Consider the following 72,089-nt stretch of genomic DNA (forward strand, 5'->3'; position numbering starts at 1 on the left):
ACTCAGAGGGCCCGCCAGGGGACTGCAATGGAGCTACTGTAATCATAATGTACTAACGTGTTATTAAAATAGGAAAGAGATTGTGATTCACTGGGGGCAATGTTGTTGATTTGGAGTATGTGTTGACAAATGTCTGGAGAAACCCCAGAGAAACATTAGAGGAGCCAATTAAGGCCTCCAGACAAAGCAAGGGCTGTATGGAATCCAGCCACCAGCATAGCAGGTTTTCAGTAGGTACCATTCCAGGAATATTGGGCAGGATACCAAGGCTTTCGACGCAAGGTGAGGGTGGAGTTCATCTTTTGTCTGACTTGGCGAAGATAGATTGCTTAATGTGGTCAAAGGAAGTCCAGATTGGATTGCGAGTGTTGTTGTTGTGGCCCTATTGGTAACCTCATAGCCATTCAGAAATGTTGTCAGGGACAATTCTGCAAGGTAACACATTCCAGGCGGCCTCCGGCAACTCAACATACAGCCATCATTGATTGTGGTTGACTTCAGTTGCAGCGGTGGCTACCAAGGTGATGAATTTATTCTTGGCCTCAGACACAAAGACACAGGTGCTGACCATTAGTAGATAGGTTATTCCTTGTAAAAACAAAAACGGAGGGGAACATGACATTATTTTTCATCTTTAGGAAATGGTACTATGCCTTCATTTTCTGCTTTCATAGCTACGAGATCACCAGCCTTAGGGTTGGGATCTGATGGGCTCTGTACCCATAGTTTGGCTTCAGGATTTAACCTACCTGTACCAGGGGAGCTGAATCCCCCAGTTCTGCATGTAGACTCTGTTGGGCAGAGATTTCCTCAGGGGTTGATTGTGGACAAGGTACCACTAACAATTGAGCAACCCGCATCTGTGGTTTTATAGCAAAAGAATCTGGAGTGGTATCGTATAAAATGACCTTTAACTCTCCGTAGTAATCACTATCAACTATACCACCATACACTAGAATGCCTCTCATTGCAAAGCTTGAACACGTTGTAATCCATTCATCTGCATTCAAGTTTACCTTTATGGTGGAAATTTTGGCCTATTTTTCTTCCTTCTCATTAAATAGTCTGTCAAGAGAAAGCAGAGACTCATTTGCATCAATATGGAAAACAGGGCAGGGTGCAGTAGCTCATGCCTGTAATCCCAGCACTTTGGGAGGCCCACATGGGCAGATCACGAGGTCAGGAGATCGAGACCATCCTGGCCAACATGGTGAAACTCTGTCTCTACTAAAAATATAAAAATTAGGTGGGCGTGGTGGCGCATGCCTGTAATCCCAGCTACTCAGGTGACTGAGGCAGGAGAACCGCTTGAACCCCGGAGGTGGAGGTTGCAGTGAGCGAGACTGTGCCACTGCACTCCAGTATGCTGACAGAGCTAGACTCCATCTCACAAAAATAAAATAAAATAAAATAGAGAAAAGAAAAGAAAAAGAAAAGAAAACAGTGATAATGATAGTGTGGGCCAGGATTGAGATATCTCCCCAGTATTGGTTTCCCTAAACCTCTTTATTCCCAATTAAACATTTGTTTTCTTGCCACTGGGGCATCCAGGAAGTAAGACCATTTGGTACTGACCAAGAGTTGGTATAGAAGTGACAAATCCCTCTGGTCTCCTCCTGAATAGCTCAGAGGAACGGCTACTAGTTCAGCTAACTGGCTGCTCCCACGCCTTCCTTCATCAGAAATGCTGATGTTTTTAATAGGATTATAAGCCAGGGCCTTCCAGCATCGGTTTCCACCAATATATTTGGTGGATGCATCAGTAAACCAACATGTTTCTGATCCTCTGGGCTTAGTTCTTTAAAGGATTTGCCCCATTGGGTGGGGGAGGTTTCCTTCCCTATCTGCAGGACTTGCTCGGTGGTTTTCTGAGCTGGCAGGTTTTGTACATCCTCATGTAAAAGTGATACCCACTTTGGTTTTGGCTTAGCCTGGTCTTGTATGTACCATGTCCATTTTATGATGCTACTTTCTTGGGTATGTCCTATCTGGTGGGTTTTGGGGGAACTCATGTCCCAAGTCATAATAGGAATTTCAGGCCTCATAAAGACATCATGGTTGAAGCAGAGGTGTTCCATTTCCAGCAAAGCCCAATAGCAAGCTAACAATTGCTTCTCGAAGAGGGTGTAAGCTTTTCTGACCTCTGGCAGTTTCTGGGTCCAAAACATGAAAAGTACCCTCTTCCCATCTTGTTTCTGCCTAAGGCTCCAATTAGCATGTTGATTTAGGACAGTCACTTGCAGTTCTCCTGGCCCATCCTGTATGGACCATAGATCCAGGGCCAGTTGCGCTGCTTGTTTAGCTTGTTCAAAAGCCATGCTGTCTTTCTCTCCCCAGTGAGAGTCATAGCGTTTTCTAGTGGCTGCATGCAGAGGTTGTAAAATGTTACTCAAGTGGGGAATATGATGTCTCCAGAATCCAAAGATGCCAGTAAATGTCTGGGCCTCCTTTTTAGTCATAAGGGTTGCAAATTCCAGTATTTTAGCCTTACCTTTGGTAAAATGGATTATATCTCTGCATTCCATAGGATGCCAAGGAATTTTACAGTTTGTGCAGGTCTTTGAATTTTGCTAAGGTTAGTTTCCCATCCTTGAGATAGGAGCTGGGTTTTTACCTGCTCCAAGCCCCAGCAAACTAGTTCTTCAGTTTTAACCTGACCGAGCCATTCGGACAGCTGCCTTCTTCAGCAACGGGCTGATAGCTTTGAACCTGATCAGTCCAGATATAGGCCTGGCATTGGGCCAGGGTCAGTCTGGAAATCACACTAGCATTTTCCTTTTCCAACTTACATTTCTCTTGTAGCAACCAGCCCCTATCTTGACACATTAACTTATAAGCGGTAAACGAACACCATCCTTCCGGGAGATCCCTCAGCATCTCCTTTGGGGACTGGAATCCCCTGCAGCACTTCACGCACAGTCAAGTTTAAATCGCACTAATTTAGATTCTCAATTCTCATAAAGTCCAGTTTCCCTTGACCATTCAATTGCCAAGGGGGAGAACTGGGGGAGTCCCCATCCCAAGATATCGGAAGTCTCTGAGCCTCCAGCCCAGACCTTCTGGCCAAAAAGCGGCACACTTTTGTTTTCAAATCCTGTTTGTGACGCCAAAAATGTTCTGTGCGGGAAATGCGCGAGGGGAGAAGAAAAGACACACACACAATACTTTTTTTTTTGTTTGTTTGTTTTTTTGTTTTTTTTTTTTGAGACGGAGTCTCGCTCTGTCGCCCAAGCTGGAGTGCAGTGGCGCGATCCTGGCTCACTGCAAGCTCTGCCTCCTGGGTTCACGCCATTCTCCTGCCTCAGCCTCCCGAGTAGCTGGAACTACAGGCGCCCGCCACCGCGCCCGGCTCATTTTTTGTATTTTTAGTAGAGACGGGGTTTCACCATGGTCTCGATCTCCTGACCTTGTGATCCGCCCGCCTCGGCCTCCCAAAGTGCTGGGATTACAGGCGTGAGCCACCGCGCCCGGCCTCACACACAATACTTTTAAGGGTAACAAGCTTTATACCACATAAATGGCAATGCAGATATAATAAACAAATAACATAATAAGCAAGTGCTATAATAAGCAAATCAATATAAGCAGATTGCAGATATAATAAGCAAATTGCAATGGGAAGAGGAGAATGGAAAAGGTTTACACTCACCAGACTGTATATATTTACACCACCAGACTGGGAAGAAACAACCTGGGCTCCAGAGTCGGCCACTCGTCCACGCAGATGAGGAGAGGTCTCATGAAGCTTTGGTGCAATCTGGGATCCTAGCTCTTTTGTCATGAGTTTTTAGGCGTGGGGCTTAGTCACAAGGGCCTTTCACTACTGGGCTCAAGGAACACAAAAAGGTCAACTTGTTTTTGTGCTTGTCTATTGTTTTACAATAATGAATGTATAGGAAAAGATTGAAATAGAGATTTCTCTGAAACAGCTCTGGATGAATGCCTCAAGGGGCTCATACAAGCTGTTTCAGGACTTGGTGACCATTGTTTGTGTCCAGGTTCAATTAAGTTCAAATTTAATATTTAACTTTTCCTCCACACCAGACTATGGAGGATTCACCACCAGACTGGGAAGCAACAGGCTGGGCTCCAGAGTCAGCCGCCCATCTGTGCACAGATGAGGAGAAAAAAGAAAAAAAAAGTGAAAGACATTATCCCACAGTTTGCAAAAAATATATATTTAAATAGCTGTAAATACATGAACATATCATCTCAGTCATAATCAAAATTAAATACCTGACAACACACTTGAAAGTTTGGGAGAAACAGAAAAGTGTTTTTGTCTTCCCCAGGCCCACAGGTCCAGTGCCTTGTGCCCCCTCACTGTCATGCGGGTTGCCATGGGCCCCACAGGATATAGGAGGCACACAGCAGATGGTGGCTGAAGGTGGGGTGTCTGGCGGGACCAGCTTCAAGATCAGAGACCTTGGTTCATTGTATTGAAATCAGCCAGCTCAGGAAAAGAGACCTGGCTGCCTCAAGCTCTATGTCCATCTGCATTAGCCATGTAAGGAGGCTTGAGCACCCATGGGCACACAAACCCATCCCACCCCAATATTTCATCAACTATTGAGGAGTCTGAAGCCATGTTCTCAATGACCATATACTTCTGCAGTTACAACCACTATGGAAAACAGTACGGAGATTCCTTAAAGAACTAAAGGTTATCTACCATTTGATCCAGCAATCTCAGTACTGGCTATCTACCCAGAGGAAAAGAAGTCACTATATGAAAAAGACACTTGCACATGCATGTTTATAGCAGCACTATTTGCAATTGCAAAAATATGGAACTAGACAAAATGCCCATCAATACTGAGTGGATAAAGAAAATGTGGTACATGTATACCATGGAATACTACTCAGTCATAAAATGGAACAAAATAATGGCATTCTCAGCAGCCTGGGCGGAGCTGGAGACCTTATTCTAAGTGAAGTAATTCAGAAATGATAAAACAAACATCATATGTTCTCATTTATAAGTGGGAATTAAGCTATGAGGATGCAAAGGCATAAGAATGATACATGAATTTTGGGGACTCAGGGAGGAAAAATGGGAGTGGGTAAGGGATAAAAGGCTACACTTTGGGTACAGTGTTTACTGCTCAGATGATGGGTGTGCCAAAATCTCAGAAACCACCACTAAAGAATTTAGCCATGTAACAAAACAACACCTGTTCCCCTAAAACCTATTGAAATTTTAAAAAAGAAAAACCATCCCAATTTCTCATTTTAAAGTTGGGAAACTGAGGCCCCAAAAGAGGCAGACCCCAGGAGGAAAGCAGGGTCTGGAGTATTAGGGAGAGCTCCAGCTTCCTCGGCCTTGGCTCTACTGCACCCATCAGGTTTGCTCTGGAAATTAGAGCCCCTAAATAATAGAAAGCCCTGTGCTCTCCTTCTCCACATGGGCTATTTTTGTCTCCATATTCTCAGGTAAGTACACACAGACACACACACACAAACACTTCTCAGGGAAAGATCACAGAGGTGAGGACAGAGAAGAGGTAGACAGAAACCAGGCATAAGACAAAAAAACAAACAAACAAACAAACATACACACACACACACAAACAAAAACAAAAAAACAGAATAGGGGCAGCTCTGCTATAAGCCAGGGGCATGCCCTCCTCTAGCTACATGTCCAGGGGCACAGAGAATGAGCAGGAGGATCCTCCGGGTTCCAGGGTTCTCCATCAGCTGGGGTTCTCTCCAGGTCAGTTTCAAGAGGACAGGACTGGGGTCCTACTATCCACCTCTGTAAGTACCTGAAATGGAAATGAGCTATGTCCCCATCTCAGCCTAGCATAGACAATGGATACAGCAAAGCCTTTTCATACCTCATAAATAAGAGTACTTGAAGTGGGTGACCTCAATGGTTTCACATACCTGTAAGTGTCTGGTGGTCTTGGTTCTTCATTGGTGAACCAAGACTCTTTGCTCTGAGACTGCAAAAATGCTTCCAGTCCCTCAGAGTGAGGCATGGTCACTCCAGAGGCATCTTGGGTACATAAAAGTGGGATAGAGTGAAATGTGCCATATAACTGGACTCTGAGTCTGAAGTCTAGGGAAAATACTAGTTCCTGATGTGTTCTTGAGATGATTGTTTGGAAGTAGCAGAAAATAATTTCCCTGGATGAGGGGTTGCTCCTCATGAGTAAAGAGCACAACTCAAAAGGTTGCAAAGAGAGGACAATGGAGGCTTCCAAGGTTTCTCTTATTGTACTTGGAGTCTTCGGATGCTGCTCCTTTGTCACCTGGGATCCTGGAGAGTCAGTGTCTTGAGTACCCAAACATAAAAGTAGCTTTGTTCTGTGATGCTCCTGCATGGGGCTGCAGTGCCAGTGATGGCCTCTAGGTGATGACAGCCTTCTGGGTTTCTGGTGCCTACTGAGCTTTGCTGGAGAAGCTGGAGCAAGGAAGAGTCACACTGAGGTCACGCACCTTGTGTTATTATTAAGGATCCCCACATTATCAAGTGGTCAAAAGCAGGAAGGAGAATTTGAGATTCCTCCACACATTCACTTAGCCAGTCTTTTCCTTGCACTAACCTTTTGCTAGTTTCCCTGATGGACCCAACATGTGGTACAGAAAATGACTGAATCCTGCCTGCACCCTACCCTGAGGACCAGTCTGAGGACAGGTGACCAAAAACACTAAAGCAAGTATATAAAAGAAAGGAGCAACTGCTATAATATCAAGTAGAATGTTGACAGAAGAGCTGGGAAATCATTACATGGAGTGACCCAAATGCCTCCCTGAGATGACATTTATGCCATGATGACAATAACAATAGGGAGCCATACCTGCACAAGAATGTGCCGAGACCAGCTTGATCAGGGAGACCTTAACCTAGTGGTGCTAGAGGAATTAAAGACACACACAGAAATATAGAGGTGTGACGTGGGAAATCAGGGGTCTCACAGCCTTCAGAGCTGAGAGCCTCAAATGGAGATTTACCTACATATTTATTAACAGCAAACTAGTTATTAGCATTGTTTCTATAGATATTAAATTAACTAAAAGTATCCCTTATGGGAAATGAAGGGATAGACCAAATTAAAGGGATAGGTTGGGCTAGTTAACTGCAGCAGGAACACGCCCTTAACACACAGATCGCTCATGCTATTATTTGTGGCTTAAGAATGCCTTTAAGCGGTTTTCTGCCCTGGGCGGGCCAGGTGTTCCTTGCCCTCATTCCTGTAAACCCACAACCTTCCAGCTTGGGCTTTAGGGACATTATGAACACGTTACAGTGCTGCAGAGATTTTATTTATGGCCAGTTTTGGGACCAGTTTGTGGCCAGATTTTGGGGGTCTTGCTCCCAGCATGTCTCCTTTCTTCGATTTGCAAAGAGATAAAAGCAAGGGCAGCTTTGTCACAGTGAGCGACTTCTCGCAGGAGTTGGGATCCACATCTGCAGACTATACAAAGACAAATAACATAGATTAAAAGCACAATCATCATTGAAATCACAGAGCTTCTAAGTGTTTTTATCTATTTTAATGGGTTACTGGCTAATTTGTCTGCAGCTCCTTTAAGCACTCCAGTTCCTGGCATTAAGGTCAGTTGTGCCTAGGATGCTTAAATTTTTGTCCTTTTAATTTTGCTATATCTAAAAACAAGTTTGTAGAGTGTCCTTCTAGATGCATTTCTATTGTTTCCTAAATTTTGATATTATTAAGAGCATTTAATAGTTTCCACAAATCTATGTTTAGCTCCTAGAGCGGGCCATATCATTTGAGGTTGAGGTGCAACTATACCGCCATGGTTCCAGATAATAGGAACTTTTTTCTGTACTTCTTATCATTGCTACTATCTGACCATTTTGTCCAGATCATCTGAACATAGTGTGGCCATGGCACACAGACTGAGAGGTGCAATTCGAGCTAAACATCCCTTTAGGGGACCAATTAATAACGATTCCATAGGAATCGTTGTGCAGCACCTTTGCCTGTTCTGCAAAACAATCTTCTTGAACAAGTACGTTCATTTTTTCTAACTGGGTCCAGTCCTGTTTACAAATAGGTTTTTGAGGGTGGTATGCCTCAATTATAGGAGCAGATTTATTATGATAAATACTGAGATCAGAAAGCATGTGTAACTGTCAGAGTTATTGCATCTAGGCATTATTACCAGCTTTTATTGAAGGAATACTCACAGCGGTGGTGATAACTGCTATCATAGCTACCATTAAATCATTCAGTGTGACTGGTTGTCCCACTTTCCTCAGGTTTTCTTCCGCCATCTGTGACAGCTTCTTGATCTGTCCCCAGGTGGGTGGCTGTGGATCCTCCTGGAGTCTCTTCCTTGGCATCTGGCTCATGATAAGGTTTCAGATGTCTTGATGTTATCGAAATTGGCTGTTAATTTTGGACTGGAGAAATACAAGCATAACCTCTACCCTAAGTTATTATTTTACTTATTTCCTTTTTGTTATTGGATCTTTCCACTAAATCAGTTGTTTTGCTTCTGTCTTTGCCACTGGTTTCTGCAGATGCTCTTCAGCTGCTGATAACATCTGACCTTTGGGCAGGCTCAAAAAGTTTAAAGTTAATAATGCTAGGTTCAGTTGCATTTGTGGGGTTCCATATTCTCTGTCTCTTCTTTTCTCCTTTTGCAACTGCTGTTTTAGGGAGAGATTCTTTCTTTCTATTATGGCTTGTCCTTGAGAATTGTATGGGATACCAGTAATGTGTTTAATATTCCACATAGAGAAAAATGTAGCTAGAGTTTGGCTAGTATAGCCTGGGGCATTATCTGTTTTAATAGAAGCTGGAATGCCCATCACCACAAAACACTGCAAAAGACGACGTTTAACACAGGCAGCAGACTCTCCTGTTTGGTATGTAGCCTAGACAAAGTGAGAAAAGGTGTCCACACATACATGCACATAAGCTAGTCTCCTAAACGAGGGAACATGTGTGACATCCATTTGCCAGAGTTAGGTTCCAGTCCTTGAGGATTAACTCCTCCTGTAAAAGATGAGGGATACACCATTTGGCAAGTTGGGCATTGCTGGATAATAGCTTTAGCTTCTTTCCAGGTAACGTTGTATCTGTGCTTGAGACCAGAGGCATTAACATGGGTTAAATTGTGAAAGTGTCTAGCATTAGATATTGCAGTAGCAACTAGGTGATCAGCCATTTGATTCCTTTTAGTTAAAGGTCCTAGAAGAGGTGTATGAGCTCTAATGTGAGTGATGAAAAAGGGTGCATTCTACTCCTAACTGCTGTTTGCAATTGGGTAAATAAAGTCATCAATTGTTTATCTGTATGAAATCATAACTGAGCATTTTCAATTAACTGTGTGGAGTGAACCACGTATGAAGAATCAGAAATCACATTAATAGGTATATCAAAAACAGTCAATACCTCAATTACAGCTACAAGCTCTGCTTTTTGAGCTAAAGTATAGGGCATCTGAAAAATTTTACTTTTTGAGCCAGAATAAGAAGCTTTACTATTATTAGACCTATCTGTAAAAACATTCTTGGCGTCTTCAATTGGTTTCAATTTAGTTATTTTAGGGAGAATCCAATTAGTTAATTTCAAAAACTGAAACAGCTTCATTTTAGGAAAATGATGATCAAGAATACTTACAAAGTCAGCTAAATGAGCTTGCCAAGTAAGACTATTTATAAAAGCTTGCTGTATTTGTGCCTTCGTGAGAGGGACAATAATTTTTCCAGGATCATATCTATGTAATTTAACAGTCCTAGTTCTCCTAATCCTTATCATAGTAGCGATTTGATCTAAATAAGGAGTTAGAGTCCGTGAATTAGTATGTGGAAGAAAAGCCACTCTACTAAGTCCTGTTCTTGGACAATAACACCAGTTGGTGAATGCTGAGTTGACAAAATTAACAAATCTTGTCTTCTCTGGATCTATTCTATTTATCTGAGCTTTATGGACCTGCTTCTCAATCAGTTGTAACTCTGCCTCAGCCTCTTTCGTTAATTGCTGACGGCTAGCGAGACTAGGATTTCCTCTAAGGATAGAAAACAGATTACTCATGGCATAGGCAGGAATGCCTAGAGCAGGTCGTATCCAATTAATATCCCCTAGTAATTTTTGAAAGTCATTTAATGTTTTTAGTTGATCCTTACGTAAGGCTACTTTCTGTGGCACAAAGGTAGTGTCATTTACTCAGGTACTCAAGTAGGAGTAAGGAGTAGTAGTCTGAATTTTGTCAGGAGCTATAATTAAACCAGTGTGAGAAACAGAATTTTGCAAGTGATCATAACATTGGAGTAATATTTCTCAAGGGGGGGCAGCACAAAGTATATCAGCCATATAGTGAATAATGTAACACTGTGAAAATTTTGTACTAGTAGGTTCAATTGCTTGCCCCACATATATCTGTCAAATTGTTGGGCTCTTTCACATGCCTTGTGGCAACACTTTCCAATGAAAACGCTTAGCAGGCTGCAGGTTGTTTACTGCAGTAATTGTAAATGCAAACCGTTCATAGTCTTGCTCAGCTAAAGGGATAGTAAACAGTCTTTTAAATCTATGACTATTAGAGGCCAATTTTTTGGAATTGTAGCAGGAGAAGGCAATCCTGGCTGTGATGCTCCCATAGGTTGTATAACTTAATTGATGGCTCTTGAGTCAGTTAATATTCTCCATTTACCTGATTTTTTCTTAATTACAAAAGCTGGAGAATTCCAAGGAGAAAATGTTGGATCTATGTGCCCATTTTCTAATTGTTCAGCAACTAATTTCTCTAAAGCCTCCAGTTTCTCTTTACTTAGTGGCCATTGTTCTATCCAAATTGGTTTATCTGTTAACCATTTTAAAGGTATAGGTTCTGGAGGCTTAACAACAGCCACCATCAAAAATTATTTCCTAATCTTTGGCAGGAACTTTGTTTTTCTGCTTGAAGTGGTTCTTTCAAATCTTGCAAATTTTTTTCTAGTCCCATACCAGGTACTTACCCTATTTCATGAATTGTATGTTGACTTTGAGGGCTACATAATTCTTCTGGAATTAGAACTTGTGCTCCCCATTGTTGTACTAAATCTCTTCCCCATAAATTTATAGGTACAGAAGTTATAATTGGTTGAATAGTCCCAGGTTGTCCATCGGGTCTCTCACAATGCAAAACATAACTACTTTGATATACTTCAGCGGCTTTACCAACTCTAACTATGTTAAATTGAGTGGGTTGAATTGGCCACATGGACAGCCAGTGCTGTAGAGAAATGATTGAAATGTCTGTTCTTCTATCTACCAAACCTTTAACTTTCTTTCCTTGAATAGTTATTTCACAGGCAGGATGTATATCAGTAATTTGATTTACCCAATAAGTTGCTTTGCCTTGTTTATTTGTGCTTCCAAATCCTCCTGTTCATTTAATTTTACTTTTTCCTATTCCTACATATGGCACAATCAGGAGCTGTGCTATGTGCTCTCCTGGCTCTGCTTTCCAGTGAACAGAAGTAGATATGACAATTTGAATTTCCTCATTACAATCTGAATCAATGACTCCTGTATGTATTTAAACTTTTAAACTTACACTAGACCTTCCTAAAATAATCCTATTGCACCTGCTGGCAAGGGTCCACAGACTCCTGTTGGGACCTTTTGTGGGGATGCCCCAGGAAGAAGGCTCACAGCTTTTGTGCAGCATAAATCTACTGTGGCACTACTGGCTGTGGTGGGGGACAGACATTGTACAGGGGTGAGGGAATGGCCTGAGCTGGAAATGCCCCAGTTTAGAACAGGGCCTGGGATGGGCCCCTCATGGCGTTTCCTGAAATCGGGTTCCTTTCTTTATCAAATTTAAGAGTGACACTGACTAGTCCAGTGTTTTCCTTTTTTACATTTCGGACATATTTCAGGCTTAACAGATTTCTTTCTTCCTCTATCTGGCGGTCTGACTCGCTGATTTTTTTTTACATTCTTTTTTAGTATGAATAGCTTGTTTAAATTCTTTGAGTAATTTGAAAGGAAAAGGCTCAAATGTAGCTGTAATATTTCCCTGTTGATCTGGGGGTTGTATTCTAACAGTGAACTGCCAAGCCTCTAAATCACCTTCTCATCTAGCTTGCTGAAGTCCTACCTGAATAGAACTAAGAACCATTGCTTGAGGTGCTGCTCGAACAGTCACTGGGGCAACTACTTTTTGCCTAGTGTCCTCCAGAAAAGAAAGATCTGGGGGGTCATTTTCTTCAAAATAATAATGAGGGGGTGCAGAAGGGTAGGGATGAACCTCTCCTTCCTTTGCCGCTTTGGCTTTAGCTGGCAAATAAACATCATCTGTAACCTCTTCTGTTACTTCACTATACTCTTGTTTCTCCTTATTATCAGTGTGAAAAAGTTCCAAGGTGAAACGAACCAGATCCTATACTTGTCCCATTGCTACCTTGACACTTCCGAGCTCCTCTCCTTACTCACCACGGGGATTACTTTAAGAGTACTTGGGTGTCCTCCAGCTAGTTTTCCATTCCAACCATCACTCCAGCGACCCTTGGACCGGGATTCGAGCCCCACATTTGGTGCCACTTGCCGAGACCAGCTCAGTTGGGGAGACCTTAACTTAGTGGTGCTAGAGGAATTAAAGGCATACACATAGAAATATAGAGGTGTGAAGTGGGAAATCAGGGGTCTGACAGCCTTCAGAGCTGACAGTCCCGAACAGAGATTTACCTACATATTTATTAACAGCAAACTAGTCATTATTATTGTTTCTATAGATATTAAACTATAAAGTTTCCCTTATGGGAAATGAAGGGATGGGCTGAATTAAAGGGATAGGTTGGGCTAGTAACTGCAGCAGGAACATGCCCTTAAGACACAGATCACTCATGCTATTGTTTGTGGCTTAAGAAATGTCTTTAGGCCGGGCGCGGTGGCTCAAGCCTGTAATCCCAGCACTTTGGGAGGCCAAGACGGGCGGATCACAAGGTCAGGAGATCGAGACCATCCTGGCTAACACGGTGAAACCCCGTCTCTACTAAAAAATACAAAAAACTAGCCGGGCGAGGTGGTGGGCGCCTGTAATCCCAGCTACTTGGGAGGCTGAGGCAGGAGAATGGCGTAAACCCGGGAGGCGGAGCTTGCAGTGAGCTGAGATCCGGCCACTGCACTCTAGCCTGGGCGACAGAGCGAGACTCCGTCTCAAAAAAAAAAAAAAAAAAAAAAAAAAAAGAAATGTCTTTAAGTGGTTTTCCACCCTGGGTGGGCCAGGTGTTCCTTGCCTTCATGCCTGTAAACCTACAACCTTCCAGCTTGGGCGTTAGGGCTATTATGAACATGTTACAGTGCTGCAGAGATTTTATTTGTGGCCAGTTTTGGGGCAAGTTTATGGCCAGATTTTAGGCGATCTGCTCCCAACAAGAATGTGTCAAGAGAAGCCACCGTTAGTAAAGAGACTCACAGGTGTGAGTTGGGCAGAAGTTAGAAAGGGACCACTGTGGCTGCAGAGAGCCTGAGAGAGAGAAGAAGGATGGAGAATCTTGGGGCCTGGGAGATGAGACTAGTTATCTGCTTCTTTCTTACAACATTGCCCTGAAACTTAGCACCTTTCAACAACAAATACTATCTCACAATTTGTGGGACCAGAAACTGGACACAGTTTAGTTAGGAGCCTCTTCCTCAAGGTCGTTAGGAGGCTTAGGCCTCCTAAGAAACTGGACTTCTCAACAGAAGCTGAAGTAGGGAAGGATCAGCTTTAAACTCACTCATGTGGAAACTGGTAAGATTTCATGTGGCCAGAAAGCCCAAGTTTCTTCCATCTATTGGCATGAGCACTCCCTCAGTTCTTTTTATGTGGGTCTGTCATAGAGCATCTTCTACATTGGAATTTGCTGTCAGTTTGAGGAACACAATACAGAAACAGAGAATTAAACAGAAACACAAAAAAAGAGAGACTGAGGGAGCAAACAGGACAGAACAAGTAGGAAGAAAATGACAGCTTTTAGAAATCTATATATATACTTGAGAGTTACGATTTCTCCCCTTATATTTGTGTGAAAGTTCTAACCCTCAGAATAATGGTACTATGAGGCAGGGCATAATTAAGTCCTGAAGGTGGGGTCCTTGTGATTGGGATTACTGGCTTTAAAAAAGATACCCCAGAGGGCTCTCTCCCTCCTTCTGCCAAATGATAAAATCCTAAGTACACAGTCTGCAGTTCAGGAGAGTCATCACCAGAGTTCAACCATGCTGACACTTTGATCCCACATTTCCAACCCCTACAAGTGTGAGAAATTAAGTTCTGTTCCTTATAAGCTTCCTACCCCATGGCTCTTTGGTATGGCAGCCTGAACTGCAACAAAAAATCATACCCTATCATTCTGTACTCCATTGGGCAGAAGCAGAATTTTTGTCCCCAAAGTGTTGAAACAAAACAAAACAAAACAAAACCTACAACTAAAATAAGTTGGGTTATCTGAATGACAAATAAGAAACAACTTGTTGAAACACTGAAATTTCCTTTGCTTAAGAGATTTTTAAAAATAAGCTGAAGTTGATTGGAACCAATATGGTCAACTGAAGCCTGTGAAGAATAAGCTTGGTGATGTCAGGGCCCAAATTGTCATTGCATGTTTCTTTTTCTTTTCTTTTTTTTTTTAATTTTTGAGATGCAGTCTCACTCTGTTGCCCAGGCTGGAGTGCAATGGCATGATCTTGGCTCACTGCAACCTCTGTCTCCTGGGCTCCAGTGATTCTCCTTCCTCAGCTTCCTGAGTAGCTGAAATTACAAGTACACAACACCACGCCCGGTTATTGTATTTTTAGTAGAGATGGGGTTTCACCATGTTGGACAGGCTGGTCTCGAACTCCTGGCTTCAAGTGACCTACCCACCTAGGCCTCCCAATTGCTGGGATTACAGGCTTGAGCCACTGCACCCAGCCTACACCATGATTTTTATAAGTTTTGTCTCATATACACTTGAAAAATTCCCTAGGAGGTAGATGCTAGCATAATCCCCACTGTGCATGGCAGGAGGCTGGGGAAGCCCCAGAACAGACAACGGCTTTTACTGGGTCACAGATATGGTAAGATAAACAAGGTTCTGACCCAGCTGTCTCTTCTATTCTAAAGCCCAGGCTGCATTTAGGTCTTCCCAGGAAATTAAGGGGAAGGTGTGATTTCACAATTACATACAAATAGAGGCCTGACATGGGAGAGGAGGCTGATCAATCAGTAGCCTGGTGGGGCCTTTGGGTAGGTCTTATAGAAAGAAGGGGCCAGTGGATGGAACCTTGAAGGGACTAACATACTTCCTTGGTGATGGAACCCAACAGAACTTAGAAAACCAGGACCCCACCTCCTAGAGGCAACTCTGTATCCAGCTCCTCTGGTGAGAGATGCTCAAGAGAGTAACATGCTCTTCCATGGTATCCTTACATTTCTGAGTTTTAGCCTTACAAAGGCTCAAACTAAAAGCCTTCTCTGAAGATGCAGATGTCCCCTCAGCCCTCATTTCTAATGAGGCACACCCGCAGATAACAGGGCAACCCAGAACACATCCAGGCCAGTCCTCTCTTGTCATTTCATCTAGACAGCCCCACATTGTCCCCCATTGCCATGTCTTGCAGGGGGATGAAGAGGTGAGGGCATTCTTCCTGGACAGAACCAGGTTGTCAAAAGTTGAAACTCTTGTGGGTCTGTCATGTTCATACCCAGGTCATGGCTGGCAAAATGGGGACCAAGTTTGTCTACTCTGATGTGAATCCCAAGACTTTAAGCTGTCCTCTGGTTTCCTTCCTGGCTGAAGATCTATGCAGATGTTCCTATGTGCCTGATCTGAAGAGCAAAATTTCAATAGAGGTGTCATCTATGCTAAAAACAAGGCGGCCAATTCATCTCTTTCAGCTTGGCTGCTGGGCACTCTTTACAGAGTCACATTCAGATTAATGAGGAGCTGTTTGATGAGTCTAACTCCTCCATCTCTTTGGAAAAAGACCGGGTGCCCTACACCACCAACCTTAGTCAGCACTGGGCTGTGGCGAGAGCAGGCATCTAGAGGTCTCTAGAGATAGGAACCTGAGAAGACCAGGACAGGCCCAGGTCCCAGATTGAAATATGGAAACTCTCTCACCTCTGTCCTAGGGCCTTCCCAGGAGTGACCCACAGTCCTGTTTCAATACAGTCTGGCCTTCATTCATCCCAGTGGCAACTTGGTTAGGTGGGAAGTCTCTGTTCACATACTTGTAGAAATATTAGAGAAAAGGCTTTCATCTTGTTTTCATTTTACATTAGGCCATGAGCATTTTTGCATGTTGCTATCGTTTGTATTGTTTTAACTCCCCCCTCCAGGCATCTCCTGTGGCATGCAGCTTCAGTCCTACAGACCTTCTCCAAAACTTAAAAGCCAACACTATTACTAGGGAAGTTTTTACGCAAAAGTGGGGGAATGTGTTGTACAAAAAAAGGAGGTGAGACTACCTTATGCATGTTCCTGCAATGTATCATCTCAAGAACTCATCCCCGTATCCCATCAGGGAAGGAGGTGTGCACGCACATGTCTTCATAATATGCCACAAGGGAGGCTCTTCCCCACAGTGGTTTAGTCTTTCAATGCTGATGCAGCATGGTATACCATCCTCTTTCCATGTCAGTCATACTGCAGGGAATATTGTGTGTGTGTACTAATAGGCTGTCATAGTTTGCTAGGACTGCCATAACACAGCATCCCAGAATGAAGGGCCTTAAAAACAGCAATTTAGTTTCTTGCAGTTCTGGAAATTAGAAATCTAACAGATGTTGGTGGAATGACTTCTCCAAGGCTCTCTCCTTGGCTTGTAGATGGCTGTCTTCTAACTCTGTGTTAACAGCATCTTCTCTTGTGCTTCTGTCTTTACTACCTCTTCTTATAAGAACCCGCTATATTTAATTAGGTCCCGTGCCAGTGAACTCACAATCTTAATTACCTCTTTAATGACCCTATGTCCAAAAACAGTCACAATCTGAAGCAATGCTTTTTGCCGTTGTAAAGGAAGTTTGTTTGTGGCAAATGAATAAATAGCAGAATTTTACATCGTGGGGTCAGTACAAAAAAGGGAGTTGTGCAGGGGATTTAGGGCCACTTTCCTTATGTTGGGAACTCTAATGTCACCATCTGAAGGGCCACTCATGAACAGAAGAGTTGTTATTATTATAGTTAGTATTTCTTTTTTATTTTTTGAGGTGGAGTCTCTGTTGCCCAGGCTGCAGTGCAGTGGTGTGATCCTGGCTCACTGCAACTTCTGACTCCCAGGTTCAAGCGATTCCCCTGCCTCAGCCTCCCGCGTAGCTGGGACTACAGGCATGTGCCAACACCCTGGGTAATTTTTGTTTGTATTTTAGTATAGACGAGGTTTTACCATGTTGACCAGGATGGTCTTGATCTCCTGACCTCATGATCCGCCTGCCTCGGTCTCCCAAGGCAATTCTTTTAGCTGGTCTTTGTCCTTCACACAGACATAACAGAGGTCCCTGGGTGCTGACAGATGGGCCTCAGGCCCACTTAGACATTTTGGAAGGCTGTGGTTAGGCTCCATTCACTAATTACATGCATATTAAGCACTTAATTTGTGCAGTCCCTTTTGTGGCTGCTTGGCATAATTCAATGAAGAAAGCAGATAATCACAGGGCCTCAATTCTATCTGCAGAGTTAAACGCAGTAAATATCATCAGGATGTCCACTCAATATTAAATGGTGATGTCCTCATGGCCTGCTCTCCTGGTTCTTAGGCTTTTAAAAAAATCCAGAGTAATCATTCTATTATTGTTCAACACTTAGCACACACACTCATAAACAGAAGATTCTGTATGGAAATGTAAGTTGTGCTGTAAGTATTTCATAAAAAGTTAAATTAAACATTCATCAACTACTATTGACACTTCTTAAGAATTTATTTCTAAGATATATTTTCTCTTAAGAGATTTCCAATTCTGATATGTTTCTTTATATGGTGCTTACAATATATGGCACAATGCTATTAATGATTTACCTGTTCTACCTAATTGTATATTGTACACACTCTGTGATAGAAGAGAGTAACATTTTTCTTTTACAAAGGTGAACAATGCTGACTGACTGATTAAATCCTGTGACCTGTACAGAGTGAATCCAACTTACTTCAGTTAAGTAATCCAAAGACTGCATTTAGGCCTGGTGTGACCTGAGGTCAAGAGTTGGAGACCAGCCTTGCCAACATGGTGAAACTCCGTCTCTACTAAAACTACAAAAAAAATTAGTCAGGTGTGGTGTTGGGCACCTGTAATCCCAGCAACTTGGGAAGCTGAGGCAGTATAATCGTTTGAACCTGGGAGATGGAGGTTGCAGTGAGCCGAGGTTGTGCCATTGCACTCCAGCCCGGGCAACAAAAGCAAAACTCTGTCTCAAAAAATATCAAAAAATTCAAAACCAAAGACTGCATTTACAACCTGTAAATGACTACAAATTTTAAGTTTAAAAGGTTTTTTGTTTTGTTTTGTTTTTTTACCACAATAAGCACTCCAAACTTCTCATGAGAGCTTACAAAGTAGTGTGTAAAATAACATGGGGTGGGGAGAACAGTGAGAAGCTGCAACCGTGACTCAGGTAAAAAGGTGAAGGGAGGGTGGGCGCAGTGGCTCACGCCTGTAATCCCAGCACTTTGGGAGGCCAATGCGGGTGGATCACGAGGTCAGGAGATCGAGACCACACTGGCTAACACAGTGAAACCCCGTGTCTACTAAAAATACAAAAAATTAGCCAGGCGTGGTAGTGGTGGGCACCTGTAGTCCCAGCTACTTGGGAGGCTGAGGCAGAAGAATGGCGTGAACCTGCGAGGCAGAGCTTGCAGTGAGCTGAGATCGCGCCACTGCACTCCAGCCTGGGCGACAGAGTTAGACTCCATCTCACGAAACAAAACAAAACAAAACAAAAAACAGTGAAGGGCTCTGATGCATACATAACTGGGGATGAACATAAATGAAACCTGAAGATATTAGAAAATGAAAGCAGCACAATTCCTCTAAATTTAGAGTCAGTTGTATAGCCTGGGTACAGACGCCCTCTCCAGACATGAAGAATCAATGCTGTATTTTCATCTGAATAATTTTAATCTCCTGGAGCCACTAACTCACTCCAACTGGAACACTAATTATGCAGTGTGTATAACACATGGTAGTGCTTTCACACATGTAGTGACTTTCTGTGTTTCTTCACTTCATTTATGTCTAAACAACACCACGTCTGATGTAGAGACACAGGAGTTGGAAAAAAAAGAAATAAACACTACCATGACTGATGACATCTCCCTAGTGTTCACCTAAAGAAATTAACCCAATAAGATCAATAAACTCAATGATGTTAATTATAAAAATTAAAAGAACAAAGGAAAAATTGGCTTAGAGTTCTCCAACTGAAAAAAAATGTACTAAATAAAATGTTACAATACACTTACTATGGAATTACATGTTTAAATTGTTTTGCAAGCACCATTAAATTTTGTAAAAATTATTCCAATAATTCTGGAGCAGATTATATAAAGAATACTTTATAAATTTGGATGCATTAGGTCTACTATCAGTATCAGGTAAGTAAAACCTGGACTTACATAAGGAGATTCTGAACTAGGAACCATAAGGTTTTGGAAAAATGAATTCAATACAAATGGGAAAAACATTTGCTTTGAAATTCTTTGAGGTTTTTAGTTTGGTAGTAACTTATCAACACTTTAAAAATTACCAATTTGTTCTAACACATTTTCTTTCTTCTCAAAATAGGTACACATCCACATTCAAGTACAATTACTTGCTTCATAATTCTCTTACATTTTATCTTTAGAGTAACACATTTGTATATTAAACTTTCTTTTTTTTTTTTTTTTGAGACGGAGTCTCGCTCTGTAGCCCAGGCTGGAGTGCAGTGGCCGGATCTCGGCTCACTGCAAGCTCCGCCTCCCGGGTTCACGCCATTCTCCTGCCTCAGCCTCCCGAGTAGCTGGGACTACAGGCGCCCGCCACCTCGCCTGGCTAGTTTTTGTTTTTTTGTATTTTTCAGTAGAGACGGGGTTTCACCGTGTTAGCCAGGATGGTCTCGATCTCCTGACCTCGTGATCCACCCGTCTCAGCCTCCCAAAGTGCTGGGATTACAGGCTTGAGCCACCGCGCCCGGCCCCCTAAACTTTCATGTAAGTGAAAACTTAGAGTCTATGTGTGTTGGGAAGGCCATAGAGGTTGCATGTTCAAAGAAAAATGTAAGATAACATCTTCTACATACTTCAGAAATATATGGCTTTTGATTATATGCCTGTGTAATTTTCATAATAACCATCTTAATGACTCTATAGTTCGAAGAAAAATAATAAAAATGTAACCTATGGAAACAGTATTCTCCAACGTATTTGAAGTTTAAAGTCACTAAGGATAAGAATCACTAGAGATGCCATGCCACCATATTACTGAACAGTATGTTGTTACTGTCTGTTACCTAAAAACTTGAGTAAGGTAAAATAGGCTAATGTTGGTGGCAGGATAACACCTAATTCAATGCACAACTGTCTTAACACATTAAAACAATTTTGTTTTATTAAAACAAATGAAGTTCACACAGTCTAAGAAAAGCATTACAAAATCCACTATATTAATGTACAATCGGTAAAACAATTTACTAAGATTTGAATAATGCACAAGAGTATTACTCTGAACATCTATCTCATGCAGCACTTACAACAGTTTTATAAGTCAACCACAAAAGCTTCTCCGTGTAGACTTTCTTCACACACCTCACATTTCAGTGTCCTCAATCTTCTGTTGAAAAGCATATAAATGATATCCTAATATAGAACCTCTCAAAGCTCCGAGCAGCAGAAATTGACCACATGCTTTTACACAGACACTAGGAATAAAGACACAGCATCAAGTAATTTGAGAGTTGAATTACATCAAAATTTGCCTTTGTAAAAATCTAAAACTCTTTCAATGCAAAAAACAGTGTACTTTGAATACAATTGTAAGTTCTAAAATATTAGTCTCTTATTCCTGTTTAGCCTAACTAAATTATGTTAACTTTGAATTATTCTTTGTAATCAATACCCTGATTTCAAATAACATTGAAAGTGTTAGCATCTTAGTGGTTTCTACTGTGAATCTTCTGATGTTCATTCAGACTTGATTTTTGATTAATTTTTTATATTTATTGCATCTGTTAAATGCTTTCATATAAACTCTCTAGCGTTTTCTAAGGTGTACTTTTAAAATATTTTTTTCATATTCATTACAGTTGTAGGGTTTCTTTCCAATATAAATTCTCTAAAATTGAATAAAATTTGAGCAACTGTTAGAGGGTTACCCTTCAGCATAAATTCTCCCATGTACAACAAAATCTGTAACATAAGTAAAAGTATTGCACCAATCTTTATATTTGTAATGTTTTTCTTCAGGATAAAAACTCTTATGTTACTCTAAGGCTTATATTTTTGAAGCCTTTCCACGTACAAATGTATCACTATCATTACACCTTGTGCACTCGAAGGCTTTTATTTGGTGACATCTTTCCACAGATAAATGTAATGTGTATCATTATACTTTTATTGCTTTTATCTAGCATAAAACCTCTCATGAATAAGCTCATAGCAGTTATTAAACACTTTGCCACATTCTTTAAAATCAGAATTTTTCTCAGTATGAATTTTCTTATGTGCAATAAAGTGTGAGCAATGGGTGAAGACGTTCCCACATTCTTCACATTTGTAGTGTTTCTCCCCAGTATGAATTATCTTGTGACTTCAATGGCTTGAGCAAGATTTAAGGACTTTGCCACATTCCTTACATTTGTAGGATTTCTCGATAGTAAAAATTCTTACGTAGTAAGGTTTGAGCAGAGAGTAAAAGCTTCCCCACATTTTTTATACTTGCAGGATTTCTCTCTTCTTTGAACTCTCTTATGTTCATTAAGATGTGAGCATCGTTTAAAAGCTTTGCCACATTCTTCACATTTATAGCGTTTGATGGCAGTATGAATTTTCTTATGTCTAGTAAGGTGTGAGCACCGATTAAAGGCTTTGCCACATTCTTCACAGTTGTAGGGTTTCTCTCCAGTATGAATTCTCTTATGTTCAGTAAGGATTGAGGACCAGTTAAAAGCTTTGCCACATTCTTCACATTTGTAGGGTTTCTCTCCAGTGTGAATTCTCTTGTGTTTAGTAAGGTATGAGAACCTCTTAAAGACTTTGTCGCATTTTTCACATTTGTAGGGTTTCTCTCCGCTGTGAATTACCTTATGTTCAGTAAGAATTGATGATGAGTTAAAAGCTTTGCCACATTCTTCACATTTATAGGGTTTCTCTCCCGTGTGGGTTCTCTCATGTATAGTAAGTAGGGAGCAGTGGTTGAAGGCTTTCCCACATTCTTTACATTTGTAGGGTTTCTTTCCAGTGTGAATCGTCTTATGTTTGGTGAGATGTGAGTGCCGGTTAAACGCTCTGCCACATTCTTCACATGTATAGGGTTTTTCTCCAGTATGAATTTTCTTATGTCTAACAAAGGGCGAACACCAGTGAAAGGCTTTTCCACATTCTTCACATTTGTAGGGTTTCTCACCAGTATGGATTCTCTTATGTTTAGTAAGGGTCGAACACCAGTTAAAAGCTTTGCCACATTCTTCACATTTGTATGGTTTCTCTCCAGTGTGAATCCTCTTATGTTTAGTAAGGTATGAGAACCATTTAAAGGTTTTACCACATTCCTCACATATGTAGAGTTTCTCTTCAGTATGAATTATCTTATGATAAGAAAGGCCTGAGTGAGATTTAAAGACTTTGCCACATTGTACACATTTGAAAAGTTTCTCTGTAGTATGTCTTATGCTTTGTCTGTTTAGATTTGATGATTTACTAAAGACTTTCACACATTTATTATATGGGAAAATTTTGCTAGGTAGAGTTGACAAACACTGGTTAAGTCCATTATAAATTTCTTTTTGATCCTTACGCTCACCCACATTTTCCCCATCTTTCCTTAAGTGTAAATCCTCAAGTCCACAGCTTCCATATCTTCTCAGTATCACCTTTTGGAATGAATCTTTCATGCCCTGTTCTGGCAAAAAGTCTTCAGTGCAATGAGAAGACACAGCTGAAATATAAAATTAACAAAATATCCCACTTGTTATTTTCAGAGTCAGATACACATACTTTACAAAGCTAACATAGAAAATTAAGCAAAGGACAGAATGACTTACTAGATGCAGCTGGGAAACACTCACTCCAAGGACAGAAAACAAAATGTTCAGTAAAACATCACACTCTAAACAGATCTTTTGAGAGAAAGCTTAATTCAGAAGAAATGCAGACACTGTGGCTGAAGAGGAAGATGGAAAGCTTGCTCAAAGTCACTGGGCACCAGGACTGGCTCCTAGATCCAGACCAGACTTAAGGAAGGGATATGTGAAGAAACCTCATGGCAACACAGTCTAGCCATGGACCTCTGAGATTCTCACTTTGGTTCCTTCTCCTTGAAAGGCATTTCCCAGCTAAATCTAGCCTGAGCTCCTGATTATAGGATCTCATATGATCCCTACACGTCTGTGAACTGGCAGGGGGAGCCACCTGGAGAATAGGCAGAGGCACAGCTTAAACTCTTGTGGAAATCTGAAGTTTTCACTGTGCTGTGCAGCTGTAGCTGACCATAGGTGCCCATCCTCTGAGTCTCTGCATCTTGCACTGAGGGGATCCATCTCCTGCTGTCTGCCAGGCTGAGAGGGAGCAGGATTGTAGCTGTCATGGGACTGAGGTGAATCTGATCCATGCACCATGAATCTGGCTGGTCCTGCAGAAGGGTGCCCACAGCACAGCATCCACTTACATCACAGATGGTGCTTGACCCCAAAGGGCCAGAGGACAAATCCATGGGCCCAGTGCCAGCTGCCCAGGTCTTCCGCACACTGACTAATAATATTACGCTGATATATGTGGTCTGAGCTTAAGTGGGGTAGAAGCCCACACTGTCAGCAGACAGAGAAGAGTGTGACATGGGAACATGAGCCAGCATGGGAGCTGGGTTCCCCTTCATTCACATGAATAAACTGGGAAGGGTGTGGCCAGATGACCAGCCATGGTTTATATCCCAGGAAGCCTAGCAGCCTAGAACATCTGGAAGAGCTCAGCCATTTCAATGCAGATGGCTTGGAACAAGCCTCGCCAATTCAGCCTGCTCCCAGGGAAGACACTGGAGACAGACCTGCTGAGTTGAGGGACCACAAACTGGGTGGGCCCCACAGCCATCCGCTGGACTAAAAATCCTGGGCTCGGCCGGGCGCGGTGGCTCAAGCCTGTAATCCCAGCACTTTGGGAGGCCGAGACGGGCGGATCACGAGGTCAGGAGATCGAGACCATCGTGGCTAACACGGTGAAACCCCGTCTCTACTAAAAAATACAAAAAACTAGCCGGGCGAGGTGGCGGGCGCCTGTAGTCCCAGCTACTCCGGAGGCTGAGGCAGGAGAATGGCCTAAATCTGGGAGGCGGAGCTTGCAGTGAGCTGAGATCCGGCCACTGCACTCCAGCCTGGGCGACAGAGCGAGACTCCGTCTCAAAAAAAAAAAAAAAAAAAGAAAAATAAGAAAAAAGAAAAAAAAAATCCTGGGCTGCAGGTGCAATACTGGTTACAAACCCATGGTGCAATTGCCCTGCCTGGTGATTTTCCATCCTCCAGCCGCTGCATCACCAAACGACTCACAGAAACATTCCAAAACCCACCCTTACTTTTGCAGACAAAGGAGAACAGCAGGACCCCGATATAAATACGGGTCTCCTGGTGACCTAAAAGTGTGAACTGTCCCTAAGGGAGGGGGGAGCACAGATCACCAAAGCCCTCCTTGAAGCAAAGGAAATGGGTGCAGTGCCAGCAGTTGAAGGGAATATCACCAAGGCCCCAAAATAAATTTGGAGAGAAAATAATTTCTCACACACGATCTTCCCTCCCCAGAACACTCTTAAGCGCCATGTACTTGGACTGAAGCCTGAATTCCACCACAAACAAGAATCCATTGCTTCAACACGAAGCACTCTATGAAATCCACTGCAGGAACCTATCTACAACCCAGGGACCTAGACAGAGCCTCTGCCTCTGAAAACAACCTTAAATGACACCAACTGATTACACACAACATACACCACAGCCAAAACCTCAAGGAAAAAAAAGAATTAAAAACATTTTCAAGCCCCATCCAAATCACAGAAAATTCAAAAGCAAAAGAAGCACCAGCTCCCTCAGATGAGACAGCAAAAGAACGCTGGCAATATACAACGCCAGAGTGTTTCATAACCTCACAAGGATCTCATTAGTTCCTTTGAAAGAACCAAACACAACTTTAAAAATTGTAAATTTTACTACGGGACTTTCAAAATACAATGCAAAGCCTTAAAAACAGAATAGACGAAGCAGACAAAAGTATTTCAGAGCTCAGAGACTGCTCCTTTATATCAACCCAGTCAGAAGACAGTAAAGAAAAAAGAATTCACTACAAACAAACACAGCTTCTGAGAGATACGGAATTATGTAAAGGGGTCAAACTTATGACTCATTAGTATTCCTGAGAGAGAAGGAAAAAAAACTAACCAACTTGGAAAACATACTTAAGGATATAATCTACGAAATATTTTCCCATCTTGCTAGACAGGTTGACATAAAGATACAAGAAATTCAAGGAAATCCTTTGAGATACTATATAAGACAGCCATCCCTCAGTATAAGTATAGTATCTGAATACTATACACATAGTATTCAGACTTTCCAAGGTCAACATGAAATAAAAAAACAAAAGGCAACTAGAGAAAAGGGTCATATTACCTAAAAAATGAATTCTATCAAACAGTGGACTTCCTCACAGAAACCTTACAATCTGGAAGATATTGGGGGGTCTGTTTTTAACATTTTTAAAGAAAGAGGGCAGGTGCAGTGCTCATGCTTGTAATCCCAGCACTTTGGGAGGCCAAGGTGGGTAGATAACCTGAGCTCAGGAGTTCGAGACCACGCTGGGGAACATGGTGAAAGCCGGTCTCTATTAAACACAAAAAGTTAGCTGCCTGCCTCTATTAAATATAAAAAATTAGCCGGGTATGGTAGCGCTCACCTGTAGTCCCAGCTACTGGGGAGGCTAAGGCATGAGAATTGCTTGAGCGCCAGAGGTGGAGGTTGTAGTGAGCTGAGATCGCACCACTGCACTCCAGGCTGGGCCACAGAGTGAAACTCCATTTCAACAACAACAACAACAACAACAACAACAAAAAGATTAAAAAAAAGAAAGAAATTCCAGTCAGGAATTTTATGTTCCAGCAAACTAAGTTTCATAAGCAAAGAATTCACAAGCAATCACTAAGAGAATTAACTACCACTCAACTGGCATCACAAGGTTCTTAAGAGTGTTCTAAACACGGAAATGGAAGAATGATACCTACTACCACAAAAACACACATAAGTACATAGCCCACAGACCCTACAAAGCAACTGCACAATCAAGACTACAGAGCACATGAAGCGAACAAAAACTAAGATATCAATATTAACCTTGAACACAGCAGTCTAAATGCTCCACTTAAAAGACACGAAGTGGTGGCCAGGCATGGTGGCTCGTGCCTGTAATCCCAGCACTTTGGGAGGCTGAGACAGGTGAATCACCTGAGGTCAGGAGTTTGAGACCAGCCTGGCCAACATGGTGAAACTGCGTCTCTACTAAAAATACAAAAATCAGCCCGTAGTGGTGGCACGTGCCTGTAATCCCAGCTACTTGGGAGGCTGAGGCAGGAGAATCACTTGAAACCGGGAGACAGAGGTTTCAGGAAGCTGAGATCACGCCTGCACTCCACCCTGGGTGACAGAGTGAGACTCTGTCTCAAAAAAAAAAATAAAAAAATTCTAAAAATTAAAAAGAAAATGACACAAAGTGGCAAATCAGATTAAAAAAAATAAGACTTAACCTTCTGCTGGCTTTAAAAAACTCATCTCACGTATAATGACACCCATAAACTCAAAGTAAAGGGAAAAAGTAACATCTATCACACAAATGGGAAAAAAACCAACAAACAAAAAAATGCAGTGGTCACTATTCTTGTATTAATAAAACAGATTTTAAACCAACAATAGTAAAAAAGACAAACACATTACATACTAATAAAGGATTCAATAAATAAATAGATAAATCAATAATATTTAACTATCCTAAATATGTATGCACCCAACATTGGCACACCCAGGTTTATAAAGCAATTATTACTGGACCTAAAAAAAAGACTTAGCCAGCCATAGTGGAAGACAACACCTTACAGATAGCATTACAGATCATCAGGGCAAAAACCTAACAAAGAAATTCTGGACGTAAACTCAGCACTTGACCAACTGGACCTCATAGACATCTACAGAATAATTCATCTAATGAACACATACTTACATTCTCATCTGTGCACAGAACATACTTTAAGACTGACCACATGCTCAGTCATAAAACAAATTTCAAAAATCCAGAAAAATTGAAATCATCTTCTTGAAACAGAGTGAAATAAACTCAAAACTCAATAGCAAGAGGAACCCTCAAAACTACACAAATACAGAAAACAAAACAACTTGTTCCGGAATGACTTTTGGGGAAACAATGAAATTAAGGCAGAAATCAGAAACTTATTTGAAACAAATAAAAATGGTGACGAGGCTGGGTGCGGTGGCTCACACCTGTACTCCCAGCACTTTGGGAGGCCGAGGTGGGCAGATCACGAGATCAGGGGTTCAAGACCAGCCTGGCCAACATAGTGAAACCCCATCTCTACTAAAAGTACAAGAAATTAGCTGGGCGTGGTAGCATGTGCCTGTAATCCCAGCTACCTGGGAGAGTGAGGCAGGAGAATCACTTGAACCCAGGAGGCAGAGGTTGCAGTGAGTGGGAAGTAGCGCCACTGCACTCCAGCCTGGGTGACAGAGTGAGACTCCGTCTCAAAAAAAAAAAAAAAAAAAGTGACAAAATGTAACAAAACCTTGGAATGTGGCAAAAGCAGTGTGAGGAGGGTTTATAGTGCTAAACTTTTATATCAAGAAGATAGAAAGATCTCAAGTTAACAACCTGATACCTTGCCTAAAGAAATCAGAAAAACAACAAAGTAAATCCAAAGCTAGAAGAAGAAAAGAAATAATTCAAATCAGAGCAGAACAAAAAAATATTGAAACCAAGAAAACCATTCAAATAATCAATAAAATAAGTTTTTCTAAAAGATAAACAAGATCACTAGATCACTAGCTAAGTTAACAACAACAACAAAAAAGATCCAAATAAGCACAATCAAAAATGACAAACTATCAATAGACTAACAGACAACCTACTGGGAGAAAGTATTTGTAGACTATGAATCTGACAAGGGACTAATGTTCACAATCTATAAGAAATTTAAATCTGGCTGGGCGCGGTGACTCAAGCCTGTAATCCCAGCACTTTGGGAGGCCGAGACGGGCGGATCACGAGGTCAAGAGATCGAGACCATCCTGGCTAACACGGTGAAACCCCGTCCTACTAAAAAATACAAAAAACTAGCTGGGTAAGGTGGCGGGTGCCTGTAGTCCCAGCTACTCGGGAGGCTGAGGCAGGAGAATGGCGTGAACCTGAGAGGAGGAGCTTGCAGTGAGCTGAGATCCGGCCACTGCACTCCAGCCTGGGTGACAGAGCAAGACTCCGTCTCAAAAAAAAAAAAAAAAATCTACAAGAAAAACAGAAATAATCTCATTAAAAAGTGGTCAAAGGACATGGTCATTTCTCAAAAGACATAAAAGCAGCCAAGAAACGTGAAAAAGTGAGACAAAAAGGGAGAAAAAGAAGGACAAAACAGCAACAAAAATCAAAACAATCAATAAAATGGCAATGGTAACCCTTCTCTATCAGAAAATTAAATATTCATGGAATAAACTTCCCAATCAAAAGACATAAACTAGTATAAAAACAAGATTCAACTACATTCTTTGTACAAGATACTCACTTTCAATCTGAAGAAGAAAATAGACTAAAAGAAGGATGGTACAAGTCATTCTATTAGAATGTTAACCAAATCAGAAGAAACTAGGTCAAAATTATATGAGGCAAAATACATTTTAGGTCAAACGCTGTTATAAAATACACTTTAGTCAAAATTCTCACAAGAGACAAAGAAGGACATTAAATAATAGTAAAAAGATTAATTTACTAGAAAACTATAACATATATATAATCATCAGGTTCCCAAATACATAAAGTAAACATTAACAAAATTGAAGAAATATACAGCAATATAATAATAGTAAGATATTTCAATATCCCACTTTGAGTAATAAGTTATAAAGCAAGGTAGAATATTAAATATAAGAACAGAGGACTTCAAAACACTCTAAAAATTACACCTAACGGACATATAGCAAACACTCCACACAAGAGCAGAGTACACAATCTGCTCCATAGCTCACAACACATTCTCTTGGATATATCACTTGTTAGGGCACAAAGCAATTCTTAGCAAACTTTTTTTTTTTAAATTTTGAGACTGAGTTTCGCTCTTGTTGCCCAGGCTGGAGTGCAATGGCACGATCTTGGCTCACCATAACCTCCGTCTATTAGGTTCAAGCGATTCTCCTGCTTCAGCCTCCGGAGTAGCTGGGATTACAGGCATGTGCCACCACATCCGGTTAATTTTGTATTTTTGGTAGAGATGGGGTTTCTCCATGTTGGTCAGGCTGGTCTCGAACTCCCGACCTCAGGTGATCTGCCCGCCTCGGCCTCCCAAAGTGCTGGGATTACAGGTGTGAGCCACCACGCCTGGCCTAGCAAACTTTTAAAAATGGAAATCTTATAGACTATTATTATGACCAAATGGAATGAAACTGAAAATTAGTAATAGAAAAAAATCCACAAATATATGGAAATTAAACACAGTCTTAAGCATGCTCATGTTCAAGGACTGGAAGAATTAATACTGTACAGCATCTTTACAGCACCCAAAGTAATGTTCAGATTCAATGTGATCCCCTTCAAATTCTCAATTTCATTTTTTGCAGGAATAAAAAAACAATGCCCAAATCAAATAAAATCTCAAGAGACCATGAAGAGCTAAATAATCTTTAAAATGAGGAAAGGTGTTGGAAGCATCACACTTCCTGATTTCAAAACACATGACAAAACTACAGTAATAAATGCAGTTTAGTACTAGCATAAAGGCAGACAATTAGACCAATGAGAAAGAATGTAGCACAGATATTATCTTTCATGTATATGGTCAAATAGTTACTTGCACACCCATATTAATTGTAGCATTATCCACAAAAATCAATAGGTGAAAGAAACCTAAACTTCTCTCACCACATGAATGGAAAAATACAATTTATAATATACAAATAATGGAATAATACTCAGCTTTTAAAAAGGAGAAAATCGGGTCAGGTGTGTAGGCTCACGCCTGTAATCCCAGCATTTTGGGAGGCCCAGGTGGGCGGATCACGAAGTTATGAGATCGATATCACCTGGCCAACATGGTAAAACCTCGTCTCCACTAAAATACAAAAAAAAAAAAAATTAGCTGGGCATGGTGGCACGTGCCTGTAGTCCCAGCTACTCGGGAGGCTGAGACAGGGGAATTGCTTGAACCCGGGAGGCAGAGGTTGCAGGGAGCCGAGATTGCACCACTGCACTCCAGCCTGGCAACAGAGCGAGACTCCATCCAAAAAAAAAAAAAAGGAAGAAATCTTCTAACATTGACAATAAAGATAAATCTGATGGCATGATGCTAAGTAAAATAAGCCAGCCATAAAAAGACAGATATTGTATAAATCCATTTCTTTTTTTTTTTTTTTTTTTTTTTGAGACGGAGTCTCGCTCTGTAGCCCAGGCTGGAGTGCAGTGGCCGGATCTCAGCTCACTGCAAGCTCCGTCTCCCGGGTTCACGCCATTCTCCGGCCTCAGCCTCCCGAGTAGCTGGGACTACAGGCGCCCGCCACCTCGCCCGGCTAGTTTTTTGTATTTCTTAGTAGAGACGGGGTTTCACCGTGTTAGCCAGGATGGTCTCGATCTCCTGACCTCGTGATCCGCCCGTCTCGGCCTCCCAAAGTGCTGGGATTACAGGCTTGAGCCACCGCGCCCGACCTATAAATCCATTTCTATGAGACATCTAAAGTAGTTACACTCAGCAACAAAATAGAGAGGTGTTTGTAAAGGGTCAGTGAGGAAAATGAGTAGTTTCATGTATGTTGAGTTCGAGTTTCCCAAGATAAAAACATGTGGAGATATACTGCATGACAGTGTCAATGTACCCAACATAACAGAACTGTATAACTTAAAAATATTTAGGATTCTAAATTTTATGTTATCTATTTTGGACAATTAAAAATAAACAATTACACCTAAAAGAAATACAGAGTTATAAAGCTTTTTAAAAATTACCTTCAAATCACAAGTGTTTCTCTCACAAAAAGAAAATACACATTCACCAATGAATAGATGTTGAAATTACAACAATTTTCATGACTCCTCACCTAAACAGAATAAAACCACCATTGATGACCAACAAAAATATAAATATAAGAGTCATAAACAAAATGGGGTGATACTTATTCAGTCAAACACAGAGATAATTAAATTGGCAATAAACATATGGCTGATTCATATTTGACTTTTGCCTCACACTGCCTTAAAATGTACAGAGCTGAATACTGTCATACAAAATTATATGAATAAAAACTAAAAAATACTATGAATGTGAAATGGCCTATTATAAAAATTGTAACAAATAAATACAAAATTGCAAAGCAAAATTAAAAGAAACTATAATCCATAAAATTCTAAATAAACATAGTGGACTACTGATGAAGAATCCTTCTAGATAGCTACAATTTTCTTTTTTTTCTTTTTTTTTTTTTGAGACGGAGTCTCGCTCTGTTGCCCAGGCTGGAGTGCAGTGGCACGATCTCTGCTCACTGCAAACTCCGCCTCCCGGGTTCACGCCATTCTCCTGCCTCAGCCTCCCGAGTAGCTGTGACTACAGGCACCCGCCACATCGCCCGGCTAGTTTTTTGTATTTTTTAGTAGAGACGGGGTTTCACTGTGTTAACCAGGATGGTCTCGATCTCCTGACCTTGTGATCCACCCATCTCGGCCTCCCAAAGTGCTGGGATTACAGGCTTGAGCCACCGTGCCCGGCCGATAGCTACAATTTTCAACCATGACTAGCTATCCATAAAAAGTACACATTTTTGAATCAAGAGCATACAGTTAGAGCACTGTTTCACAGAAACCCCATTATAATTATTGATAAAAAGCTTTGAGAAAATAATTTTTAAGAAATAAGCACTTATATAATACTAGAGAAACTTATTAATATGTTGCTCTTCTTTTTACACAAAATGGGAAGGCTGTAATCTAGCCTGCAGAAGCAGAGAAAAGACTTACATTTTTTACTGGAGGAACAATATAAATATTGCAAAATATGGTATAAAATACTGATTATGAATTAGGAATAAATTATGCTATCATTCAGATAAAGTGGAAGAATATAGATGAAAATGCAAAGAAAGCTTTTTACATGCCAGCAACTTAATTATACAAACTAGGCTGGGCATGGTGGCTCACGCCTGTAACCCTAGCACTTTGGGAAGTTGAGGCGGGTGGATTGCTTGAACTCGGTTCAAGACCAGCCCGGCCAACATGGTGAAACTCCGTCTCTAGAAAGAATACAAAAATTAGCCGGGCGTGGTGACACGCACCTGTACTCTCAGCTACTTGGGAGGCTGAGGCAGTCTATAAAGTCAGTCTATAAATACTTATTTTATAAATTTCCAAATGTCATCAAAAGATCACAAGGCATAGAGAGAAGACACGAAATAATATTCATTTAAAGGAAGAAAATGACTCTTCGGAAATCAGATCTTTGTATTATCTGACAAGGAATTCAAAATAATCATTTTAAACATGTTCAGTGAGCAAAAATAGAATGTAGACAACTAAACAGAATCAAGAAAACAGTGCATGAAGAAATGAATATATCAACAGAGATTTAAAAAAACTATTAAAAGTATTTTTTTTAAAAAAACAAAAATTGTGGAGCTGAATACAATAATTAAGTTAAAAAAATTATTACAGAGCCACAGCAAATAATTTAATGAGGTAATAGAAGGTATCAGCAAATTAAAGACATTTCACTTAACAAATATCGAGTCATAAAAGCAAAAAAATACTGCCAACAAAGAAAATTTTATCTGGAAAAATTTACCTCTAGAATAAGGAAAAAAAAAAAGACGTTACAAGATAAACAAAAGCTGTCAGTCTTTGTCACCATGTGTATAGTTCTATAAGAAATGGTAAAGTAAATATATACACAGATCTACAATTCTCTACTATAATAATGGTGCATAAAACTGAAAATCTTGCCATATAATTTTATAAACCAAAACACAAATTTGCGTAAATCTCTTAATAGATACACAATATGAAATGATATAATGTGTGACATTAATAACAAAGGATGTAAAAAGGTATAGTTTGATATTCAATTGAAGTAAAGATGTCATGGGATTTAAGCATATTGTTATGTTTCATAAACTCTCATTTTTCAAGGTGATCACAAAAATACCTATAAAAGATATGCAAAAGAAAATGAAAAAGGAATCAAAGTATGCCACTACAAAATCAACAAAACAAAAACAAAGGCAGTAAGAGAGGAAATGAGGGAAAACGTATTTATGACAAGCACAGAAAGTAATCAAAAACAAAACACTACTAGTAATTTTATTTATTTCTGGTATTGTTTTAAATATGAACAGATTGAACCCCTTAGAAAAGTAAAATAGCTGAATGAGTTAAAAACAAAATCTTACAATGTGTGTCTTTAGGGGACTCACTTTAGTTTTAAGGAGACAGACAGACTGAAAGTGACAGGATACAAAAATATATTCCATTCAAACAGTAAGCACAAGTGGGTGGGGTGGCCATAGTTAGACAAAATCCACTTTAAGTAAAAAACTGTTACAAAAGATAAAGATTGGTATTATATAATGGCAAAATGGATCCATTTACCAGGAATCTATAACACATATAACTGTTATATAACATTAGCACTCTCAAACATATAAAACAAATATTGACAGAAGTTAAGAAACAAATACACAGCAGCACAATAGTTATAGACTTCAAGGCCTCATTCTCAATCATGAATATAAAAAAATCAGATAGATTAATAAGCAAATAAAAAACTTAAACGTTACACACCAATTAGACCTAAGAGACATATACAGAACGTTCCAGTTAAAAGCAGCAGAATACATAATATTCTCAATCACACACAGAGTATTCTGTTCGGACGCATAACAAGTCTTAATAAATTTAAGGAGACTGAAATCATACAGTGTATATTTTCTGACCAAAATGGAATGAAACTAGAAATCAGAAGCAGAAGTAAAACTGTAAATCCAAAAAATGTGGACATTAAACCCACTCAAGCATATTCTTGCTCAAGGATCAGATAATTTCATTTTGTTAAGATGTCAACATGCACAGCCACATAGAAATTCAATGTAATATCAGAATCTTCGTGGTACTTTTTTTTTGCAGAAATATATTTAAGATTCTCAAATTCTTTTAGGAGCTATAACTAGCAAAACACCCTTTAAAAAGAATAACAAAGAGGTATTACACTTCCTGGTTTTATAACACATTACCCAAATCTATAAAGATACAAATAATGTGGTATTAGCACAAAGAAAAATAAATGGATGATAAAACAAAATAGAGAGCTCAAAATTAAGCACGTGTGCATGTAATCAATGACCTTATATAAGATTGCTATGGCCACACAATGGGGAAGAAAATAGTTTTTTTAACAAATGATGTTGAAACTGAGTATTTACATGAAAAAAATAAAGTTGAGCCCTTCCGTTACATGCACCATATAAAAACAGTATTTAAAATGGATGAAATACTTGAACATAAAAATATAACAAACTTCCTAGATAAATATATGGGGGAAAATATGACATTGGACTTGGCATTAATTTCTCGTTACAAAAGACAAAGAATTTGATGTCATTTTCTTAGATATGAAATCAAATGCATAAGGAAAAAATAATAGAGAAATGAGACTACATCAAACTTCAAAATTTCTGCACATCAAAGGAAAAATTTAGTGGGGTGAAAATGCTGCCTAAGAAATGGGTGAAATATTTGAAAATCACATATTTGATAGGAGTTAATTTTCACAATATATAAACAATGTCTAAAACTCAACAATAAAAAGCGAGTAGCTTAAGAAATGGACAAATAATTGAACTGGCATCTCTCCAAAGAAGATACATAAATGGCTTATAAGCATTTGAAAGGATGCTCAAGATTACTAACTTTTAGACCAATGCAAAGTAAAAATCACAGTAAAATATTACCTCAAACCCATTAGGAGAGCCATTAAGAAATGCAACCACCCCCCCAAAAATAACTGTTACGGACATGGAAAATTGAGAGGCCTTTTGAGCCACTGGTAGGCAAAAATGATGCAGCTACTGTAAAAAACATACTACGGGCCGGGCGCGGTGGCTCAAGCCTGTAATCCCAGCACTTTGGGAGGCCGAGACGGGCGGATCACAAGGTCAGGAGATCGAGACCATCCTGGCTAACACGGTGAAACCCCGTCTCTACTAAAAAATACAAAAAACTAGCCGGGCGCAGTGGCGGGCGCCTGTAGTCCCAGCTACTCGGGAGGCTGAGGCAGGAGAATGGCGTGAACCCGGGAGGCGGAGCTTGCAGTGAGCTGAGATCCGGCCACTGCACTCCAGCCTCGGTGGCAGAGCGAGACTCCGTCTCAAAAAAAAAAAAAAAAAAAAACATACTACGAAGGTTTCTCAAAAAATTAAAAACGGAATTACTATATAATCCAGCAAACATGGAAAATCCTATTTGATACTGTTGTTCGCAGTTATTTTTTGGGGTATGACACCCAAAGCACAGAAACAAAAGCAAACATAAATAAGTGGGGCTGCATCAAACTGAAATTTTTCTGCACAGCAAAGAAAATAAAACAAGGAAACTTACAGGATGAAAAAAAATATTTGCAAGCCATGCATCTGATAAGAAGTTAATATCCAGAATATATAAGGAATTCATACAAATCAAAGGTAAAAACAATAGTAAGAATGATAATAAGAACTAAATTGAAAAACAGACTGAATGGATAGATATTTTTCCAGTGAAGACAAAGAGCAAACAGGTACGAGAAAAGGACCTCAACATCACCAGTCATCAGGCAGGTGCAAACCAAAACGATGATAAAATATCACTTCACATTTGTTAGGATGGCTATTATCAAGTGACACGTATATTTTTTGGGTGATGGATACCCTAAAAGCACTGACTTCACCACCATGCAATCTATCTGTATAACAAGGTTGCACTCATATCCCACAAATTTATACAAAAAGAATAGGGCTGGGTATGGTGGCTCATGCCTGTAATCCCAGCATTTTGGGAATCTGAGGTAAGAGGACTGCTTGAGCAAAGGAGTTCAAGGCCAGCCCTGGCAACACAGTGAGACCCCTTCTCTGTCAAAAAAAAAGAAAAAAAAGAAATTTTAAGCATAAAAACATTTTTAAAAAGAGATAACAAGTGTTGACAAGTGTGTGATGAAAACAATCTTGTACATTGTTGGTGTGTTGTAAATTGGTAGAGTCATTATGAAAACCAGTATGGACATTCTTTAAAAAATAAAATTAGGCCAAGCACGGTGGCTCACACCTGTAATACTAGCACTTTGGGAGGCTGAGGCGGGCGGATCACGAGGTCAGGAGTTTGAGACCAGCCTGGCCAACATGGTGAAACCCTGTCTCTACTAAAAATACAAAAATTAGCTGGGCGTGGTGACAGGCGCCTGTAATCCAAGCTACTCAGGAAGCTGAGGCAGCAGAATCATTTGAACCTGGGAGGCAGAGGTTGCAATGAGCTGAGATCGTGCCACTGCACTCCAGCCTGGGTGACAGGGTGAGACTCCATCTCAAAAATAAATAATATTTTTATATTTATATTATATTTATATTATTTATAAATTTATATATTAATAAATTTATTTATATTATTTATAAAATAAATAAATTAAATTAAAAAAATTCCACATAATCCAGCAATCCCACTTCTGTGTATGTAACCAAAGGAAATAAAATCACTATTTCTAATATTTGCATCTCCATGTTCATTTCACAATTGCCAAGACATGAAAACAAGAAAACATGAAGACATGTTTGTGGACACTGACTGGATAAAGAAAATATGGCATATATACACAATACAGTATTATTCAGCCATAAAAAATCATGAAATGCTGCCAACATTTCAACGACATGGATGGACCTGGAAGACATTATACTAAGTGAAATAAGCCAGACACAGAAAGAAAAATAATGCACGGTCTCACTTCTATGTGTAATCTACAAAGGATGAACTCATAGACACAGAGAGTACAAAGCTGGCTGACCCAGTCTAGAAGTAGGGAAAATGGGAAGATGTTCAATGAGTGCATACTGCCAGTCATGAAATGAGTACGTTTTGAGGATCTAATGCATAGCATCATGGCTCTAGCTAAATCATAATGCTCTATATTGGGGTACCCAGTCTTTTGGCTTCCCTGGGCCACACTGGAAGAAGAATTGTCCTGGGCCACGCATAAAATACACTAACGCTAATCATAGCTGATTAGCTTTCAAAAATCTCATGTTTTAAGAAAAATTTGTGTTTGGCCACATTCAAAGCCATCCTGGGCTGCATGCAGCCAGCAGGACACAGGTTGGACGAACGTGCTCCATATGCTTACATTTTAATAAGACAGCAAACCTTCAGTGTTCTCACTACAAAAGAAAACGCTGCATGGTGGCTCATGCCTGTAATTCCAGCACTTTGGGAGGCCAAGGAGGGTGGGTCACATGAGGCCAGGAGTGTGAGACCAGCCTGTAATTCCAGCTACTTGGGAGGCTGAGGCACAAGAATCACTTGAACCTGGGAGGCAGAGGTTGCAGTGAGCCGAGATCCCACCACTGCACTCCAGTCTATGTGACAGAGTGAGACTCGTCTCAAAAAAGAAGAAAAAACCCAAAAAACCAAATAACTCTGTGAGGTAACAGATGCATTCATTAACTGTATTAATCATTTCACAATGTTTACACATACAATATCATTACATTTTACATAATAAATAGTTATATACTTTTAATTTGTAGAAAGTAACCACATGGTCCACACATGTATATGTGTGGGTATATTTGTGTGTATATGTGTACACATCTCAACTAGTACAATTGAAGACGCTGGGAAAATAAAGTTTAAATTACCAATTTTAGTTCACACTAAAAACATAAAATGTAGAAATAAAATAATATGAGATTTTCTTATATTTAGGGAGATGCTTAGCATTATAAAAAAATTACTGAATAGGAATTTCTGTAGAATTACATTTGAAAATTCTGTAAGGGGCTGGGCACGGTGGCTCATGCCTGTAATTCCAGCACTTTGGGAGACCGAGGCGGGTGGATCACCTGAGGTCAGGTGTTCTAGACCAACCTGGCCAACATGGTGAAACCCTGTCTCTACTAAAATACAAAGGTAGCTGGGCGTGGTGGTGCACACCTGTAATCCCAGCTACTTGGGTGGCTTAGGTGGGAGAGTCGCTTGAACCCAGAAGGCAGAGGTTGCAGTGAGCCAAGATGGCGCCATGCACTCCAGCCTGGGTGACAGAGTGAACCTCCGTCGCAAAACCAAACAAACAAAAAAATTTATTTAAAAAAAAAAAGAAAGAAACTTCCATAAGAAATCATAAAGCAGAAAACATACCACATCTGTTTGTGGTGTTACTGGGATTTTGGAACCAAATATGGTTAACACGAATACTCTCACACATTTCAGACATAATGCAAACAATAACAACAACAAAAACCCAAACCAAACCAAAACAAAACAAAACAAAAACCTTAAAAAAATAGTTTAAAGGCTGGGCGTGGTGGCTCATGCCCGTAATCCCACCACTTTGGGAGGCTGAGGTGGGTGGATCACCTGAGGTCGGGAGTTCAACACCAGCCTCAACAACTTGGAGAAACCCCATCTCTACTAAAAATACAAAATTAGCTGGGCATGGTGGCACATGTAATCCCAGCTACTTGGGAGGCTGAGGCAGGAGAATCACTTGAACCCAGGAGGCGGAGGTCATGGTGAGCCAAGATTGTGCCATTGCACTCCAGCCTGGGAAACAAGAGCGAAAATCTCTCTCTCAAAAGAAAAGAAAAAAATAGTTTAACATAGAGTTCCTCAAAAATACACATATATTCCTGTGGCCCCTGAGACAATGAAAGGGCAGTCAGATAATAAAGTCTGTTATAAGCCATAAAGAGGACTTTGGCTCTCACTGTAACCTCAAAGGAAGGTTTTTTTTAAAGAGAATTTAGGAGCATTAGACAGAAGATGCCTCTATGTGAGAGCAAGAAAAAACAACCATGCTCCTCAAAATCATCTCCATTGAAGCAGAGCCTCTCAAATAACTTTTGAAGCCCGTCTTCCCCCTTGGCCTTTGGAGCTTTCACCTGTGGCATGTGTTTCATTCATCCAACCTACCTGAGGGTTTAGCTATGGTCTCATGTCTCTTCACATTCCAGGGCTCCTGTCTTTGCTCCAGACAGCTAATCAGTTCTGGCTTAGAAACAGTCAGACCTGTTTTATTAGAAAAAAGTAATGTGATGCTTGTTGGGATTCTCCAATTACCAAGCTAGTGTTGTGCTCTGTAGAGAAGACAGAATATTATAGATGATTCTAGAAAATTAATAATAAGGCTGGGCGCATTGGCTCACGCCTGTAATCCCAACATTTTGGGAGGCCGAAGCGGGCAGATCATGAGGTCAGGAGATCGAGACCATCCTGGCCAACATGGTGAAACCCCATCTCTATAAAAATACAAAAACTAGCAAAGTGTGGTGGCATGTGCCTGTAATCCCAGCTACTTGGGAGATTTAGGGAGGAGAATCGCTTGAACCCAGGAGGCAGAGATTGCAGTGAGCCAAGATTGCGCCACTGCACTCCAGCCTGGCAACAGAGTGAGACTCTATCTCAAAAAAGAAAAGAAAAGAAAAGAAAATTAATAACAAAATAATATTTCCAAACAAAGTTTAGAATATTTTATATTTTTGAGTGTTTAGCTTCCCTACCCAATACTACTTAATCAAAAATTGGTGGTAGAAGTTGGATTTTAAAGTCTGGTCAATAATATTTTATAAAGGAATTTTTATAATGGAATTCCAAGAATTACCACTAAAGGCTGGGTATGGTAGTTCACACTAGTAATCCCAACACTTTGGGAGGCCAAGGAGGGTGGCTCACTTGAGGTCAGGAGTTTGAGACCAGCCTGGCCAACATAGTGAAACCTCCTCTTTACGAAAAATACAAAAATTAGCTGGGTGTGGTGGTGGGTACCTGTAGTCCCAGATACTCAGGAGGCTAAAACAGGAGAATCACTTGAACCCAGGATGTGGAGGTTGCAGTGAGCTGGACTGTACCACTGCACTCAAGCCTGGGCAACAGAGCTAGACTCTGTCTCAAAAAAAAAAACCAACCAAACAAACAAAAAGAATTACCACTAAACTAGAGTGAAAAATGCCCATCACCTCAAGGCAGAAGAAAGTTAATGTAAACATAAAACTTCTTGAAAATTTTCTTCTCTATCCCAACAAATCCCCAAGTTTTCCTTGAAAGCAGAGATCTAAAACTCATTTACACAAAGCAGAAATCCCCACCAAACGTCCTACAGAGGAAAAAAGTAAAATCTTTAGTGTGAAATAGGAATTGTGTATTGAAGTTCTTCTCACCCAGAGAGACCAGGTTTCTGTAGTTCTCTAGCGTCACTTTCCTATACAAATTCTGCTGAGCAGGTTTCAGAAACTCCCACTCCTCCAAAGAGAATTCTATGGTCACATCCCTGAATGTCAACAGCTCCTGAAAAACAAAACAGAACAAAACACAGTGACCAACTGTGAATAGGCAGTTCTTGACTCCATGTGAAAAGAGAATTGCTGTGACTTATGTCAGTTGCTGGAATTATTCAATAGGTATTTTTAACAAAAATAGTCTCTGATGTATTCTCTAACACTGAGGAAAGAAAATAGAATCCACGTGGCCAGGTTCGCTGGCTCACGCCTGTAATCCCATCACTTTGGGAGGCCGAGGCAGGCAGATCACCTGAGGTCAGGAATTCCAGACCAGCCTGGCCAACATGGTGAAATGCTGTCTCTACTAGAAATACAAAAATTAGCTGGGTGTGGTGGTGCATGCCTGTAACCCCAGTTACTCAGGAGGCTGAGGGAGGAGAATTGCTTGAACTTGGGAGGCAAAGGTTACAGTGAGCCGAGATCATGACACTGCACTCCTGCCTGGGCTACAAACCAAAAGGAAAATAGAATCCACAAAACCAATGTAGATACTTTTCTAAATAATCAGTATAAAATTAAGGGCATCAACACAGGCATACACAGTTTGAGTTTTATGTCTGCAGATTACAGAGTAAGTTGTAAATATTACTCATACAGAGAAGTCATAATGGTTTAGAAGGTATCTGTCAAATTTTAATGTACACAACAATGAACTACACATCTAGTTAAAATGCAGTCTGATTCAGGTGATCTCAGGTGAAGCCTGAGTTTCTGAATTTCCTTTTTTTTTTTTTTTTTTTTGAGACAGAGTCTCGCTCTGTCGCCCAGGCTGGAGTGCAGTGGCTGGATCTCAGCTCACTGCAAGTTCCGCTTCCCACGTGTACACCATTCTCCTGCCTCAGCCTCCCGAGTAGCTGGGACTACAGGTGCCCGCCACCTCGCCCAGCTAATTTTTTGTATTTTTTTAGTAGAGACGGGGTTTCACCGTGTTAGCCAGGATGGTCTCGATCTCCTGACCTCGTGATCCGCCCGTCTCGGCCTCCCAAAGTGCTGGGATTACAGGCTTGAGCCACCACGCTCGGCCGAGTTTCTGAATTTCTAACAAGCTAGCCAGTGATACTAATGCGTCCGAATCAAGAATATTTTGTCAAACAGAGCAAGTGGTTGAGCCCCAGTTTATCGACTAGTAAACAAAGATAAGCCTTCATTTTCCAAAGCAAGCTTTAAGCAAAGAGAATCTAAAAAGAAAGGGGAGTTTGCAGATTAAATGTGATGGTTTATGTAGAGTAAATCTCCCAAAGTACTTATGAATAATAAAGACAAAAATAATTAACTTTATAGTTTAAAAAAACCTGTCACAGACAGCCTTAACTTAGTGATTGAAATTAACATGAACTGGGCTGGGCATGGTGGCTCACGGCCTGTAATCCCAGCACTTTGGGAGGCTGAGGTGGGCAGATCACGAGGTCAAGAGATCGAGGCCATCCTGGCTAGCACGGTGAAACCCCATCTCTACTAAAAATACAAAAACTTAGCTGGGCATGGTGGCATGCACCTGTAATCCCAGCTACTCGGGAGGCAGAGGCAGGAGAATTGCTTGAACGTGGGAGGCGGAGGTTGCAGTGAGCTGAGATTGTGCCACTGCACCCAAACCTGGGTGACAGAGTGAGACTCCATCTCAAAAAAAAAAAGAAGAAATTAACATGAACTACAACAGAACAAATTGATGTGCAGTATCAACACACATGGGTGGACACATCATCAGAGCTATGATATTACTGGCAACAAAAAGTAAATTATAATCTTAATCTAAGCATAAAGAAACACCTTTATGCAAAGTTCAAGCTACAGATATCTCCCAGGTTTTCTAACCTCTAATAATGTATTTGAATAGTCTTTCCTCAGCATTTTAGAGAGCAAGTCTTAGCTAACTATTCTCTTTTCCAGAACCTTCTGAGTTATTCTGGGCAATTAGTGCCATCCTCTTTAAATGTGCATTTTAAAAATCCTGTTTCTGCACAGAGTTGATGGAACATTCAGATGGAACCTAAACAATACACATTCCCCCTTCACTAATATCTGAGGACCCTACACGATCCCTAAGAGAGATCTTAGGTATCTACACCTTTCCACATTGATGTGACACAAAGAAAACTTTATTTTTTATTTATTTATTTATTTATTTATTTTTGAGACAGAGTCACTCTGTCGCCCAGGTTGGAGTCCAGTGAGTTGTGTGATCCCGGCTCCCTGCAACCTCGCCTCCTAGGTTCAGGCGATTCTGCCTTAGCCTTCCAAGTAGCTGGGACCACAGGCACGTGCCACCACACCTGGTTCACCTGGTTAATTTTTTTGGATTTTTAGTAGATACAGAGTTTCGCCATGTTGCCCTAGCTATTCTCAAACTCCTGGCCTCAAGCGATCCTCCCGCCTCAGCCTCCCAAAGTCCTGGGATTACAGGCATGAGCCACTGTGCCCAGTCACAAAGAACATTTTTATTCTTGCAGGTCATACACTTGATGGTGAGAACTGGTCATGGTATGTAAGAAGCCTAGATAGAAAGAATAAAGGAGAAGGCTCCGTTATATAAAACAGAAGAAGCCTCTCACACAACTGCAGCAGGTCAGAGGACAACATCTGGAAATTTTCAAGGACCACACTTTGGAGGGTGGGGCTCTAAGATGTTGATGCTGACCTGCCATGATGCAGAAAATGTTTCCTATGGGCTTTCTGTACATTCTCAATCCGAAGTCAGGCCCTGTCTCATGAGTCCCAGAAGCCAGCGCTTGTATGTAGTTTCTAGTGACATCAACCTGGCTGTACATTATCGGTTGTTATAGCATGCTGCGCAAAACCAGAGGAGAGATCCTGTCATGGAGATTCCTTTAACGCATTAGAAATGATGTGTCAACCAAAAAAAAAAAAAAAAATGAGGTCAAATTAATATAAGTAGAGAGTTCATACGTGCCACATTTGAGAACAGCAAGAACAGCAACCCGGAAGCATAGATTCAAGTTGGCTTGAAAATACACTTTGAATAGCAGCAGTGAGAAGCGGATTTTTTTTTTTTTGGAGACAGTCTCACTTTGTCACCCATGCTGGAGTGCAGTGGCATGATCTCGGCTCACTGCAAACTGAATCCTTGGTTCAAGCAATTCTCCTGCCTCAGTCTCCTGAGTGGCTGGGATTACAGGCATGCCCGGCTAATTTTTTTTTGTATTTTTAGTAGAGGCGGGGTTTCGCCATGTTGGCCAGGCTGGTCTCGAACTCCTGACCTCAAGTGATCCACCCACCTCAGCCTCCCAAAGTGCTTGGATTACAGGCGTGAGCCACCGTGCCCAGCCAAGAGGTAGATTTTTAAAGGTAAAAAAGGGGAACAGAAAGTGGGCTGATACAAAGCTGTTTATCAAGGATTCTCGTGAGTTTACAGGAATAACATTGATTAGTGATTGGCTATATAGGGTTAAGCTGGAAGGTGTGGGCTATAGTGTCCTGTGTGACATTATGAGATTAATTTATAGCTATGTGTGGCAGTAACAAGCAGTTTCAAGAGATTAATACATTGCTCAAAGGAGAAGTAGGACATAATTCTGGATTCATTTTAATGTCTCTCTGGGCCCGATAACTAACAGAACTTGCATCCCTCAGATAAAAGCTCTTTTACTTTCTCAAATCCCAGGGTCTGGATTCAAATTTGGGGTTTCAGATTTAGGTTTCAGAGGTGTGGGAAAGCAGCAGGTGCCCTCTGCACATTCGCAGGCATTTGTGCAGGAGCAGGAAAAGAACATTGTAAATTCTTAGGTCTATTCAATGCATATGTGTAACCCTGACAGGGTTTCTAGGCCCTAATTGTCTCTGAATTCATTTCAGATCTGAAGATGCCAGGGACATTGAAAGAGGTGGAATGGCTGATTGCTGCCCTGTAAAGTTATTTTTTGTAGAAATCTGACCTGACTGCTCTACAAGGGACTATAGAACACAAATAGGCAGAGAGACCATTTTGCCTGCAAATTTGGGGTTTGCACAATTGCGGGTGGTGACTGGAAGCCCAAGAGGGAAAGACCCTCTAGGGTGAAGTCTGACGGGTACCTTCTATGTTTATATCATACCCGGTCTTTTCCGACAGTGTTTTGAAAATGTAATTAAAACCACAATCATCTCCAACCCTAGAAAAACTCTCCACAGTGGCAGAAGAGAAAGCAAAAACTGTATGATTACACAATTAAGCCAGAGCGTGACATTAATTGCAGGCAATTTGCTAAGAGATTGCAAAGACAGAAAGAACGTTGTCACAATTAGATCTCAAGAAGAAGACGTGACAGCACTCACTTGTCATAGTTTATCCTAAATCCACCTGGGAATTGGAGAGGTCAGTTGATTATATTCTATAAAAGATAAACTTCCCACATCTTCATGACAGGAGGTAGTTTTGCAACTTGGAGTGAAATTCAGGTACCTGGTGAAGGTAGGATTTTACTCCTCTATAGAAACTGTGGTGCCAGGTGCGGTGGCTCAATACTGTAATTCCAGCACTTTGGGAGGCCAAGGTGGGCAGATCACCCGAGATCAGGAGTTCGAGACAAGCCTGGCCAACGTGATGAAACCCCGTCTCCACTAAAAATACAAAAAATTAGCCAGACGTTGTGGCGGGCGCCTATAGTCCCACCTACTTGGGAGGCTGAGGCAGGACAATCGCTTGAACCTGGGAGGTGGAGGTTGCGGTGAGCTGAGATCATGCCATTGCACTCCGGCCTGGGTGACAGAGGGAGGCTCCGTCTCAAAGAAAGAAAAAAGAAACTGTGGAAGAGGGATCTATGTTCTTGGCTATTTCTATATTAAATCAATGGCTCCTGACTCAGAGTGCTGGGCCATGGTGCTCCTGCCCGTGAAGTTTAGGCTACAGCCTGCAGCCCACACAGACCTTCACTGCTGCATCTGCGCTCCAGCACCATGCCACAGAGCAGAGCCCTGGGCTGCAGGAGGAGGCACTCCTGGTTAGAAGTATATTTTCACAATAATGGAGATGAAAGTGGTGTTCCAGCCTAAGTTTCTGGGGTTTTTTTTTTTTTTGAGACAGAGTCTTGCTCTGTTGCCCAGGCTAAAGTGCAGTGACATGATCTCGGCTCACTGCAACCTCCACCTCCCGGGTTCAAGCGATTCTCCTCCCTCAGCCTCTCGAGTAGCTGGGACTACAGGTGCCCGCCACCACGCCTGGCTAATTATTTGTATTTTTAGTAGAGACAGGGTTTTGTCATGTTGGTCAGACTAGTTTCAAACTCCTGACCTCAAGTGATCCTCATGCCTTGGCCTCCCAAAGTGCTGGGATTACAGGCATGAGCCACCACGCCCAGCCTCCAGCTTCAGTTTCTCCTGATAACGATGACATGGAAAAAGTACTACTGGATGCCCATCATGAAGTCTGGATGGAGTTGCTCCACAAGTTGTCATCGTGACAGCCCACCTCACTCACAGACACAAGGCACCAACAGAGATTCTGAAACACCCAAGGCATTGGAGAGAAAAACAGTTATTAGTCTGTGGAAGATTATATGGAGAGAAAGAAAGAAGTTGAAAGCATATTGAAGGAATACTCAGATTCGATATGGGATTGGTTAAGTGAGCAAGAAAAAATTCCCCCCAATGTGTTTCTCTTTAAAGAACCAAAGAGCGCAGCTTCTCTCAGCATGAAAAACACGCGCATTCTGAAGAACAGATACAAATTCTATGTAGAATTTCTAGAGGTTTTTCTTCCATTTTTGCTGCTATCTCATCTGTTGGCCACTGGACTGGGGATTTATATTAGAAGCCATCTAACAACATCCACCGGCATCTTTTGATGAGGAATAGGAAACAACATTGTTCACATACTGGAATTATATCTGAGCTTGTGGCACAGCTAAATGAAGAGCTATTATCATCCATGGGTGGGTGACTGCATCCATTGCATTTATTAGTTCTGTAAATGCTGCATGCCTAAGTTAGTAAAATGAAAAAATAGGGCCAGGTGTGGTGACTCACGCTTGTAATCCCAACACTTTAGGAGGCCGAGGCGGACGGATCACCTGAAGTTGGGAGTTCGAGACCAGCCTGACCAACATGGTGAAACCCCATCTCTACTAAAACTATAAAATGAGCTGGGCGTGGTGGCACATGCCTGTAATCCTAGCTACTTGGGAAGCTGAGGCAGGAGAATCACTTGAACCTGGGAGGCAGAGGTTGTGGTGAGCCAAGATCAGGCCATTGCACTCCAGTCTGGGGCAACAAGAGCAAAACTCCATCGCCAAAAAAAAAGAAAAGAAAAAATAAGGTCAGTCCCGGTGGCTCATGCCTGTAATTCAAGCACTTTGGGAGGCTGAGGCGGGCAGATTGCCTCAGGTCAAAAGTTTGAGACCAGCCTGGCCAGGATGGCAAAACCCTGTCTCTACTAAAAAAATCTAAAAACTAGCCGGGCATATTGGTGAGTACCTGTAATCCCAGCTACTTGGGAGGCTGAGGCATGAGAATTGCTTGAACCTGGGAGGTAGAGGTTGCAATGAGCCGAGATAGTGCCACTGCACTCCACCCTAATCAACAGACTGAAATTCTTTCTCAAATATATATATGTATATATAGACACTAAAATCATGCTGACCTCTAATCATATCTATTGGATTAATTAGTAAGCATATTAATTGATGTGACAGAGGTGGGGTTAGTATCTATTGTAACAATTTGTTACTATATTTTTTCTTTTTTTTTTTGAGATGGAGTTTTGCTCTTGTTGCCAAGGCTGGATGGAGTACAGTAGCATGATCTTGGCTCACTGCAACCTCTGCCTACCTGTTTCAAGCAATTCTCCTGCCTCAGGCTCCCGAGTAGCTGAGATTACAGGTGCCCACCACCACACCCAGCAAATTTTTGTATTTTCAGTAAAGACATTGCTTCACCATGTTGGCCAGGCTGGTCTCGAACTCCTGACCTCATGATCCACCTGCCTCAGCTTCCTAAATTGCTGTGATTACAAGCATGAGCCACCATGTCCAGCCTATTTTCTTTTGATATAAAAAATAAACATCTTGGCCGGGCGCGGTGGCTCAAGCCTGTAATCCCAGCACTTTGGGAGGCCGAGACGGGCGGATCACGAGGTTGGGAGATCGAGACCATCCTGGCTAACACGGTGAAACCCCGTCTCTATTAAGAAATACAAAAAACTAGCCACGCGAGGTGGCGGGCGCCTGTAGTCCCAGCTACTCGGGAGGCTGAGGCCGGAGAATGGCGTAAACCCGGGAGGCGGAGCTTGCAGTGAGCTGAGATCCGGCCACTGCACTCCAGCCTGGGTGACAGAGCGAGACTCCGTCTCAAAAAAAAAAAAAAAATAAACATCTTAGGATAAATAATTTTAATATATTAGTCATAATGTATGAGTATTCAAAAACTATCTGTAATATTAACTCAGTTAAAATAATTTATATTTCAAAAGAATGCATAATATTAAAATCATTATTTTAAGGGAGTTTGTCCAAAATAAATATTGTGCTGTTATATTCACACGATTGTACAAAATACTGTTTATTTTATTTTTATATTTTTGAGACGGAGTCTCGCTCTGTTGCACAGGCTGGAGTGTGATCCCAGCTCACTGCAACCTCTGCCTCCCAGGTTCAGGCAATTCTCCTGCCTCAGCCTCCCAAGTAGCTGGGATTACAGGCGCTTGCCACCACACCCAACTAATTTTTGTATTTTTAGTAGAGACGGAGTCTCACTATGTTGGCCAGGCTGGTCTTGAACTCCTGACCTCAGGTGATCCTCCCACCTCAGATTCCCAGAGTGCTGGGATTACAGGCGTGAGCCACTGCACCCGGAAAATACTGTTTAATTTAAATGGATGTAATTTGCCTACACAAGAGTACATATAACTATGCCAACTGTTCTTAAAAAACAAATAGAAACCAAGGTACAGGGCATACTCTAAGCTGGTCTTGCTATTGCAGCATAAGCACTTCGACCTCCACGTATTAGTAATTACCTTGGATCATCAGTTTTCTACCGAAAACACCTATTGTTTTTCTCTCTCCAGATACTGAAGAGATACCCTTCAGTATCTGTGACCCTTTAGCTTTCTGGATTGCTGAATTAAATCCTATCCTTTGTGTTCACTTTTTGTATTTTTTAAGACAAAGTTTCACCCCTGTTGCCCAGGCTGGAGTGAAGTGGGCGAATGACCTGAGGTGAGGAGTTCAGAACCAGAATGGCCAACATGATGAAACCTTGTCTCTACTAAATATACAAAAAATTACCCAGGTGTGGTGATGGGCGCCTGTAATCCCAGCTACCCGGGAGGCTGAGGCAGGAGAATCGCTTGAACTCAGGAGGCAGAGGTTACAGTGAGCTGAGACTGTACCATTGCACTCCAGCGTGGGCAACAAGAGTGAAACGCCATATTAAAAAAAAAAAAAAGATTTACATATATTTTGAAGAAGCAGAGAAAAATGGTACATATAAAAGTTGTCTAGGCCAGGCATGGTGGCTCATGCCTGTAATCCCAGCATTTTGGGAGGCCAAGGCAGGAGGATCTCTTGAGACCAGGTGTTCGACACCAGTTTGGGGAACATGGTGAGCTGCTGTCTCTACAAAAAAAATTAGGCAGGCAAGTTGGTGCATGCCTATAGTCCTAGGCAATTGGGAGGCTGAGGCAGCAAGACTGCTTAAGCTCAAGAGTTCAAGATTACAGTGAGCTATGATCACGCCGTTGCACTCTAGCCTAAGTGGAAGAGTGAGATTCTGTCTCAAAAAAAAAAAATTAATCAATCAATAATAGTACTTTTCTAAATTATATCCTTTAAGAAAAGGCAAAAGAACAAAATGTCTTCCCTCATTTTCAAGTGGGGGAATGAAGCCTCTTATGTCTAATTTGCATTTCCTTCTGTAAAAGGTAGGTCTAGGCCCATGGTCTTGAACTACTGGACATCTGAATTCCATCAGGTGCTGGATTCAGACAACTTAGGTGTGGCGTTGAGCACACTGCGTGCACATAAAAAAAGGGTTTGTGGGTGGAACTAAAAGGCAAATGAGGGAAAGTTGCTATCAAGAAACCATGGGTGGGACAGTGCAGGCTTAGGGAAGGACTGGTTCATGGTATAGATCGTGTCCCAGGAGAGGCTATGCTCTGACTTCTTCCTGTGTCCATGTAGGCAGATGAGACTATGATTAGGTGGCACAGAAGCCTGGGTTGGTGAATAAAACAGGTTGCCAGTACAGATTGCCTTTCAAGCTCTACTGATAAAATGTGTAAATACACTTAATTAAAAACTGAAGTTAAAATAAGTAAAGAAATCTTTCCAAGGTGACAAACTCAGGAAGCGGCAATGCTGATTGGAACACAGACATGTCTGACTCAGATGTCAAGTCAAGCCGTTCTATCATTTGGGACATTTTCCCACTCCCATCCTGCTCACTGAAGTGGACAATAACCATACTACCAAGAGCCACTGTGCTATGCCCCACTGTGTCCCTTCGATGCATTTTGCTTTGCAGGTTTGTGCACTGCCTCACCGGGTTGGGTGTTCTTCGTTCTTCGGGATATTTTTTCTCTCTTCACCAATCTGAGAAAATTTTCTCCTCAATACCAGCATCCAATTGCCTGGCCAGCACTGTATCTCTAAGAAACGGAAACTGGGAGCTGGGGAAGAAAATCTCAATGTCCTAATGGATTTGCTTTTAGAGGAAAGGTATACCTGATTTCTCCCAGGCACAAGGCACCAATCACTCCACAGACAGGCGGCATTCCCATACCTCAGGCTGCCCCTGAGAGGAAATTACCCAGGGGCTGATATTCACTAGACACCTCAGGAGACACAGCCAGCCACCGTTCTGAAACTCAAAACCAGGAAAATAACACAGGGTGGCTGAGGATGCATTGCCCTGTGAAGTTTCCAAAGTGGAACCTCAACCTAAAAACATTCCGATAAGGTGTCTGTGCCTAGGAAATATTAAAGGGAGACTAGCACAAAGGTTTTGTTTTTTGGTCTTTTTTTTTTTCCACAGTGGAGTGTTGGGATTATTCTCTGCTTTCATCTCCTGTAAAATGTTTGCAAATGAAAAACATTTATTTTTCTAAAAAGTGCCATCCGCTGCTCTTTGAAATAATGATTAATCAAAATACTGCATCTGAAATGTACAAAAAAGGACTAAGAGTTGATAATGTTGTGAATTAGAGAGGGGAAGTTGGTGTTGAAGATTGTCAGGAAAGAACTGAAAATTTAAAATTTGACTGCAAGCCACAGTTAGGCTGGGGCAACAGAGTGGTGGATTTGAGACTCTGCTTGTCACACATTTGGAAAATACAAGAGAAAATAACTTCTCCTGTGGAGTGTTAATTAAATAGCAGGCAGTTGGGGTGGCTCTAGTACCCTGAGTTCCTACATTAAAACACACACACACACACACACACACACACACACGCAAATACATTTCTTGTAAATTGCTACCTTAGGGGGAAACAAAATTCAGATTTAAGCAACCACAAACCTTCAATTAACTTCTGATTACATAACCAGGCAATGACAACCTGAATAGTCTAAATAAGATGATCACATAACTGGAACGAGTCAGTTACTGAATTCGGTTTGCTTCTTCCTTCACCTATGAAAAAACTTTCCTTCAAGCCCTTCGGTTGGACCCCAAACCACAAACCGTGGCTGGGTGCTCTCCGATCATGAATCACTGTTAACTTCAGTAAGTTTTTAACATTTTAAAGGTGACTCCCCTTGTTTTTTAACAGGAGAAGGAAAAGACTGAGGACCCCCGGGATCACAGCACTTCCCACGCACAAACCACACACGGGGTCTGGACTCTGCCCTGAGGACCCTTCCATTGTCCCCGCAATCGGGGCAGACGCGAGAACGCGCGCGGTGCTTCCCAGGGTGGGCTCCGGGCGGGATGCGGGAGAACGGAACGGGATGCCCGCCCGGATTCATGGTTGCTGGCCCACCTCGCACCCTGTGCCGGGAGGGGACCGAGGGCCGAGCTGTGCCTGCAGGGACTCCAGTCCGCAGACCCCGCAGCTGACAGCGTGGAGGCCCCGGTCCCGTCACAGCCGGTTCCGGCCGCTTTCAACCAGCCCTGCCCCCACCTCGGGACGCGCGGCCTGGCACACTCACCATTTTTCGGCTTCCGGGATGTCCCGGAGTCTTAGCTCTGGATCTCACAGCATCTGCAGGTCAGAGGGTGACAGAGGCTGCGACAGAGTCACCGAGACCTCCTAGCGCAAAGGATACTAAGCAATGAAGATGGACCCTGAGCTCTGGCTGGAGCGAGACAAAGGCCCCGCCAGCTCCAGGACACCGCCCCCTCTACCTTGGCTGCGCACCTGATTGGACAGTTCCCACTCCAACGCCCATGATTGGATACAGTTCCACGCCCCGTCCCCTCAGGTCATGAGTGATAGTAGACGTGATCTGAGAATGGGTTTATGAAAAAGGCAGGAGTTACAGGTTTTTCCTGAACCCTTTTCTGGCGCCCTTCCTTCCTTAACTGGAAACTGGCCCCGCCTGGGGAACATTTGCATTTAACTTTGTATATAAGGTTATCTTTATTTGTGAATAATAGACATATGCTATTCACAAATGGAAACAATATGACAATTATTTTAAAATTTCAGATTTCATCACTTTCCTAGCCTCCAGTCTTTTGAGCAGGCAGCCTGAGATGTCACAAGGGAGGCAATTCTCTAAGAAATAAACTGTGAGCCACATATGAATTTTAAATTTTCTAGTAGCCACATTTTAAAAAACAAACCAGGCATGGTAGCCTGTGCCTGTAGTTCGAGCTACTAGGGAGGCTGAGGCGGGAGCATCACTTGAGGCTAGCAACATAGCGAGACCCCATCTCTGCAAAAAATAATTAAAAGTTTCGCCAAGCCTGGTAGTGCACGCCTGTAATCCTGGCTACTCAGGAAGGCTGAGGCGGGAGGATCACTTGAGCCTGGGAGGTCAAAACTGCAGTGAGCCACGATCACACCACTGCATTACAGCCTGGGTGACAGAGTGAAACCCTGTTTAAAAAAAAAAGATCTCTGAAGAAGGCATTTTCTGTTTCTGCAATTTAGCCAAGCAGTTAAGTACGTCTTGAAGTCATCTTCGAATTTTTAACAGGGCAAGGATGTTTTCTAAAACCCCAATCTCCAGAGTTGCCATGAGGCAAATCCCCCCAGCATACATGAAAATCACTCACAGCTAATGCATTCCTCATCAGATCCAGCGCTTCTTACCCCTGGCAAATAAAAATCACCTGCGGGGCAGGGAGCGGTGGTTCACGCCTGTAATCTCAGCATTTTGGGAGGCCGAGGCGGGCGGATCACCTGAGGTCAGGAGTTCGAGACCAGCCTGGCCAACATGGTGAAACCCTCGTCTCTATTAAAAATACAAAAATTAGCCGGGCATGATGGCACACGCCTGTAATCCCAGCTACGCGGGAGGCTGAGGCAGGAGAATGGCTTGAACCTGGGAGGCGGAGGTTGCAGTAAGTTGAGATCGGGCCATTGCAGAGTGAGACTTCGTGGCGGGGAGGGGGGTTCGGGAGATGGTGGAGAATGACTGGCAGGGCGGGGCAGGATGGAAACTTAAAATCCCTTAAGCCCAAGTTGCAACAGACTAATTAAATTAGAATCCTTGGAGTTGGATCTGGGCAACAATATGGTTTAAAGCTCTCAGGGTGATTACAGTGTGTAGCCAAGCCCCCAAACCACTGCTTTTCACCAACAGTTTGATGAATTAGTTACAAATGGTTTTTCAAATGCATGTAAAAACGTTTGCTGCTGAGTTGTGACCTTGCAATCTTAACTCATTTCCTACTTACTATACTTTGCAGAACCAACCTCTGCTACTCCCTTTGTTCCTGATTCTACCTGGCTCCATATGTGCTTAGTGCATACTATGCACGGGGCACTGTGCTGTGTGCCCTGGTCCCGGTGAGCATCATTCTCGGGGGAGAATCTTGCTGAAAACAAAATCACATCCCAAAAAGTTAAAATCATCCTACTGGCTGGGCACGGTGGCTCACACCTGTAATTGCAGCACTTTGGGAGGCTGAGGCTGGTGGAACACGAGGTCATACGTTCGAGACCAGCCTGGCTAACACAGTGAAACCCCATCTCTACCAAATATACAAAAAATTAGCCAGGCATGGGGGCAGGCGCCTCTAATCCCAACTACTTGGAGGCTAAGGCAGGAGACTCTTGTAGTGGGCCAAGATTGCACCACTGCACTCCAGCCCAGGGGACAGTGCGAGACTCCATCTCAAAACGAACAAACAAACAAACGAAAAACCATGCTACTTACAGAATTGAGGTGAAAATTAAAAGACCTAGGGGGTCACCCAAAGTTAGAACCTGAATCAGTAACTTGGAATATGAATATATATCTGATGGTGCCCTGAGCACACTTGTCCATTTTATTTTATTTTACCTTATATTATTTTATTTTTATTTTTTGAGACAGAGTCTTGCTCTGTCGCCCAGGCTGGAGTACAGTGGCACGGATCTCGGCTTACTGCAACCTCCGCCTCCCAGGTTCAAGTGATACCCCTGCCTCAGCCTCCTCAGCAGCTGGGATTACAGGCATGCACCAACACGCCCAGCTAATTTTTTGTATTTTTAGTACAGACGAGGTTTCACCATGTTGGCCAGACCTTGGGTGATCTGCCCGCCTCGGCCTCCCAAAGTGCTGGGATTGCAGGCGTGAGCCACTGCACCCTGCCACATGTCCGCCTTTAAAATAAAACAAAATAAAGCATTACTATTATTCTCATATATTAATCTATAACTACTCTGCAAACATGTAATATTTAAATTTTGATTGATGTATAACATGCATACAGAAATATATGTGCAAAACATTTATGGAAAGGTTGATGAATTATTACAAACCGAACTTGGGTAACTAAGAAATAGAATCAGACGTACTCATGCCCGACAGTCACTTTCTCCTTCTCTTCCCAAAAGTAAGAGCTTAAGAGTTAAGTGTAGATCGACTTTGTCATTTTGTACAAGTGTTTTATTACAGAGCATTAAAAACATATACAAGATACAAAGGAGGTGTATAATAGACCTGTTACCCAGCTTTAACAGCAACCTGACACGTGCCATTTTTGTTTCATTGACATTTCAACCAATTTCCCAACTCTTTATTAATTTTTAAATTTTTTTTTAGATAAAATGTATACACATTAAAAGGTGCGATCTTAACTGTACTTTTTGGACAAATCACCTCGCTCATATACACATCTCCTCTTTTAAGAACAGAATTACTCCACTTAACAATCATAAATGTGCCCTCAAGTTACCTCAAAGTATTATTTAAAATCTAGATTTTTATAAAGTAGGTCTGAGTTTGGACTCAGAATTCATATTTCTAACAAAGTACAGATCCATAGAGCACACGGCAAGTACAAAGTCTCTTTTATCTAAAGTAAATACCATTGGATGAATAAAATTAAGAGAAATTGACTTAAGGTGAAAGGACAAATCGAAACATCTGTGCAATATGCTATCTGTAGGAGCATTTGGTTAAGAAAAACAAATTCACCAAAATTTTTTATTATTTTAATAACCAAAATTGGCAAAATTCCTACTATTGTTTTCATAGAAATGCTCCCTCACAATAAAAAATTTTCACATAGGAACGGGCGCGGTGGCTCATGCATGTAATCCCAGCACTTTGGGAGCCCGAGGCAGGTGGATCACGAAGTCAGGAGTTCAAGACCGGCCTGGCCAAGATGGTGAAACCCCGTCTCTACTAAAACTACAAAAATTAGCCAGGCGCAGTGGCAGGCGCCTGTAATCCCAGCTGCTCAGGAGGCTGAGCCAGGAGAATCGCTTGGACCTGGGAGGCGGAGGTTGCAGTGAACTGAGATCATGCCACTGCACTCCAGCCTGGGTGACAGAGTGAGACTCCGTTGCAGGAAAAAAAAAAAAAAAAAACGGAAAGAAAATTCGTATCATGAGAAGGCACTGGTTAAAAACAGCAAATATTTGAAAGTAAATGTCTTCTAACATTAAGTAGCAGATACCTTTTGAAGCCCATAGATGGCCTTTACATAGTTACCCAAACTTCAGTCGTTAACACAGTAAGTGCAGATAATTTTTATAGCTTCCTATTAAAATTGTGTTAATGCCTTTACAAATTTTAACTCAAGTTTTCTTCTAAAATTCACTAACTTAAATTTTGTATATGGCATATAGGTTCCCTTTACATTCAACTTAAATTTCCTTATTAGGCAGTACCTGTGTGTCTACCACCCAATATTATTTGGGGTTCCTCCATTCGCACAGACATCACGGCTGGGGAAACAGGCTGTTCCCGCTTCTTCTTCCTCTTCAGTGCATCAGTTCATCAGTCAACCAAGTCGTGTGGGAGTGGAGGTCATATATCCCCTAGCATAGAGGGTGTCATTCCTGCGCACCCTGCTCAGCATAGAAAAAGATCAGAAGGTCCTCTCAGGGGACACTTACTCAGGGAGGGCTAAGCCCCTTAAGTTGAGAGAGCTCTAATCAGCAGGTATAGACTTTTCAGGAGGGAGGGATGAGGCAGCCATTCTGAACGTGGAGCTCCACCACCTCTTGTCCCATCTCCAGACAATTCTGGAGGGCTGTTCTGGCACATGTCTGAAGGTGCACATGGAGGAACAGTGTGGGCTTCGATCTGGTTCAGATGATGTCTGTCCTGGAGAGGCAGGAGGTCAGTGCTCAGTATCTGGGCTGGTGTCTTCGAGGTCACTAGGTTACGTTTTTGTATCCAAGTCCATTTTCACTAGGGAAGAGGCCAGACAGTCTAAATGGCTTCCAGAGCCCCTCTCTGCTTCTCTTTGGGAGATAGGGTCTGAAAGAGGCCAAGTCAGTATTTTGGGGAAATTCTACAAAGTCTGGTTGGAAACTGGGGAGACCTCTTGCCTGGTGCTTCGTATTTGCAGTCCTAGCCACATAGATGTTTGTTAGTCCTAGCCACACAGAGCTAGGTTTGCATTTACATCAGCACAACCTTAAGTCAGAGTTGAAGAAGTGGCCAGGATAAATGTCTGGGTTGCAGGCTGGAGAACGTCATAAAAGCAAACTGCTAGTTTGCTGATTTTCGTCTTGGCAATGAGCATTGAGTCCTGGCCAAAGTGCTTGAGTGCAGTATGAGGCCAATTCATAAATCCACCTCCATGCATCGGCTGTCCATAAGATAAGAGGAAGCTCAGTTCATGTGTTGATGAGAGGCTCTGCCAGGTGAAAGAATCACAACTCAGGTGTCTTGACAGCTGGCTGAGTTGTGAGAAAAGATCGAGGACAGATCTATTTTTGGATGCATGGACAGGCTTCAGCCTTTTAGAACAATGTGGGAGAAATGGTATGCAAATAAAATATGGTAGGAACTCCTGATAATGAAGAGTAAAAACATGAACTTAATAAAAAGAAGACACAGAACCTATAAAAACATTCCATGGTAAAAGAAATACAAATGGACTTTTCTAGCACAAAGAGGCATTCAATCATAATGGTGATCAGGGGAAAATAAATTACAAAATAAATGTGTTTGGTTGGTGTGTAATCAGGGATACTAATCTGTATCTTTGTTTGGGTTTCATTTTGAGATTGAGGATGGGAAATGACTTATAGCCCTCAGGGGCCTTTGAGAAATGTGGCAATCATCCCCAAGAGCTATGTTCTTCCTGTTCATTCTTGACACTGGCTGAAGAGCCTCAGCTGAGAGAACGACCCACAAATACAGGTTAGGGATAGACTGTGGGGCTCTGCACCTAGAGAGAGGAGAGTCACCTAAACTCTTTACCGCAGCCCAATCCAAATGAGGATAATTCCAAGGAAACTAAACTCAAAGACAGAAACAGCACGGCTAGGTTAGGCAAGAATTTGACTCTTCCAAGGTGAGAAGAAACAGAGGATGGATTAACACAGCCTTCCCTGGGAAGGAAACTGGGAGCTTTTTTAGCAACTGGGCCTTATAGATCCTGGACTCTGTGTAAAAAGTAAAGTAGAGGTTCCTCTTCAAAGACTTTCCTCCGCATTTGATTATGAATAAATAGTAACTTCTCTTAGAAGCAAAACGTATTCAAAGACCTGTGCTCCTAAATATTTGCCCTGGCATGCTTATAGTGGTCCAAGCAAGCATTAGGTCATAGCCTGTTCCTCTTCCTCATTTAAAAGTGTTTTCACCTTTCTCAGCATTCCACAAGTTACTTCCTCCTTCCTTCGTTCTCCTCTACCTTTGTCTCTTTTAAAAAGTTCTAAGTTGCTAAACAATCGGGAAAAATACAGAATGTGAGGTCCTGTTCCAGCAGTAGGGTGGATGTGTCAGGTTATAAATAACCCTGTCTCTTGTTCGGTGTACTCTCGTGGCAAAACTGCTGGTTTTTTACTACCCTTTCTGCAGGAAGTAAAAATGGCCTCACTAAATAAATTAAATTGATGTTCAAGTGCTATTTCTTTACGGCACTGAAAAACAAACATTTCAAAACACTCTGGAAACAGAAAATGTGGCTCCTGCAGGAAAAGGTCTGCTACTTGTCAGACACTTTTACACTCATTGTGGTAGTAAATGACAGAATCTGTGGTGGTCCTAGGAAAGAAGCTTGAACAGTGTACTCAGAATGGTGAACTCTGGGTTTTCTCGAGGGTCAAGATTACTGACATTTCATGTATTATATTTCATGTAAGACATTTGATGTCTTTTGGATATCTTATGACAGTTATGCATTTCTTTATAATCAGAAAAAAATTAGCATATAATCATGCATATATGTTTGTATATTGTACAGTGTATCAAAATGAATATGTATTTATATTCTCCCCCTTCTTTTTTTTTTTTGAGACGGAGTCTTGCTCTGTTGCCCAGGCTGGAGTGCAGTGGCCGGATCTCAGCTCACTGCAAGCTCCGCCTCCCAGGTTCACGCCATTCTCCTGCCTCAGCCTCCCGAGTAGCTGGGACTACAGGCGCCCGTCACCTCGCCCGGCTAGTTTTTTTTTTTTGTATTTTTTAGTAGAGATGGGGTTTCACCATGTTAGCCAGGATGGTCTCGATCTCCTGACCTTGTGATCCACCCGTCTCGGCCTCCCAAAGTGCTGGGATTACAGGCTTGAGCCACCGCGCCCGGCCTATTCTCCCCCCTTCAATTCAGAAAAAGCTGAAGCTCTTTACTCTCTCAGCCTGAGTCCAGGGAGGACTGATATCCACAAATTAGTGGATAGAAACTAATCAGCATTCTCTAATGGAGAAGCGTTTCTATTGTTTGCAGGTTGATAAAATCATGGTGAAATTACCATGCTACTTTTTTTAGTTTTTATTGTTTAATATAAAATCTAAAACAAGATACATTAAATACTTATTGACACATGTATTTATTCCTCACCTGGTTCATAATATCTGCCTAATTTTAAATTTTCTTCCATTTCATAGGTTTCAATTGATCTTATTTTATTGTAGGATATTAAATCTTATACAGGCATTGTTATTTTATATATTATGTTCTTTTATTTTGTATATTTTCTATTGGCATTTTACACTGAAACAAAGCAGTGTTTCATCATATAAATGACTTTATCTGTATTTTAAAAATAAGTCTGGCCAGGTGCGGTGGCTCACACCTGTAATCCCAGCACTTTGGGAGGCCGAGGTGGGTGGATCACGAGGTCAGGAGATCGAGACCAACCTGGCTAACACTGTGAAATCTCATCTCCACTAAAAATAAAAAAAAAATTAGCCCGGCGTGGTGGCGGGCGCCTGTAGTCCTAGCTACTCGGGAGGCTAAGGCAGGAGAATGGCATGAACCCGGGAGGCAGAGCTTGCAGTGAGCCGAGATCGCGCCACTGCTCTCCAGCCTGAGTGACAGAACAAGACTCCGTCTCAAAAAATCCCTAATACTATCCACATATGAATTTGGAGGGAGACACAAATATTTAAACCACAGCAAAAATTTAATAAGGAGAAAAAACTATGTGAAGGATGACATCACTAATACTTGATGTGTCAAAAATTGATGTTCCTATCACAAAGGAAAGAAATGACTTATTCTTCATGACACAGAACAAAATAAAGGTCCAATGAAAGATAAATCTGGCCGGGTGCGGTGGCTGAAGCCTGTAATCCCAGCACTTTGGGAGGCTGAGACGGGCGGATCACGAGGTCAGGAGGTCGAGACCATCCTGGCTAACACGGTGAAACCCCGTCCTACTAAAAAATACAAAAAACTAGCCGGGTGAGGTGGCGGGCACCTGTAGTCCGAGCTACTCGGGAGGCTGAGGCAGGAGAATGGCGTGAACCCGAGAGGAGGAGCTTGCGGTGAGCTGAGATCTGGCCACTGCACTCCAGCCTGGGTGACAGAGCAAGACTCCGTCTCAAAAAAAAAAAAAAAAAAAAAAAAAAGGAAAGATAAATCTATATGGAAAACTAAATCAGTGTTGATAAGGTGAATTCTACAGGCTGTATCAGGATTTTGGAGGCTTCTGGGGATGGGCAAGGCCCCAGAGTTTCCTCCTGTGACATTCTCCCTGAAGTTGCTCATGCTCTTATTCAGTTTGAAAGTGTATAAAAATGTTTTTTTCTGTTCCAATATTTAAGAAATTCAAAACAAAAAGGCCTATGTATGCATGATTCTCAAACAATCAGTCAGTGGTGCCCAGCTAAGGAAGGGCAAAGAATCTCACATCCACAGAAGTATGATGTTCTGTCAGATAAAGATGTCTCCCTGCGCCAGAGCCACCTATTTCACACCTGATCAGAGCCTTTCACAGGGAAGCATTGCCCTGCAGCCCTACCACTGACTTAACCCTGAGAATCTGACTTAAACACTGATGAACACGCAGCCAAGTGTTCTGATCTACATGAATCCTCTCTTAATGGTCCCTTTCAGGGATCTGGGATCTTTCCCAAAGTCATCTGCCACACACAGACCAACTCAAAAATGTGGACAAAAGCTTTGATCCTCACTGGCACACCTGCCCTGTCCTATCAGCTTCTCTAGAAGTACGCTGCTCTAATTGCTCCTGAGAGACCCCATCTTAAGGTATCTCTCTGTGCCAACATAATAGATTTCATAAAGTGGGAAGACAATAGGCAAGAGTCAAGTTATGCTGGGGGCTAAGATTCCCTTTACCTATGTCTCTAATTTACGCAAATATTGACTAATACAAATTCATCTCTAAGTGGTAGGAAACGTGAAGGAGGAGCCTCAGTTCACAGAAGAAGGAGAAAATGTAATCAATGCTGCTAGCGTCCAGCTTAAGCTTACCCATGGGGGACTGAGTCTCTTCTGAAAAAAAGCAATGGTTCTCCATAGTATTAGTCTGTTCTCATGCTACTAATAAAGACATACCCAAGACTGGATAATTTATAAAGGAAGGAAGTTTAATTGACTCACAGTTCCACATGGCTGGAGGTGGGTGGTCGGTTCAAAATCATGGAGGAAGGCAAGGAGAGGCAAAGTCACATCTTACATTGTGGCAGGCAAGAGAGCATGTGCAGGAGAACTGCCCTCTGTAAAACCATCAGCTCTCGTGACATATATTCATTATCACAAGAACAGCTTGGGAAAGATGCACCCCTGTGATTCGATTACCTCCCACAAGGTCCCTCTCATAACACATGGGAGTTATGGGAGCTACAATTCAAGATGAGATGTGGGTGGGGACACAGCCAAACCATATCATCCATCACCTGAAGGAACTGTGGTCTCAGACAGCTGGGCATTGAGAGTGCACACTGCCCCCTAGAATTCCACACCTACATCACAGAGAGATAGAACAGTCTCAAAGGATTCTTAAGGGTAATGTGGGGAGTCAAAAGGAGGAGATGAATTCACAGCCCCTGCCTTACCTTCTGGTCTAACAAATACTACTCCTTTCTGGGTTGCACGAGGAGTAATTCAGAAAGACAAAAACTTATTAATGCCCCTCCGTTCCCCACAGCTTCTGAGGTTTAAGTTGTTCATTCCCTGGGTTTTAGGTTGTTGTTCTCCCTCTACCTCTACAGAATCAGTGTGTCCCATTCCAGTACCTATAATTTCACCTGTATTCTTGTCACCTCCTACTCTCTCCTAGACATTTTATGTAGTAGAGCCAGGTGAAACACAGACAAGCATATTTACATAAAACTTAACCAGAACTAAGTTGGAGTTCCATAAGCCCCATCAGGCTGGGATGGCACTCAGGCTGGCCTAAGATTGTGGTTATGGAAAAGAATGTCACATTTTGCCCAGGAATGATCAGTGTGGAATCTCAAATTTGGGAAATGGATCCTTAGAGCTCCCAACCGTTTCATCCTTCCCTTGGAGGTAATCTGGAAGAGATAATGCCCTTTTGGAGGAAACCATGTCTAATCAACAGATGACCTAACCAGCATGTGTGGAAAAGAAGGTAAAATCAGACAGTTGACCCATTTCGGTAGATTTGGTAATAAATGCCACAAAGTCAGAGTTCAAGTGGTCTCAAAAGCCTAAAAGGTGACACAGATTAGTTTCAAGGAACACATGGTGTCACTGAATGTTCCGACTTCCCAGAGGGTGAGTACCAAGGCAACTCTGAGCAGGCTGGGAATCGATCCCAGACCCTTCCAGTTCTGTGAGAAATCAAACTTCCGGCACTTTGGAAGTCAGGAAGCCAGCACGTTGGGGGATGCGGGATCACAATTACTTGGTGAGACACGCTGCCCTGGCTACGTTCACTCCCATCAAGTAGGAGAGGTTAAAGAACAGCCACGTTCCCCCTCCGCATGGCGGAAGTGCTCTGAAGGCATGGAGGAGCGAGGCTGAGGGTGGAGCCTTCGCCCACCCTGCCGGGAGCTGAAATTTCTTAACCAATGCCGGCCAGTGATCGCAGGGCTGCAGGACTACAATCCCAGCGTGCACAGGGATCAGGGACAGTGAGCATCACTGGAGGAAGGGGTAGAGCTGCGCGCGCCTCGCTGGTCTTTCTGGGAGATGTAGTCTCATGGCAACTCCTAGCCCTTTGGCTACAAGGCTATAGGACTACAATCCCAGCCTGTACCAGGCTCGGGGGCGGTTGGCAGTCCAGAGGAAGGGGCAGGACGTTGCGCGCCCGCGCCTGGTATGCTGGGAGTTGTAGTCTCCTCACCGTTCTTAGCCAATGGGTAGGTAGCTTCAGAACTACAATCCCAGTATGCATCGGGGCGGTGGGTAGCCCTGGTGGTAGGGTGAGAGCGGTGTAGACTTACTGGTGTCCAAAGCATTGCTGGCAGCCAATTCCGTGCCGCTCCCTTGCCAGGGAGAGTGAATACAGCTAGGGACGTGAAGGGTAGGTCTGGGCTGGGCATTGAGGAGGGTATTAGGCTAGGAAGTATACTTTACCTTTGTCCAAATCGGGCGGTTCGGCCTCCCCTCATTGACCCTGTGCAGCTGGATTTCCTCTCTCACCCGCACCTAAGGGTCTTTCCAGAGCATTGCATCGTCTCCAGCCCAGGGAGCTGCCTTCTTTCCTAAACTGCTATGGAAACTGTCCTGATGTGTGAGACAATGTCCGTTGTGCCTCAGCCCTCTGCTTTGTCTAGCCAGAGCGCGAGCTCAGCTGCTTTTGAGAGAAATCTGCCACCTGCCCATCTGCGCACAACTTCAGAACTTTGTAGGAGGTGACAAGGGCTGTGTCTTCGGGGAAATGTCACGGGCACTGGCGCCTTTTTCGCAAATGTGAAAGTTGAGAAATCAAGAAGGTTAATTACTGGGTTGCCCAGGATCTGCTGAGAGCAAAGGAGAAAACCTCATTTCCCAGGCATGTGTCTTGTGAGCCATTTTTTATCAACCCTCTTAAGTGGACAAGCTCCAAAACACAACCTGAAGCTGATGATGACTTAGGTCATTTACGCTTGAACTAATTGGCCTCATCTCAAGTCAGTGTCTCAGAGACACAGGTGGGACCTGATCCCTCAGGAACAGATAGCATTCCAGATTTGTGGGAGCAACTTTTGAGATGTGGAGCACTGGGGGGGTCCTTTGAAAGCCGTCAGGTTTCACACTCTGCTTTGGATGGAAAGACCATCACCCACAGCAGTCAAGGATGTTCCTTAACTCACTGGGGCTCATCTGTTGAATTTTTCTATCTAGATAATGGAAACATCTAGGAGCACTTCTGCTTCCATGTAACCTCTTAATAATTGATGTTCTTAAAATTCTATGTTCTCGAGGACAGTTCCTTTGGTTCCCATATGGTACCAGCTTTCATGTTGTTCTGTGTAGTATGTAAAAACCTGGATGTTAATCTCCAAAACATTGTTCATGTCACACATTCCAGTATGTTTCATTTGTGATTTCTGAATGTAGGACAATATCAAAGAACTGAAAACCTGTTCATAAAAACTGGACTCTATTACTGTAGTTAGTGAATAATTTACCCCTGAGGGTTAATTATACCTGAGTTCATTAGCACCTGTGTAAAGAAAAGAAAAAAAAGCAAAAATATGTGGCATCGGCCAGTCGTGGTGACTCAATGCCTGTAATCCCAGCACTTTGGGAGGCCAAGGTGGGTGGATCACCTGAGGTCAGGAGTTTGAGACCAGCCTGGCCTACATGGTAAAACCCCATCTCTACTAAAAATTCAAAAATTAGTTGTGGGTGGTGGCGTGTGTTGTAATCTCAGCTACTTGGGAGGCTGAGGCAGGAGAATTACTTGAACCTGGGGGATGGAGGTTGTAGTGAGCCGAGATCATGCCACTTCACTCCACCCTGGGCAACATGCCTTGTACTGTAACGGACAGTCTCTCCCTTCCCGCCTAATAAGCCCTATTCAATTTTAAATAGTAGCCAATCAGGTCAGTTAGATCGTGCAGTACGACTCCAGCCAATGGGGAAAGGACACAGCTACAGGATCTGCTGCGTTAGGGATAAAAACCCCTGCCCTGCCTTGCTCAGTGTGCTCTTGCAGCCATGCCAGGCACAAGTGGCACTCTTCTGCAGAAGTAAATTGCCTTGCTGAGAAAGCTTTCTGCCAGAGTGCTTATTCTTTGCGGCACCAAGCATTTATTTCCAATGATCTTGGGGGCTCATCTGGGATTCACTTTCTCCTCTGGGGAGAGGTCCCCCATCATCTCTCATGAGGAGATGTATCTGACTGCCTTGTTGCCATGACCTCAGAGGCAAGGGGATTGAGACTTCCCCTGGAGTGATGAATAAACACGGACTGTCAGCAGTGAGGGTGGAAGGATCCTCACACACCTCCGTGACCAGGAAACTGTGCACAGACCAAGGTAAGAAACGTGGCAGGTGCAACAAAGTATTTCCTTGGTGGTCAGGATATCTTGGAGGTTGAAAGTGCATGAATGAGATCCAAGGACATTGAGTGTGGAGTGAGGGAGTCCAGTCTGCATTCCATGGTCACCTCATATGGCTCATTGCGGCCCTCCTGTAAAGGAGTGCAGGTCAGGAGCTTATAGTGAACCCGCCAATGCTAAGAGGGACCTAAATTCCCTCTGAGGAAGTGGCCAGAGAGGACGAAGCAAAAGGAGAAGAGTGCAAGAGACCTCCAGTAGGTGGGGTTAAGCCTCTCGGGAGAGGGAAGGCAAGAAATCTCTAATATAATGGGTTCGGCCTCACCCCAAACTTCCAAGGTAGGAAAGGCAAGAAATCTCTAGTATGACGGATTGAGCTGACTAGCACCCAAATGGGAAATACTCCAAGTAAGACAGGTAGTAAAAAGGATAAAGCTAACAGCAATGATATTCCCCTTGATAGTCCCCTAGGTTTCATGTTAAAATATTGGAAAAATAATGAAAGGACTAAGCATAAGGAAAAGCAACAAATGATAAAATGTTGCTATTTTATTTGGACCTAAGAACCCATCCTCAAACCCTCAGTCTTCTGGCCAAAGTTTGGGTCAAATGAGGATGTGATGTGTCCGCTTTTAATTCAATATGTGAATGATAAAAGTCCAGTCAAGAAGAGCTGGACTATGCTCTTTATTGGAGACAAGGACCTGTCCTCCTTTTTCCTTTAAAGAGAACCGGGGGAAACCCCGATCTAGCACCTCTGAAAAATAAGCTTGTTCCAATGCCTAAAGACTCCAATGCATGGGATCCCCTGGACCATCTTCCTCTGCTTAGTACCCCCGATTCCCCTCCTCAGGCAGCCACTGCTGCCGCAGACCCCACTTCAAATCCCCTCCTCCATACAAGCCTTGTTCTTGGGAATTATCATCCCATCAGCCTGCTCCTTAGCAGCCTAAGTACCATTCCCTAAAAGGACTGTAGTGTGAGGTAGAACAATGTAAAAAGGATTTTTTTCCTCTTGTGTCTAAGGAGTCAGCCCCAACCCTCTTCCCCTTAAGGGAGGTGTCCCAAGGAAAGGGGCCATTGGCTTCGTGAATGCTCCCTCAACTAGCTCAGAAGTTCAAAATTTAAAAAAAGAATTCAAGCAACTGTTAGATGACCCTTATGGAGTGGCAGATCAAAATGACCAATTTTTAGGACCTCAGTTATACACTTGGGCCGAGTTAATGTCCATCCTGGACATCCTGTTTTCAGGGGAAGAAAGGAACATGATCCGTAGGCCTGCTGTGTCTGGGAACATGAACATCCTCTTGGTCAAAACGTTCCAGCTGTGGACCAAAAATGCCCCATCCAAGACCCCCAATGGGATAACAATGCAGCTCACCGGGAAAATATGCAAGACCTTAGGGAAATGATAATAAATTTGGAAGTCAGTACCCCCCCAAAAAATAAAATCTTTCCCGAGCATTCAACATTCAACAAGGGAAGGATGAAGGGCCTATGGAATTCGTAGATAGACTGAAAGAGTAATGAGAACATATGCAGACTTAGATTTAGAAGACCCACTAGGGCACAAAATGCTAAAGCTTCATTTTGTCACCAATGGTTGGCCAGATATCTCGAAAACATTACAAAAGATAGAGAATTGGAACGACCATCCTATGAGTGAGCTTCTCAGAGAAGCTCAGATAGTGTATGTGAGGAGGGATGAAGAGAAGCAAAACCAGAAGGCAAAAATGATGTTATCCACCTTCCAGCAGGGGGCTCCAAACCCACACACTAGTAAACAAAGCTTCCAGGGGGCCAAAACCTGTAAAGGATCCAAGCTTTCATCTGTCACGCCCTATAAAGGGCATAGGGAAGCAAAACCAAAGAATCCTAGAGTAGGAAAAGAGGAAGGACAGGATAAGTGTTTGAAATGTGGTAGAGAAGGTCACTTCAAGAGGGAATGTTCTGACTGGGAGAAGGAAAAGAAGTTATTCCACTCATGACTTTTGAGGAAGAATGGGGGGTCAGGGGCTATGTATTTTTTCTCTCGAATCCCACCAAAAGCTCTTGATAAATTTAGAGGTGGGGCAAAAATATGAGCTCATAACATTTTTAGTAGATTCAGAAGCAGCCCGCTCCTCTGCTTGTTTCCCTCCATCTGATATCACCTGCTCCTTGGAAGAACTTTCTGTTTCAGGGGTAACAACCAGATAGTCCTGGCTTCTCATCCCGATGTCCCTAATCCTTACACCATCCTCAGCAAAATCCCATATGACCATCAATGGTTTACAGTAATAGACTTAAAAGACATCTTCTGGGCATGCCCTTTGGCTGAAAACAGCCGGGACATATTTGCTTTCAAATGGGAAGATGCTCATTCTGGATGGAAGCAACAGTACCCATGGGGGAGTTTTGCCCCAAGGGTTCACAGATTCCCCTAACCTCTTTGGCCAAATTTCAGAACAGGTTCTGGAACAGATTTCTACCCCCAAACACATATGTTTGCTCCAATATGTAAATGTTGTTCTTATAACTGGTGAGGCTGTAGAACAAGTGACTGACTTTTTCCATCCATGTCCTTAACCGTTTGCAAGGATGAAGGTTATGAGTTTCAAAGGGAAAGCTTCAATTCGTAGATCCAGAAGTGAAGTACTTGGCATACTTAATAAGTAAATGCAAATGAAGGATAGGGCCTGAACGAGTTGAAGGAATCGTGTCATTGCCTTTGCCTGACTAAACAAGAACTCAGAAAATTTCTAGGATTAGTTGGGTATTGTCACTTATGAATTGACTCATAGGCCCTAAGGACAAAACCTTTATATCTAGAGCTTACCCAAGAAAAGCCTAACCTTCTCCCGCGGACTTCTGAAGAAATCCACCAGGTTGAAGAACTTAAACATCAACTTGTAACTGCCCCTGCCCTAGCCTTACTTTCCCTAGAGAAAGCATTTCACCTTGTAGTTAATGTGAACGAGGGGGTAGCTCTAGGAGTACTTACCCAGGAACAACGGGGGCGTCGGCAACCTGTAGCCTTCCTATCAAAAGTTTTAGATCCACTAACCTATGGGTGGCCCGAATGTGTTCAATACATTGCAGGTACCACCCTGTTAACTGAAGAAAGTAGGAAAGTAACCTTCAGAGGAAACTTAGTTGTGAGCACACCCCATCAAGTTAGAACTATCTAGAACCAACAAGCAGGGAGATGGCTCACCGACTCAAGAATTTTTAAGTATCTAGCTATCTTATTAAAAAGAGATGACTTAACATTAACCACTGACAATTCACTTAACCCAGCAGGTTTCCCAACAGGGAACACAAATCAAAAAGGGCCAGAACATAAGTGTTTAGATCTAATTAATTATCACACAAAAGGCAGGCCTGATTAAAGGCCCCTTTCAAAACGGGACAAGACCTAATCCTAGATGGCTCTTCTTGAGTGATTGAAGGAAAAAGGCATAATGGACATTCGGTAATTGATGGCGAAGCTCTCACAGAGATAGAGTTGGGAAGATTGCCTAATAATTGGTCCGCTCAAACATGTGAATTGTTTGCACTAAATCAAGCTGTAAAGCACTTGCAAAATCCAGAAGGGACAGTTTATGCTGATTCCAAATATGCCTTTGGAGTAGCTCATACCTTTAGGAAAATTTCAGACTGAACAAGGCCTTTTTTTTTTTTTTTGAGACGGAGTCTGGCTCTGTCACCCAGGCTGGAGTGCAGTGGCCAGATCTCAGCTCACTGCAAGCTCCACCTCCCGGGTTTACGCCATTCTGCTGCCTCAGCCTCCCGAGTAGCTCGGACTACAGGCGCCCGCGACCTCACCCGGCTAGTGTTTTGTATTTTTTAGTAGAGACGGGGTTTCACCGTGTTAGCTAGGATGGTCTCGACCTCCTGACCTCGTGATCCGCCCGTCTCGGCCTCCCAAAGTGCTGGGATTACAGGCTTGAGCCACCGCGCCCGGCCTGAACAAGGTCTTATTAATAGTAAAGGCCAAGACCTGGTGCACAAAGGTATAATGACCGAAGTATTAGATAATCTCCAGCTGCCAGAAGAAATTGCTATTGTCCATGTTCCAGGACACCAAAAAAATACCTCCTTTGAAAGCTGAGGGAATAACCTTGCAGATTAAATAGGCAAACAGGTGGTCGTTTCCTCTGAAATGCCTTTTTTTCACGTAACCCCTTGCCTTCCTCCCCCAATGGCAGTTCCTATCTTTTCTTCTGCTGAAAAAGATAAATTAATAAAAATAGGGGCCAAAGAAAATTTATGCATGGTGGTGCATGCCTGTAATCCCAGCTACTGGGGAGGCTGAGGTGGGAGAATTGCTTGAGTGCGGGAGGTGGAGGTTGCAGTGAGCCAAGATCATGCCATTGCACTCCAGCCTGGGCAAGAGCGAGACTCCCTCTAAATAAAAAAAAAAAAAAAAAAAAGAAAAGGCCTCTTCTTTAGCCACAAAGACAAAAAGACAAGATTGTACTTTTACAGCACACACTCATGGGATAAAACAAGGACCTTTGTCCTGATGGAAGTTCTAATGAAGAAGAATAAGCATTGTCAAATGTAGGTGTGTGCCTTTGGACTTGGGCTGGTTTATCTCTGGCCATATATACAACATAGAGTAGGGGTCAACCTTGACATGACAGTTAATGACTCCCATGGCCTTAGTGCATTTACATCTTGCAGAAATCAACAACAAAGTCCAGTGCTTTCTTCTTTTATGTTAAATGCAGCAGAGTGGATGTCGGAGCATACCTCTATTTGTGTACTATTCTGGATATAGTTTATAAGGCAATTAAGTTTATACATGTATGAAAGTTTCTTTCTATATTACTGTTAGTACCAATATTTATCAATACTTCCATATTCATTCTACATCTTTATTCTCTATAAATATAAATAAAAATATGGATACATTGGGGTATATATACACACAAATAGGTAAATAGATTTTTATTTTTATTTTTTTTGAGATGGAGTTTCACTCTTGTTGCCCAGGCTGGAGTGCAATGATGCTATCTTGTGTCACTTTAACCTCTGCCTCCCGGGTTCAAGCACTTCTCCTGCCTCAGGCTCCCAAGTAACTGGGTTCACAGGTCTATGCAACTATGCCTGACTAATTTTCATATTTTCAGTAGAGACAGGGTTTCTCCATGTTGGTCAGGCTGGTCTTGAACTCCCCGCCTCAGGTGATCCACCCACCTTGGCCTCCTAAATTGCTGGGATTACAGGCATGAGCCACTGCACCTGGCCAGGTAAATAGATTTTTTTAAACTTATATACAGGATGAGTATGTCTATGTAAATACGTATACAAGAAATATTCCCCAAAAGACCATTTTCAATCACTTGGCATATACACATTATGCAGGTATGTAATTACTTCCAATCTCTTTTACTCAATAGCATTTCAGAATGAAACATATTTGTACAATATTGTTTGTATAAACAAAAAAACCTTCACCTTCAGTAGCATAGGCCTCAGAAATGAGCTGACAGCAAAGCCACATTATACATGCTGTTCAGGTGTGCATTTCAGCATCCTGCATTCCTTCTCAATGTATGTATGTGTTCTTCACATCAACTAGTTTAGCCCTGCTTTGATAAATCTGTAGTCATTCCTTAGATACTTAGATAATTGGCTGATTGAATCTACCTAGGCTAAGAAAATTGGCTGATTGGAATCACCTTGGGCTAATCTAGTTGGCTAATTCGATTCCCCTATAGTGATATAATTGCCTAATTGGTATCACTTGGGCTAATTTAATTGGCTGATTGGAATCACTTGGGCTGAGCTAACTGGCTGACTAGAATCACATGGGCTGAGTTCATTGACTGAATTTCTGTGTCTTGAGGCGAATGAGTAAGGTAATGACCTCTTACATACTTTTCTTTGGGGCCTTTTTTTCAATACATACTCACAAATGGACATTAATTAGATGTGTATATAAGCCTTTGTGTTTGTATATGTTTTTGTATAACATGTCTTATATCTGTTTCTAAATCTACAGAAGTGCCTGGCCGGCTGCAGTGGCTCATGCCTGTAATTCCCAACACTTTGGAAGGCAGAGGTGGGTGGATCACGTGAGGTCAGGAGTTCGAGACCAACATATTTGTGCTACACATGCTCACAGGCACGTAGTACACCCTATATCCTTGTACTTTAATCAGGATATCTGTGCTGCACGTGCTTACGGTCATGTCCCAGCTCACAGCCTATGCCCCTTCCTTATTTGGGAATATTATTACTTTTCTAAGTCTTTTCATAAGTAACTTCCTCTTTTCCTTTGTTCTCCATTGCTTTTACCTATTTAGGAAAGTTTTAAGTTGTTAGCCAATCAGGTTCAGTTTAAATTGTGAAGTCTGGCTCCAGGCAATGGAGACAAGACACACTAGCAGGGACAAGCTGCGTAAGGGATAAAAATTGCTTCCTTCCTTTATTCAGGTGTGCTCTTACCATTATCCCATCTGCAAGGAGCACCCTTTGCAGAATGTAAATTTGCCTTGCTGAGAAAACTTTTTGTCTGAATCCTGATTTTTCCTTGTGGTACCAAGGAACAAGCATTCTATTTCTGAATAAATATTTTACTTATAACAAAATGGTGGCCCATATGGGGAGCCATTCTCCTCCAGGGGGGTCTCCAGTCCTCTCTCATGAGGAGGCACCCCACTACCTCTTGAGGCAGCCTCAGGGGTAAGGAATCAAGATCTACTTGGTATCACAAATAAACCTGCACTCTCAGCAATGCAGGAAGAAACCAGCCAGTGACCTGGAGTAAAGGACCCTCGTATACCACGTGGACACACAACCTCATGCATGAGCCAAGGAAGGAAATGCCAGAGGAGCTGGTAAATTATTTCCTTGGTGGTCAGGACTAAGAAAAGAAAAGCAGCGGGGCGGTGAAGCATTCCTTGGTTAGGACATACCAAGGAAAGAGGAGCCACAGGGGCAGTAAGGCATTCCTTAGTTGGGAGTAAGGGAAGAAAAGCCACTGGGAGTGATGAAGTATTCCTTAG

At 42.2% G+C, this 72,089-nt stretch overlaps 1 protein-coding gene across 2 annotated transcripts; it reads right to left on the reverse strand.

Annotated features, from left to right (window-relative positions):
• Window positions 1-21,449: 21,449 nt before the first annotated feature.
• On the reverse strand, window positions 21,450-52,153 carry ZNF682 (zinc finger protein 682). Of its 2 annotated transcripts, XM_025367779.1 has the most exons (4): window positions 51,988-52,153; window positions 40,790-40,916; window positions 39,546-39,641; window positions 21,450-23,055 (listed from the first exon to the last, which is right to left on the reverse strand). In XM_025367779.1, the coding sequence occupies exons 1-4, from the start codon at window positions 51,988-51,990 to the stop codon at window positions 21,785-21,787; spliced, it is 1,497 nt and encodes a 498-aa protein (XP_025223564.1). In that variant the 5' UTR covers window positions 51,991-52,153; the 3' UTR covers window positions 21,450-21,784. The 2 variants fall into 2 exon arrangements, with proteins under 2 accessions (XP_025223564.1, XP_025223565.1); XM_025367780.1 differs by lacking the exons at window positions 39,546-39,641; window positions 40,790-40,916 and having other exon boundaries at window positions 51,988-52,103.
• Between the last annotated feature and the right edge of the window lie 19,936 nt (window positions 52,154-72,089).

This window comes from Theropithecus gelada, chromosome 19, assembly GCF_003255815.1.
Source record: "Theropithecus gelada isolate Dixy chromosome 19, Tgel_1.0, whole genome shotgun sequence".
Classification (NCBI taxonomy): Eukaryota; Metazoa; Chordata; class Mammalia; order Primates; family Cercopithecidae; genus Theropithecus; species Theropithecus gelada.

Coding starts and splice junctions, on each gene's coding strand:
- ZNF682 (XM_025367779.1), bottom strand. Junction 39,642..40,789: donor CAGAAACCTGGTCTCTCTGG/GTGAGAAGAACT, acceptor CTAATAAAACAG/GTCTGACTGTTTCTAAGCCA. Junction 23,056..39,545: donor GACCATAGCTAAACCCTCAG/GTAGGTTGGATG, acceptor TTTATATTTCAG/CTGTGTCTTCTCATTGCACT.